Source organism: Limanda limanda, chromosome 14 (assembly GCF_963576545.1).
Source record: "Limanda limanda chromosome 14, fLimLim1.1, whole genome shotgun sequence".
NCBI lineage: Eukaryota > Metazoa > Chordata > Actinopteri > Pleuronectiformes > Pleuronectidae > Limanda > Limanda limanda.
In genome coordinates, this window is record NC_083649.1 from 24,868,291 (window position 1) to 24,940,379 (window position 72,089).

General features: G+C 40.7%; 1 protein-coding gene and 1 long non-coding RNA gene across 2 annotated transcripts; both read left to right on the forward strand.

Moving 5' to 3' along the window:
- Nucleotides 1–32,317: 32,317 nt before the first annotated feature.
- Nucleotides 32,318–32,823, forward strand: LOC133020026 (uncharacterized). The gene is made up of 3 exons (XR_009682902.1): nucleotides 32,318–32,351; nucleotides 32,471–32,572; nucleotides 32,664–32,823. It is a non-coding gene; the product is annotated as an uncharacterized LOC133020026 (long non-coding RNA).
- A 29,653-nt stretch (nucleotides 32,824–62,476) lies between these two features.
- Nucleotides 62,477–67,970, forward strand: LOC133019026 (transmembrane protein 131-like). The gene is made up of 13 exons (XM_061085361.1): nucleotides 62,477–62,535; nucleotides 63,549–63,734; nucleotides 64,803–65,245; nucleotides 65,351–65,541; nucleotides 65,641–65,771; nucleotides 65,854–65,972; nucleotides 66,061–66,216; nucleotides 66,307–66,451; nucleotides 66,868–66,977; nucleotides 67,078–67,159; nucleotides 67,239–67,342; nucleotides 67,465–67,610; nucleotides 67,692–67,970. The coding sequence occupies exons 1-13, from the start codon at nucleotides 62,477–62,479 to the stop codon at nucleotides 67,968–67,970; spliced, it is 2,151 nt and encodes a 716-aa protein (XP_060941344.1).
- Nucleotides 67,971–72,089: the final 4,119 nt, after the last annotated feature.

Here is a 72,089-nt window from a genome sequence, read left to right on the forward strand (position 1 = left end):
AAATTAAAAGCCATCTAGCATTTCTGTGGATGGAATCCCTTCATTTGTTAACAATGCTTTTATTGATGGCCATCATCAAATCCAATCTCCATGTTCAAAGACAGGGCTGTCAGCAACAGCGCTGTATGTATGTACACCACACACGCATGCGATCTGCTGCAGTTCAGCGAGGTAGCCAACACACAGGTAGAGAGGTATAGGCAGTTTCGCCCAGGCGTAATACACTATGCAAACAGCATGTGCAGATTATGAAAACATTCATATTTTTCATTTTGAGCATGTTCATGCCAAAATGTTACATCTGTTAGAGTTCCATTGTAGTCATTACTTTTATAATTATTATGTTGCTGATGTAGCCATTTTGTAAAAAAGACTGTGCTATGTGTGAAGATGAGGCTATAGGTGAATCTTTGCGCCCCCCGGCAGGGTTGAAGGAAAACTCAATCGTTGGTCGGAAGATAAGCGAGACGCGATAACACATGAAAAAACTTTTCAACTTCTTTTTCAAACCTGATTTTGAAATTCTTGCAATGCTAGCATGTAAAGAACATATTTTTAAGAAAAGTCAACAATGGTGATGATGTTTCTTGTAATTAACTAAATGTAATTCATTTTTAAAAGTGACTAGATTTCTAAATGTGACTAGATGAGGTTTCAGCGCTCCTGCTAAATGAAACAAAAGGAATAAACTCACACCAGCGATTCCATTCTGAACGCACTTCAGGTGTCTGCGTTCGCAGGCCGCTGTCCATGGTGCTGAATGTTTGTGCTTTTCCAAAGTTGTATTACCTGATCTGTCCATGTTGCTGATTGTGTAGACAGCGCTGTTCATGATTGGAAGCACGCTTGGCAAGCTGATATAAACATCCTGTTATCGAATTATTAATTATTAATTAATACATAGACCTACAGTACATTTTTGGGCTGGTTATTCGCCACCCATGTGAGTCATCAGCTGTTTAATTCTATATGTTAATGTCAGTAGCACTCTGGTCTTAAATAGGAGACAACAATGTGAGGCATTTTAATACTTTTATACTCGGTGAATAGCTGCGCAATGTCGTTATCTTGCGCGGGGTGACTGATTCCAACTGACAGAGACACAGAGCCAAGCAGACAAACACACACACACACACCAGCAGCTGATGATTTTTTTACTTTTTATTTGACCAGATCAGAACAAAAGACATGAGACCCAGGGCTGCCTCCTTCTTCTTAATTGAAAATGCAAAGAGCGCAAAGAAGAGCATCATCGGCTTAACATATAAATAGCTACATATAGATGCATCTTTAAAAGTATGCACCATATGGTAACAGTACAGTACAACATTTGTCAAAACTTTGACAATAAAATAACATGACTACACAGTGCCAGTGAATTCACAGCTCCCAACTAATTTTGGGTAAATATTCGTACACATATTCCTATCTTCCCTTTATGCCTTTATGTGTAAACAAAAATTATTATTGGGTATCTAAACTTTGTAAGAACAAATGTACCGTGTACACTTATAAGAAAAATGATGATGACCATGCTGTAGGTGTGTAACTGGATATGTTTGACGATATAGCCAAGAAATTCTAAGACAAAGTGGTTGTTTTGAGTAACTAACCCTGAGAGTTAAACAGATAAGCAAGTGATTTGTATCATAGTGCTCTTTTTATTACACATTATTGACATTCCCCTAGAGCAAAAGAACACTATTTTACTTTTGATATTAAATGTTTACATCCCTTACTTTAGGCATGTATTGGTTCCAAAAAATCTGACAATGGTCATTCTGCCATAGATGCATGTTCTTCACAATGGGATTAAGACATTAACCCTTAAACTTAAGTGACATTAACTAATGCCAGCCAGAATGTTACTTTTGTAGTATTAACTTTACAAAACAATATTTAGCTCAAAAACAAAATAGCTTAAAGCATAGACCTTGACATTTAAAAGTGCCAAAAAAAAATTGTTTAAACTTACATCTTTGCCCTCCTTGATCTCCAATGGCATGATGCTATTATGATTTATGCTGTTATCCTTAACAAATGATCTAGGTAACAAACAGGACAGTTGGTCTTCAGAGCTATCTTTTGAACTGTTTCAGTCTTATTCTAGGTTTTACATGAGGATGCATGGTCACTGAAATAACAAGATTTTACATTGAAATTGTGTGTGAATACCATAAACACACACAAACTCCCTGGACTAGATTAGATTATGTCCATGACCCACACATTAGACTCCAACACCTTGTTCATTTCGGAGCTGAAGTCAGGGTTGCTGTCGTAATGAACCGACAGCTCCAGGACACAGCCACAAGTATGGGCCACAGGTCTTCTCTGAAAACCTTGAATCTGAGTAAAATCAATAATAATTTCTTTCCCCAGGAATAGATCTGAGCCCGTGCAGAACCTTAGGAACAAACACAGATGCTGCATATCAGCATTCCTCAAATATGTGGTAAGGTACTTTTGAATGTCCTTCTGGTGGACATTCATTGTCTCTGGGAAGGTGAGAGACTTAACAACCTTTCTCACAGTTGGTTGCAGGGCTTCGTATGCAGTTGTAAGGTCTTGAAGGCTCAGCACTGCCGGGCTGAGTATTTTTGCCCATTGTTCAATGACGTAGGCAGGCTCTTGGACAAGCCTTTTGTGGGCAAGTTCTTGGAGGATTTCATTGACATTGCTGGCTGTTGGGACCCTTCTGCAGCTGTGGTTGTCCAGGATGTCAAATAATTCTTCTTGGTCGACACTGTTAAAATCTGATCTCCATGATTCAAACACTGTACGCTCAGACTCAGGCATGTATTTGAGGAAATTCTCCACTACATTGCTCTTCGCATATCCAAAGGCGGCCTGCTCTAATATGACAGGTGCGATCTTCACAGGAAGATATTTCTCCCTTGCCCATCCAAAAGCAATTATTCGACCTACACTCTCCCACTGCTGCTGTCCAAAATCATGCCTTAGAAAAGGCACTTTAAGAGCATTTCCTGTTGCGCATTGTTCATAGAATTCATTCCAGAATTCTGAGAGACAATCTCTCACAACTCCTCCATCATCATACCCCATCTCATGTGTTCCATCTGGCAGTACAAGTTGGATTTTGATGTCAACATCTTGAAGTCCATCATCACAGAAATGTGCCATGAGCTCTGGCAGTACCTGCCCTCTATGAACAACCAATACTCTCTTCACTCTTTCACTGGATGGCGTGGTTTGTAGTGAGACAGGCAGTGTGTCATCCAAATTCTGTTGCTCATTTTCAGAAAAGTCTCCTACGAAAACAACGTCGCTGCTCTCAAAAACATCCTCACGCCCATCCTGTGTGGAATATAATACAAAGTCAATATTGTCATCACTTGTAGTGTTTCCAAGAAATATCACTTCAGTGTTGAGTGTTTCAAATGAAGCAGATGGCGGTGTTGTAGAAACACTGAGAGAAGAAGTGGAGGACTGATTCTGAGAGCTCTCTTGTGTCTCCAAAGATGGAGCCGAGCTTGTGCTGTGTGGACTGTTGATCGTTTTTTTCTGTGTGGTCAAATAAAACCTAAGAAGAGGGAGTTTTGTGTCAGTGTACAATTGTCCAACTGTAATTACATTGTCAACTGTCACCTCTTGATAATCTTTGAGATCTAACTCAAAATCTGTTAAGGGCCCCATACTACTTCTCCCGCCTGGAAAGAACAGGTCAATTCCTTCCTGCATCAACTCCCTTTTCTGAGCATCCTTTGGAATGTTGACTTTTCTTGTTCCACCTCCTCGTTTGGCTCTCACTTGCTTGAAAGGCTGTTTTCCATCATCAGAATGCATCCATCCTATTTCTATTTTTCTTATTGTCTTGAGAGCATTTCTTTTCTGAAATGGTTGTGAGGGCTCCCCTTGGTTTCTGCTACTGCCTCCTTCATCAGAAGGTTTTCTTTTGGCCAGTTTTTGTTTCAGTCGCTCAAAAAGCTTTGATTTGCGAGGGTTGTTGTGGCTGTTCTCTTTCCTCCTACAAAATCCTAACACTGCTAGGCGATCACCATATGATGGCAAATATGTCTTTAATTGTTCATCTGTCATCAGCTGTATGGTGCTGGTATCAATCTAAACATGGAAAAAGGGATTGTTTAAAAATGAGCAATCATGATTAGATAACCCAATCACTTTTGATAATATTTAGTTATTTACAGTTTAATGAAACGAAAATGCTAAAAAAGCTCATGGTGATTTTCAGAGACAATAATTTAGAAGCAATAGAAATTGTCATGTAAAGAACAGTTGTTTGACTCAAATATTCTGTTTTTGAAGTTAAGTACCTTCTCATGCTCAAGGGTCTCTATTGTTTCCTCAGGAACATCTCTCTCTCTCAAGAAGTCACTTAGATCATCCATCCTGTGAGCATGCATAACAAGGAAAGTTATGGAGGATATCATCATACATACATCATATATACACAACAAGAGTCTTTGGCTATATATGAGCTATGTGATTTTTGGTAGGGTAGTGACATTGTAACTTTGCATTTGTACTTTTTTTTAATCAAATCTCTGACACCACTACTGTGTTCTGCAATGCACCATGGATAATAATGATATGAATTGCAAAGGCACCGGAACATACAGGTTGTATAACCCAAATTTAGCTTAGGTAATTTATTGTTTTGACATCTGAGACATCTTGTAAATTTACATGAATTTATCATGTTATAATGTTACAAACAAAGCTGATCAGGAAGGCTTCATACAGACAGCTTAAGCTACAACAATTTGCTCTTAGCTTAACCGTTAGCTTAACCAGCACACTGTGGTGGTGTGAAAACTACAGTGAGACTACAGTCAAAGTAGCGGAAAACATACCTTTTATCCATGTTGTTGAACGCCCATAAGCCTAGTCTCATATGCCTTTACCTGCAAATATTGTATTTCGGTTACAGTGACGGGCGTAGTTATCATTAACTCGAACTTTATCTATACTTCAGTGAGTTCCCAGTCTCTCTACCACTGCTCACCTGCTCTGCTGCACCCCGCCCTCAGTCAGACACTAAGTCATAATTATGAGATACTATCTCATTATTATGAGATGCTTAGTCATAATTATGAGATGCTAAGTCATAATTATGAGATGCTATCTCATAATAATGAGATACTAAGTCATTATTATGAGATACGGATTGTGGGCGGGGCGCCACAGCGCAGGGAAGCCGAGGCTGAGCGGCTGCGGGGACAGCCGCCCTCGCGGAAGTGGGCGACTGTGCATCGATACAGAGACATAACAGGATCGATCCATGTTTTCTGCTCCGTTTATTGTCTTAGCGATGTGCTGCCGCTGAAAAATCATAACCAGCGCTGCTCCAGGATCAGAACAGACGCTCATTAAAAGTCCGGTCGTCCTGTGTGTGTCGGAGTCTGCTTCCGCCTCACTTCCCTCTGTCCCGCGCTCACTTTACACTTTAACAATAAACACCAGCGCTGATCACAAGTTATTAGGACACCTACAGGACTGATGTTTACTTTGTGTTTGTTTGAGCTCATGAAACACATGTTTAAACACCGTGTGCACGTAGTCCCCCGCTCCACACAACACGAGACGTAACGTAACGCGCACAGTACAGGACCGTCAGCGTTAAAGTGACGGAGCGATCCAAAGTCATGATCGGTCATCATCGGATAATAACTAAAAAATACATGTGATTATCAGTTTTAGTGAAGAGGAAGAGAGACAAGCATACACCCCCCCCCCACACACACACACACACACAACCCACACACACACACACACACAGTCTCCCACGACAGACCCTGCAGTCGGTATCTCATAATTATGAGATACTAAGTCATAATAATGAGATACTATCTCATAATAATGAGATGCTAAGTCATAATTATGAGATACTAAGTCATAATAATGAGATGCTAAGTCATAATTATGAGATACTAAGTCATAATAATGAGATGCTAAGTCATAATTATGAGATACTAAGTCATAATAATGAGATGCTAAGTCATAATTATGAGATGCTATCTCATAATAATGAGATACTAAGTCATAATTATGAGATGCTAAGTCATAATTATGAGATACTAAGTCATAATAATGAGATACTATCTCATAATTATGGGATACTAAGTCATAATAATGAGATACTATCTCATAATAATGAGATGCTAAGTCGTAATTATGAGATACTATCTCATAATAATGAGATACTAAGTCAAAATAATGAGATGCTAAGTCATAATTATGAGATACTATCTCATAATAATGAGATACTAAGTCATAATAATGAGATGCTAAGTCATAATAATGAGATGCTAAGTCATAATAATGAGATGCTAAGTCATAATTATGAGATACTAAGTCATAATAATGAGATGCTAAGTCATAATTATGAGATGCTAAGTCATAATTATGAGATACTAAGTCATAATAATGAGATACTATCTCATAATTATGGGATACTAAGTCATAATAATGAGATACTATCTCATAATAATGAGATGCTAAGTCATAATTATGAGATACTATCTCATAATAATGAGATACTAAGTCATAATAATGAGATGCTAAGTCATAATTATGAGATACTAAGTCATAATAATGTGATGCTAAGTCATAATTATGAGATACTAAGTCATAATAATGAGATGCTATCTCATAATAATGAGATACTATCTCATAATAATGAGATGCTAAGTCATAATTATGAGATAGTATGTCATAATAATGAGATACCAATTTTTTTTTTTTTCATCACAGTGGCGGAAATGGGCTTCCATACACACCTGCCAAAAACAAAGACAAAAAAAAATGTATACCTTGTGTTTCCGTGTTGCCATTCCAGCCCAGAAGTTTTCTCCCTCAGTTTCCTCCTGAAGGGAGGTTGTTGGCATGGTCTGATAATTCAGAAACTCCTCACCCAGGTGGTCATGCTCCTCTGGTCCATAGTATATAATGGTAAATGGTAGAGACGAGCCGGATACTCGGCTGAAACGAGTATCCGGTACGGATAAAGCACTTTTGCCGATCACGAGTATAATACGAGTAATCGGAGTCATTATCTGTGCTCGGACTGAATGAAAATCCTCACACAGCGTCACAGCGCTCCTCCCCTCACACACGGCTCTGCTCACTCACTCACAGAACAGCTCTCTGTCTCTCAGGTTCACTGCGCATCGGGACTGTTCCATAGGCTCAGTCAAGGAAGCAGAAATGATTCGTTCATTTCCCAACTGGGTCTTCGGGTACGAGTCTTTGGAACATTTTTCACGAGACCTGCATTGGCTCAGTAGAGGAGCGCTGGAGATGTAGCCAGGGACGTTCACTGTCTCCCGGAGAAATGAACACTCTGTGTTTTAGTATAGAAAGACGTGAATTATATTTGTTTACAAGTCATAATGACTGGTTTTGTTATTTTCACTTTACATTTACACTTACTTTACAGTAAAGTAAACCTCTATTAAATACAGTACAACATGACAGTTTGTATGGTTTGAAATTGTCATTTATTATCACGCTGGCATTTAATTATCACGGCAAACAATTACACTGCACTAAACTTTAAGTGTTAATGTAAAGTGAAAATAACAAAACCAGTCTGTATGACTTGTGAACGAATATAATTCATGTCTTTCTATACTAAAAACACAGAGTGTTCATTTCTCCGGGAGACAGTGAACGTCCCTCGCTACATATCACTCACACACACACACACACCTGGTGTGGAAATAAATTTAAAAAAAATAAAAATAAAAAAATCATAAAAAAATTTCAAAGTTAAAAAAGAAAGTTATGTTGAACCAGCCCACTTCCGGGTTAAATCACACCCACGTCCGGGTTAGGCCCCGCCCACTCCGAGTACGGATACGGATAATTCATATGGTTAACAGATACAGATACAGATAATGCTGTATTCGCTCGTCCCATGGTAAACGATATAATAGATTTCCCTTTGGTCCTGGGCCTGGTAAAGGACTTTTACGAGACATCTTTGCTACCTTAACCCTCTTGAGCTGCGCGGGCGCGCTGTTTGACCGATCAGTGTCAAACATTGTTATTTACAGAATTGCGTCGTACAGCTAGGTACTAATGCAACACATCGTTAGAAAGCTAACCATTTCAAGATCCGATCACCACAGCCTGTACAAACAACGTATCAGTCAGACAACTTACATTAAAAAAAAAGAAGATAGGCGACGTCACTCACCTATCAAGCATCATATTAATCCACAGATCGATAACATTCGAACAAAAACGGTCTTGGTACATTGCCAAAGGTCCAGACGATCCAATCCAGTAAAATAATCACTCCCTAACACTATTTCTTCAAAGAATAGCCACAGTCAGCTGTTGCGTAATCTCAGAGTAGCCAGCAGCTACGTGTCAACTTTGACTTATTTTCCGTTGTAACTTATCTTAGCATGTAAACAAAGCAGCTCTCTGGGTATCAAAATGGTGGCTGCACTCTGAACTTTAGATTGACAGCTCATTTGACCCATTTGGAGAAGGTATAGGTTGTCCACAGCCCACAATAGCCAACGAGGTACCTTGTTGTTGGAAAGAGCCTGCCCCTCTTCTGACTTGTATAGGTTGAGCCAATTGAAACTGATCGTTCTGATGACTGTCGTATAGTCTAGCCAATGAAATTTCCAACATACACATGTGCTACTTGATGGGGGGAAAAAAAGGAGACAGCAAGCAAATCACTGCGCAACAGTGTTCAGCTGGTCCCAGAGCATCGTGCGTCCGTGCGTAAAAGTCAGAGCGTTGCCTGTGAGATCCGTGCGCAGAATTCAGTCTTGCTTTGAAGCTACTAGATATGAGCCGGATACTCGGCTGAAACGAGTATCCGGTACGGATAAAGCACTTTTGCCGATTACGAGTATAATACGAGTAATCAGAGTCATTATCTGTGCTCGGACTGAATGAAAATCCTCACACAGCGTCACAGCGCTCCTCCCGTCACACACGGCTCTGCTCACTCACTCACAGAACAGCTCTCTGTCTCTCAGTCACTCAGGTTCACTGCGCATCGGGACTGTTCCATAGGCTCAGTCAAGGAAGCAGAAATGATTCGTTCATTTCCCGACTGGGTCTTCGGGTACGAGTCTTTGGAACATTTTTCACGAGACCTGCAATGGCTCAGTAGAGGAGCGCTGGAGATGCGAGGGACGTTCACTGTCTCCCGGAGAAATGAACACTCTGTGTTTTTAGTATAGAAAGATGTGAATTATATTTGTTTACAAGTCATAATGACTGGTTTTGTTATTTTCACTTTACATTTACACTTACTTTACAGTAAAGTAAACCTCTATTAAATACAGTACAACATGACAGTTTGTATGGTTTGAAATTGTCATCTATTATCACACTGGCATTTAATTATCACGGCAAACAATTACACTGCACTAAACTTTAAGTGTTAATGTAAAGTTAAAATAACAAAACCAGTCTGTATGACTTGTGAACGAATAAAATTCACGTCTTTCTATACTAAAAACACAGAGTGTTCATTTCTCCGGGAGACAGTGAACGTCCCTCGCATCTCACTCACACACACACGCGCACACACACACACACACCTGGTGTGGAAATAAATTTAAAAAATAAAAAATAAAAAAATCATAAAAAAATTTCAAAGTTAAAAAAGAAAGTTATGTTGAACCAGCCCACTTCCAGGTTAAACCACACCCACTTCCGGGTTAGGCCCCGCCCACTCCGAGTACGGATACGGATACTTCATATGGTTAACAGATACAGATACAGATAATGCTGCACTCGCTCATCCCTAGAAGCTACAGTATGGCGAAACATTTAGAGAAACGGAACTTCACGACCGATGAAGCCAGGGATCTGTGTCTTCGACGTGAAAGCGACAAGTCTGATGACGACGTATCAGTGGAAGACAGCGAAATGTCGTCCGAGGCAGAGGCCATGTTTGAGGATGGACGAGACATTACTCTTGACAAGTACGTATTTTATTATAATATAATTTATAAATTACTGTGTGTGTTCGTGTATTTGTGGGTTTTTTAGGATTTACTGTTGATTTGTAGAACTGTGAATGGGATGGGGGGAGATGTGTTTTTGACCTTCGACTATATGAGTGTGAATAGGTGTGGGGGGATGTGTTTTTGACTTTGTTTGACTATAGGAATGTGAGTAGGTGTGGTTTCAGATGTGGGGGAAATGTTTGTGTAGAATGCATACACGCTTTATCTAGATTTGTAAATGACAGTTATTTCTTTATTTTCCAAAATTTCATAGTACACTACCATACAAACCAGTTGCTAGACAGATTTACCTTGAGCCTCAGTGTAGCCTCAAGCTCGGCCTGTATAATTGTATCATTGATTACAAGGCAAAAACACCTGATGGTGCAAAGGGAATTTATGACACATGACAGCTTCTCCTTCCACTTCTCCATCCTTATTACATCAAAGTAATTCATATCACTTCAATACATGATTCTGACTTGACCCCTTCAATAACCCTAGACAATAACACGTGAAATGTAAGTATTATTTATGTTTATTATCATGGATAGATATTTACCGCATCTGTACGGCTTTTCTAATTGCTCCCGCCTTATTTTTCTATTCCCATATAGGTCCATCGAGGTGAATTGGTGACTGCTGCAATGGCTGGCATGTATCCAAAAATATGAAAGATGTATATTTGAATAAATTTTGAACCATATGACCAGTTTTGTCTCCTTTATATAAAAGTATGATTTTTAATGTAAAAGTAGCCTTTTTAGCCTATTTGGTTACCATGGTTCCAAAGGGTCCTTTGGAGCCTCCAAATGACATTTTTGGAAAACGCATAGACATGCCCTTAGTAAAACATCTGTAAAATATTCATTTTCTGTGGTATTGTGTTAAATTTTGAACTTGGGCTAGTCAAGGCTTCATGCTAGGGTCCCATTATGTTTTCCATTTCATAAGTCCCAGCTAGAGTCATTAGCAGGCATCTGTTTACCAAAAATATTCAGGCGAAAATAAAAAGCTTCTACCTCACTGTGTGCCAAATGATATTAGTCAATGGCAGTAGCACTTAAGAGTGATTCTGACTGTTGGGGGGGAAAGTTCAGAATGTTAGCTTTCAAAGAGACCAAGATCATGCATGTACTCCAAATGGTTCAAGAACAGTTTTCAACATAATTTGGTTGTCCTCAAACAGGCATTTTTAGGCGAATTTCACCTGACTCTTAAGAGGTTAAAGAATTCAAATGGTTTTTAATAACTCTACTCTCAGTTACAAAAACATGCTTACATCTATTGCACAAATTTCTGTCTTTATGTTAAATTCTTTGGAATACATCGACTTACCTGTTCAAAGTGCTGTTTGGAAAAGTCTTCAGAGTGAGTCCTTTTCTTTCGCCTGTTGATAAAAAGATATGTGCTATGTGAGCAGCCTAAATAAACAATGCTATGATGTTTTGAGCAGGCAGTATACCACAAGGTTAACAAGGTGCTCTACTGCTGCTTGTTATGACAGCTGAGTTTACATTCACCACACAAAATCAAGTTCACACGCACAAACGAATAATTTCTTTCAAGATTTAAAGTTTAAGAGAGTGAGAACTTAGTTGAACCACATGTCATTAACATACCTAGTCTCTGCTCAGATTGGAGATGAAGATTTTCTTCAGCGATAGATTCTCTTCCCGAGTTTCTCCCGCGGTTGTCTTTGTAACTCTTCTTCTGTCGCTAACTTCGGCAATCCAAAAATCTTTGGGGTAAATGGATGTCTATGCAGGGAATAGGGTACAGATGCACTCCTTAGCGCCATCTAGCATTTTAAAAAGGAACGAATGCGTCTCGGCCCAAAATCAGATTTTTTTTTGCCGTGAGAAATTGGATGTGTGGCGTGAGTGTGTCCGAAAACATGCAAAAGCGTGTGTCACACGGCGAAAGCGTGAGAGTTGGCAGCTCTGCATTACATACGTTTTCTTTTCTGGTGACCATATTCTTCTATATGTGTAAGTAGACATTGCAAGATAGATATGAGAAGGTATTAATGGGTAATAAAGTGAGCAAAGACTAAGTTTAATACACCTACAATACGTATTCATTTTGAGGGTAAAAATATACATACGTGAATAAGGATTGCAGTGTCAGTCAGACTCATTTTGTATGGGCATTTGTGACAAGGTCAGAGCTATGGAGCCTGATGCATGTTTAGTGTTATGGTTTGATTTAGTTTGGACCCCAAAGGAGAGACTGATACAGGTGAATAGACAATAAAAGATTGTATTGCTCAACAAAAGGCAACAAAGAGCAGGCTGGCTGGTAGAATCCCAGGGACGAGTGCTGAGCACATGGAAGAAAGGATTCTGCACTGAAGGCACAATGTAGGAAAACAGCAAGGAACACAGGAGTACCTGAGTAAATGGAGAAAAAACCCTGATACGGTACTTCAAAAACAACAACACCGACGGGAGGGAGAGAGAGACCTACAACACAAATAAAAAGAACACAGTATCATCACAGATTACATTTTAAAGTTTTTTCCTTATTTTATTTATCTCTTAAAATATTTTTGGGCTGTGTTTTTGAATGACTTTCATCCTTGTCGATTGCCGTGCTGTTATCATCTTGTTTGTGTGTTTTTTGCTACTGCCCATATTGATGACTCAGACAGTGGCTAACCTCAAAGCAGCGATCAGCAAACTGGCAACAGGTGGATAAAAGACTGAGCAGGTCCAGGATGAACTCAGTAATTCGTTTTTTAGGACGTTGTCCCTGATATTAAAATTAAACTACATCTTTTACTAAGTCCGCAGGCTCTTTACTCAACCCAAAAGCACGACAGCAGACAAGTGTAAAGAAAAATGGGTTTGTTTATCAGAGGTCAAAAAGACAGGCAGGAGGGTCAAAACCAGGATATCAGTCTGAACAGCAAACATATTCGAAAGGGGCAGGTAATAAGAGAATCCAAAATCCAAAGGGGGTCCTAATCAGGTCAGAAACGGGCAGCCATGAACACAGGAATATAACGCTGGATAACTAGGCAGGAACACATTAGACAATCTGGCAGAGAGTGGATGCAACAAACCAGTGTAAATACACAGACGAACTAATGAGGGATGCCCGAAGGCCATGTGAGAGAGACTCCCATTTCACCTGTGACGAGGGAAGCATACGGAAGCTCATTCGCAGTCACTCAAGCATGACATTTCTGACAAAGACAAACCATAACAAATCGCGGGAGTTGTTTCCAGAGTTTTTGGGACGGTAGACATGCCAGATACCCAAATTAACGTGTAGAAGCACTACAAAAGTGATATAATATGTCCCCTTTAAGGCAAAAAATCTTAGATTTAATCCATCCATAAAATGATAAAGACGTGATGTGGATTAAATTGGGCTGTGACGTACTAGAAGCCTGAACAAAGATATTAAAACTGACAAACCCCAAAGAGAGAGAGAGAGAAAACAAACAGCCATGCAGTCTGTCCTAGCATTCTTAAATTCTTTCACATGTTCACAGCTCAGCAGGAGACAACATGAACCTTGTCACATGTTGATAAAAATCATGAGCAAATCAGTTCTTGAGTGATTCACAAGAGTGATGCAACTCTCAACTTTTTCTTTTTATCTTGCTTTCCACAAATGGCACTAAGGTTTCAGCAGTAGCTCTGGTGTAGAAGTCCATGCATAACAACAGGACACCAACTGATAATTGCCAGTTATTACATATGCCAACTAATTAGACACTAATTTTGAGACGCAGCTGATAAATACCACAAGAAAGTTCTGTTATTTTTCACAAAGCTCCCTCTGTACTCTTGATTGTACCATTGGCACACTGCCACTTTGTCCGCCCACATGCGCATGACTGCCTACCCACAATGCCAAACACTCAGTCACAGGGTTGCTCTGCTACCTACCGTTATTTAATCTCATCTGTCACAATCTGGGTGCTTCAAATGACTGTGAATCACACTGATGTTGAGCGGCTGCAGATGTTTTATACAAATAGGTCACATCCCAACAGTCTCCCCTAATTAGACCATTGTTGTACAAAGGGGTATTTGTGCGTCTTATTAACAAACCATTACAGTGAGTGCCTTTCATCCATCATAAAAGCCAGCTCTAATTAGATTTGAGGGCTTTTACTTATCTGATGGGCCTGAATTTTCATTATTTTTCCTCTTCAAAGCAAATAGATCTTATTAGCATGTTTTGTCACTGTGCTGATTTGTTTCTTTCGATCTGTAACCTACTCTGGCTTGCTTGCTCATAGCAAGATGTGGGACTTGGGTAAGTATAGATGAAGTTTCGTGTGATAAACCTGTGGGTCGACATGTTTAGTGCCTCTGGTACAGTAAAATATTCAGGAGTTCATTCTTCCTTCTTGCTGCTGGTTTTCTCTGTGTTGATTTTGTTATAGAGGATACAAAGGGATCTCTATAAATGTATAATGCTAGAGTGCTCTCAGGTTCATCGTCTACCTTCGCCACTAGTTGCAATTTTAGATTTGTGTTTTCTTTTGGAGAAATGTTCAAATTGGATTTTTTGGTCTGTAGCCTACATAACTAGAACGTTAACATGGTATTGAATAGAAACCATAACTGTGGTTCCAGGAGGTTTATTTTGGAATTTAAGTCTGTGGAGGAAGAAAAGCTCAGTATCTCATAATGCTTTCATAACGCTTAAGTCTTACTTCATATAAATTCTGCAGCGAACTTCCCCCCCAGATACTGAGTACTGAATTCTCCTCGGAGCTATGTGGAGAAAAGGTTTAGCATACAGAATTTTAAGGTGAATGGGCCTTGAATATTAATTCAGGAATCTCTTCTGTTCTGAGCTGCTTAGTGCCCATTTCATGTTTCCAACGAGAAACGCTGCCCTACTAAAGACAGTGATGACAGAGTGTCTACTGGGAAACATCAACTGAAGTACACAGAATGGCAGTCGCTGCACATGTCTCACGTTAAACCAGACAATCCTTCTGCAAGCTTCCTTTTACAGACCTTTACCCCCCAGCTTCTCTGCTTGTCCTGTGCATGAAAAAACATACATATATATATATATATATATATACTTGATAATTCACATGCATTATTCAATGACTGCATCGACATGAAAAGAACAGATGCCACTTATAATTGTTAACAGGAAGGCAGGAGCCAAGGTATCTAGTGCCTCAGTCAATTGTGAGTCCTCCATACATCTGCAATAGTTCCTGCCTGCAACGTATTCTCATGAAGCGGTTCGTAAGATATCTTACGAAGAGTTATGTACAGATTTTAGTAGAGAACCCTACGAAAATGTACAGCGCTACAAACGACCAGTGCGCCTGCCCAGACTCCTGGAGTGATATTCTCAGGCAAGATACCGGATAGTGCTTTATTCTTGGTGGAAAATGTTTTATTTTTGAGAATGTTCGTGCATAAAAATGCCTTTTGATGATATTTATGGCTAGAAATGAGTGTTGCAGTATTTTCAATCAGTGAACCTATATGATATTTGATTTTTTAGTTATTAGGATGCTTTTTCACATTTCTGTCTTATCTAAGGTGCTTACTATGGACGCTTTTGTCGCTCCTTGCCGTCAGACCAGAAGTGCTTTGTAAATTTACACCGTTCTTATCTTTCCATTTACTGCAAGGCATCAGAAAGAAAGACACAAAATGGTAAATGGTTTTGTATTTATATAGCGCTTTTCTAGTCTTGATGACCACTCAAAGCGCTTTACAGTACAGTTTTACATTCACCCATTCACACACACATTCATACAATGCATCTATTCGCAGCGCTTTGTTATTCTATGGGGGCCATTCAGGGTTCAGCATCTTGCCCAAGGACACTTGCGTGCATGCAGATGGGTCAGACTGGGGATCGATCGAACTGCCGACCTTCAGGTTGGAGGACGACCACTCTACCCCTCAGCCGCCCTAAAATGTATTTATGTTTTTAATCTCCTTTCCCTTAGTAAGAATATTAACAATGGAAATGCCAGACCATAATTGTGACAGCCTGTCCAGAAACTCGCCTAATTCCTGGCAGTCAGTGCCCGTTTACAGGATGCGAGTTCCGCGCTCGCCAGCGACACTTACGGGCAGAAACATACCTCTGCTATCGCAGTGGTGAGGGCTGGAGAAGGGGGAGTGCCCCCTGGGGAGACGCGGAGCGAAGGTGAGATCTAATTACCATATGATTCGCAGCGAAATCGCTTGTGAGAATTTATCTCACTTCACCATTGGATGAAACCACAGACCTTTGAAACAAAAGTCACTTGTGATCGGGTGGTAGATCTGCTGCTATTGGTCACCCTGGATCATTATAATACACACGTGGGTAAACCCCGCCCACACAATATTAATAATAATAATAATTAATATATAGTTGTTACTAATAGTTTATATAGTTACATATATATTATTATTTATTAGTAAGTCTTTACCAAAAGCACTGCAGTTATTGAAGAATATACATTCATTCATGTGATGCTTGATGTTATATGTTGAACATATTGGACAGGGAATAAACATGAAACAAGGTATATGTTGAGTCAAAGCTTTATTTACATTCAGCACAAATATTGTACAAACACAACCTGCCTAGCCAGTGAAAAACTAATCAGGTGAAGCTTGAAATGTGTCTTTGCAGCCTCTTGGTCATGAGTTCTTTGTGGGCCTCTGTCCGAATCTTCTCCAATGTGTTGACGTCTGTGGTGTGTAGCCGTGAGATCCAGTGTAGCTTCTAGTCTTATTTGAAGAGTGGCTCACAGGTCGGTGAGCTCCTGGCTGTGAAAGGATGGATCCATGTCATCTGTCCCGCTTCAATCAGCTGTAAACACAATCAGTACAATTAGCACCATTCAATGACAACATACACCTATACATGTAACTGAAAAATGATCTAATGAATCCAACCTTACCCTCTTTCTTCTCTGTCTACTCCTGATTTTCTCAATGCTGCTGCAAGGTCCGGTTGGATGTACGGGAAGTTCCTTCATACTGGCTCATAGTGTGTCTTAGCACATCATAGAAAAGGCAGCTGGAAAACAACATGAGTATATTATTAATAAACTGAAATAGCCTCGCTGCATCACCCTTGGAAGATCCACAGCAAAAAAACAACAACTACTAAACATACAATGGCGTTATTTTCCACCCTGCAAATCCGGACTTGCAGCGAGTCTCGGCCTAATGTGCAGTGACTGTCTTGTTGTGGTGAGGGGCCGGCCATTTGCCTCAGAGGTGTGAAGTTTCCTACTAAATACAACCGGAGAAAAAGTCACGTTTATGAAAAAACTTAACGCGCAAACTCTTAAGTTTAGGCAGGTTATACATTTAAACATGCACAAGTTCTGCTCAAGCACTCATTCTCTCCTCTTCTTTTAGCAACTTTCTCGCTAATCCCACAGTCGTTAACACTCTATTCAGATCTAAGATTTAGTTTAGCAGTTACTATTGTCTCTGGCCTTTATCTTATATCTAGTTAAAAAGTTGGCGCATATTTCCTGTGTTGTTGTAACGAGTTAACATTGTTTCATTGCATTAATACTAACTCCTAAACAACATGGAATCTGTGATCATTAGAAAACCACTGGCTAGGTTAAGTTTATCTTTGATTTGCTAAATGTAATCTAGTGTAGCTGCACTGAGCGGAAGTATAACACTAACAAGGACAGATTTCTGTCCAGATCAAAAGTCATCAGTAAAAATATTTCCAACCCCATAAATTTGCTAGTAAATTCTACAAAAGAAAGTCGGTATCAAATGTAAATACTCACTGAGCCATGACTTTTGCAACACTGTCGTTTAGAAATGACATTATTATACCAATTTAGGAAAGGAAATACATTTCCTAAGAGCTATGTGACTTTCTTAGGTTTTTTTATCATTAGAGCAGTAAATGATGTTAATGAACCCCACAGTGTTCACTGATGACCTTCATGCGTTTTTCTGCAGTATCCACTCACGCGTCTGTGCAGAACATTCTGTCAGACAGAGTGGGGTGGCTCAGAGCTTATTCAGCATTTCTGAGTGGTTTCTGTTAAGGTTAATTAGCTATAGGTATGAATGTGGAGGAAAACATTGTTTGTCTCTTTATGTTGGCAGTGTAATAGACTGGAGGGCTGGACTCCGCCTCTCGCCCAGTGGCACCTGAGATTGGCTACAGCTCACGAGCCTTATAAAAGGATACACGTATAGTGGAGGGATGGATTCTGTCTGACTGAACAATACTGCTGCTCTCCCATTACATTCAGTCTTCGTAAAGGAAACAAATATACTGGGTTGCAAACACATACAAATACGGCATCACTGCAGTTACGACTTGAAGGGGATATCGTGGAAACCAGATAAGATTTATTGCCTACGGGTTAAGATTCACATTTAATTCCATTAAACACTCTGCTGCCTGCTCACTGAGTCTTTACAATTATCTGCTCCATCTGCCTCTTGTTCTCTATCCAAATTAATAACCACCAGTTTGGGATTTTGTGTGGCTTTTCACTGGTTACAGAACCTTATGTAATTATGTAAGGATCCCCTCAAATGCTCTCCACTACACAGTAATTTCCATCTGCTCACATTCACCGTAGAAGCTGGTCCCAAACTGTATTGAGTAGGCATGGACAATTACATGGTGCAGTGATGCAGATGTTGTACTCGCAGCGTAACAGTGTCATTGAGTGATAATTTTGAATGTATTCAAAAGCAGGTTTTTTTTATTTTTTATTTAACAATTTTGTACTTGAACTTGGAGGGCAATGCTCTTTATTTTTTATGTTTGCTTCATGTGTGTAAGTGAAGGTTTTGGAGCTGATCTTGGAGCTCAAAATATTGTTTAAACTGATCTCCAAATCATTCACTCCAAATAGTCAGAGACATTTCACGCCAATGTTCACAGTTGAAAGACATGCACTGAAATACAGATGAAAGAGTTTTGCCATCACTGAAACCCACACACTCCACACAACTGTATTTTTAGAACTGTGAAGGACTCTCTGAGTTGGATGTTAATCCAGACTTGTTGATTGGTCTCTCTTGCCTGGCTTTTAATAACACTTTAATATTGGATCGAGAAACTGTGAGTGAACCGAAGCAGATGCCATACCATAAAAATATGCAGTTGTATTTTAGTTGGTAAGGACTGCTGCTGTGTTTAAAAGGCAGCGCTTCCTCCAGCTGGAATGTCTGAAAATCATTAATATCAAGGTAAAGGGATCTTTGTTAGAAAGGCCTCTGAACTAACCCCACAGCCAGTCCATCAATGCAGACAGACTGAGTCAGAGGAGCTTCCAATTTTCTGGAATCAACATATCTTACTCACACGTGACAATATTTGGAAATATATATTGATTCACCATTTAAGAGCTGTGCAACAAATATATGTAGACTGCAACCTCAGGAATACATGTTCTGCTGCATACAACATTAGTATTTTCATCTGAAAATTGCATATCCTGGCATAATGATCTTATTGGCTTTATCCCATCAATTCCTGCAAACAGGCTGCAAAAATGCCTATTTATCACTGCAGTATGGATTGAGTTTGTTACTATTTGATATATTGCAGGTTGGGCAGATTGCGTTAAGTTGCGTTAAGCATAGATAAGCACAACACATAACTGATTTTGCAGTGGATCATTGAGGGGAGGTTGGGGCTTACCTCTTGAGTCCTGTGGAAAAGTGGATATTGTTTTAAGGGATAAGCACCAGCAAAATGCCAAATGGTGTAATTGAAATCAAGGGAAATTCTCAGTCAAACACAACAAGCATTTTCTCGCAGTGGAACCACATTAACCTTCAAATTCACATTGATTCCCTTCGGTGCCTGTGCAGGTCTTCAGCAACATTACTTACAAACGTAATAACACATGTTAATGAGTTACCCTATGAATAAATGACACGGCACAGTACACGTTACCCGGCTTGCGGCTGCAAATAAACTTAACGGAAACCCGACTTATTAAGTGGTAGTTTTTCAGCAGTACTTCATTTAAAACTGTGTTCTTATTTGCTGCCTTAAGCCTTAATGGGTGTCAATAACTATTATTTAGATGTTTAGGCATTTAATCTTTAAAAGGCTTGAAAAGACAGAACACAAAATTCTGTCTTTTCAAGTCTTGAAAAAACTGGGGAATGGGTTGGGCAGGTGGGTGTCTGATGAAGAAAGATCTTCTGTACAGATTTCTGATTAAGATGCAGTTTCTATTCATTGTTCACAGTGCAAAATAAAGTAATAAAAGCGCTAGAGTGGTCATCAGGAAAGGTATATGAGGCAGCTTGTGCTAGCCGGAGGGATTTCTTAATTACCATCTTTAAAAGCTATAAATAAGGCAGAGTTTGGCAAACGGATTGGCCATTTTGAGCAGAACATCCTACAAACAGATGGAATGGCTATTTCTGGAAAGCTCAAAGCACCATGACATGATGGATCCAGTCTTAGCAACAGCCTTTATTGACTTCTGGGCCTGCTAATCAATGTCCTCCCACTGAGGTGTTCCCATCAGTGTAGATGAATCTGCCATGTCAAGGGTGATGGAAAAAGGCAAGCTTATCTCTTCATGCTTCCTTCTCTTCTGCCTACAATTTCCTCTCTTCATCTGGTTGTCCTCCAGTGTCCCATTTTGTGGCCAAATGGAGAGTGAAGTACGCACTACCATCTGTGCAATGGGGGTCGAGAGGAGCTAATAGTTCTACACAAGGGATCAAAATCTCATCACGCTTAACCCCATGAGGGAAACCGAGGCAAGTCGTAAAATTGCCTCCTCAGTTGGACAAACCATTTACTTCTAATGTGTTGTTGCTAAGTTAAGAGGGATGAAATGGTTTGTACGAAACCCTGTCCCCCTGTGAATCTCGAGAGAAACCAAAATCATTTTGAAAAAGTTGTTGTTCTATCTTTGTATTTTGAAATAGCCTTGTGTCTAAAGCAGAACAATTAAATGACAAGTTCTTCAGAAACTCTCATCAATCTTTAGGTGCCAGCCTTTTTATTTACCAGTGTCTGTAGTCTGGTTTTGACCTTTTTGTAACGGTGGTCTCACGACAACAGAAAAGTGCATCTCACTAGGTCATTTTTATTCAATCGTGACCACCATGGTGTGTGAGTGTGATGGATGAAGGGAAATCATCAAAAGGCATCAAAACTATGAAGGACCACATATGGAATTATGCGGTAAACAAAAAAGTGTTAAACAAACCAGAATATGATTTATATTTTAGAATCTTCAAAGTCGGCACCTTTTGCTTTGATGATATGGCCTTCTTTCAAACACTTCTATGAGGTAGTCACCTGGAATGGTTTTCAACTAACAGGTTGGCCTTGTCAAGAGTTAATTTGTGGAATTTCTTGCCTTCTTAATGTGTTTGAGACCATCAGTTCTGTTGTGCAGAGGCAGGGTTGTTGCACAGTTCTATACAGTGAATAGGCCTATTCGACCACAGTTCTAATCCATATTATGGAACCCATATTATCCACACAACCAGATAAAGAGTAACAACAGTCCATCATTACCTTAAAGGAGACATATTATGTCCATTTTACCGCAGTTGATATGGTTCATTGGGGTCTTAATGAAATGTCTGAAACATATTTTGGTCAAAATACCACAAGGATAATTTAAAACGGCACCCTTTTTACCCTGTCTAAAGCAGCCCTCCTCAGATTGACCTGTTTTGAGTGCCCCCCACCCCCACCCCTCCTTCGCGAGATACAAGCGCCCAGATTTTTAGCTATCCATTACCTCTGTAGAAATATGGCTACTGGAGACGAAGATACAATCTTGCAACCATATCATTTTGAACCAGAGTCAGGTGGGCTGACGCCTGGCTCCGGGGAGAGACGGGCCCGCAAGCTCCCCGGCTAGCGTTAGCTCGCGAGCAAACCGGGCCGGTGGTGCCGGGCCGTGTAGCGAGACTATGATGTGTGTTCTGGTGGTAATCCCATTTGACGCCATCTAGCATATCGTTTCTGACATAGAGGAACCACAACAAATCGCAGGAGCTGTTTTTTTCCAGAGTTTTTGGGACGGTAGACATGCTAGATACCCAAATTAACGTATAGAAGCACTACAAAAGTGGATTTTCATAATATGTCCCCTTTAAGACAGGAAGGTCAGTCAATCAAAGCGGACAACAAGTGCTCAGCACGTCTGGTAAGAATTCAAGACTGTTGGAAAACCATTCCAGGTAACTACCTCATAAAGCTGATTGAAAGAATGCCAAGAGTGTGCAAAGCTGTCATCAAAGCAAAAGGTGGCTACTTCTCTAAAAAAATATAAAATATAAAACATTCTGTTTTGTTGAGCATTTTTTTTGTTTACCAAATAATTCCATATGTGTTCCTTCATAGTTCGGATGTCTTCACTATTAATCTGCCAGGTAGAAACAAAAGTAAATAAAGAAAAACCATTGAATGAGAAGATGTGTCCTAACTTTTGACTGGTACTGTACATTTTTGGGTCGTCAGGGTTTGGATTTGTGAATTTTATTTGCCTGTTAACCTGTTCTCCTTTATTCCATTTGAATGTAAGTCAGGTTTCTTTAATTGAATGTCTGTGTACTATACCTGCCGGTCCTCATGTGTTTGCCTGCACCACTAGCATAGAAATGAAGTAAAGATGGATACAGCTCTGTCAAAGTGAAACTGCAAGTTAATTCAAGTTTTTGAAAATAAATGTTGATGCCTCTGCATCAACAGTTATGGTCTTGTTTTTCCACCCTGTGTAATGTGACATGGAAATTGCTCCAACATTGGTACAATTACATGTCGCCCTTTAGTTGTAGTGTCACAAAATACTTTGGTGACCCCTTGCTTCATAGCCAACTTGGCAGCTGTTGAGGATGATGATAGGTGTCCATTGTTGTGGCACTCAGCTGATATCATCTAGAGTGCACCATCTGAGTACTTAAATTGCACTTCACGTTGTGTGAATATGTGAATGCACTTATGTACTCAAAATAACAACAATAGCAAGTGACATAGGCACCATGGTGTGTGATTGTGGTTTGATAGCTGAAGGGAAATCAGGGCAGTATCCTCCCTTAGGAGCAGAAATAAAAACAGAATTGTATGGTGTATGGAAACATGGAAATTTAAACCAACAGTGTTTTCCTCTAAAAGTGTCCTTTCTTCAGATGACAGATCAGCATTGTCTGAAATGTTCCATTCAAAGTTGCTTCTAAGTTAACATTTAAATCAATGGCAATGACACCTAACTATTATTAAGAAAATAATACATTTAATTATTGTACTTGATAAAAATATTTATACTTGTACGGTGAGATCCAGGGTAAAATGTGTTTTTATTTGTGTTGAGTTTTTGGATGGGCTTCAACTTGATCCCACCCTGTTGAAATCCCATCTATGAAAACATGAACCAGGATCTAAACCAAAATTGATTTTGTCAATTGTTTTTGGTGTTTTATTTCCCCAGGGACAACAATTGTCTAATATCAATGCCAGGTAGGTTTCTAAGCCTGTATAAATAAATCATGTGCAAACATCACCTGTTATGAGCTAATGAATAATTCTTCTGCCTCTACTACCGAGGGATGGGAGGAAAACCTGAAAAAATACCCCAGATAACATACACCTCCACTGTTTAAGAACGAAAACCTGTTAGCTACTGGAGATTCCTTTCTGCTACACAGTATCTCAAGGCAATTATTATAGCAGAGCTTCAAATGCTAACTGCTGAAGCATTACAGACTACAGGCAAATACCTAAGTGAACCTCAGTGAGGAGATGGAGAACAGTGGAGAGACCACCAGGAGTTGAAAGGGGATGAAGTGGTTGCTCTGTTTCTGATTTTCAGGTATAACATTAATTTTACTTTTGCTGGTTAATAGATCCGATTGGTCAGTATTGTATTAGCGCATATCTTCTCATGTGACATTTTTCCAGCAAATCATGCTTATGACAGCGCTATCCTCATTCATAACGTTTATTCTTCGGTACCTGGACCTTGTTTGAAAGGCGGTGGGTGTCAATTCCCATGAGAACATTCTGAAGAAATTCAAAAGTGTGCTTGAGTTCAGGCGGGTAGCACAAGTTCTGATTGTAGATGACCCCTCAAAGCAGAGCAGACTGTTAGGGACTGTCTCCGATATCTGTCTCCAGCATAAGTTTAATCACGTGAAACATATTATACTTCCAATGATTTTCTGACATGCAAGATACGCTCGACTTATCGTTGACTTTAAAGAAGCGTCAGCCATGGTCACTTGAAATGAGCTTTGTTAACTATATTTTGGAACAGTGTTTCAAAACAACTACACTTTAATTCATCAAATAACCAATCCACACTCTATGATGCAATAAAGTAACAGTTTTTTTTCATTTAAAATATTCCCTTTAATTGGTTTAGAAAATACTAAATAATGTGTCATTACTGGTGTCAAAGCATCTTTTTCACATGGAGTTTGGGTCTTGAAGTGCATAATACAATTTAAGTAGCAGGATTAAACAAAAACAAGATATTCAAAGAATTTATAATGAACAAAATACTTGTCTTGTCTTATTTTGCCACTTAAGTTATTAAAGTGACTTTCTCCATATCTCTATCCGCCCTAGAATCTTCTCATAGTTGAGGGGTTTCTGTGTTGTAGCTTCTGGTTGACTCTCCCAAGGGAGGGACCAATCTAAATGTGGTCCCTATTGAACGGGCAAAAATGGAATTACAGCACTTCAACCAGAATAAGGAAACAGGCCCCCTAACTGGGGTTGGACCTTAGTGTATGATAGTGCACCTTTGACCAATGATGACCCCATGGGCAGCCGCAGAACCAGACTGAACTGCATTAAACCTTGTGGGCCAATCATCCACTGGGAAAACTATTGGGCCTCAGACAGAAGGCAGGTCTGATAGAGAAATAAAGAAAGAATAACTTTCACAATTAGCTGTCATGCATATTCAGGGGTGGACTGGGACAAAAATTCAGCCCTGGCCTCATCTGTCCAGACAAGCCCACTACATTATCAGCGGACACCACATAGAAGTCCACAAATCTCGCGGCGTCTTCTCTCATGCATACTACTGTTACCACCTAGCTCAAAGATGGCAACAAGAAGGGAGGCCACACACAAACCTCTCAAGCCAAAAGTTAATTTATTTAACTCCAAATCAAGATAGCTCTAACTACGTAGTGGGATGTGTAAAATATGTTACGTGTCAGTGGTGTTACCAGTGTTTGGATGTGTGAAAATAAGGTGTGATGTATGTTGTAAGGTGCAGAAGCAAAGAAAAACAAAGGCTGAGGGCCCCATGCCCCTGGAAGCAGCCTTTAGATCTGCAGCTGAAGCCCAGCCCAAAAGGTTAGGCCCAGGGTGACGTCCCTGCCAGCTCTACCTGTGTCTGGAAAACAACCCCCCAGGCTCTCACATGTCAAGTGGTCAACCTGAGAAGGACATGGATACATTATAATGTCTCTAATCATCACAAATTAAGTATGATTTCATAAAACATAAAAAATGATAAACTCACCAGACTAGAGGAGACTCAACAGACAAACTTTGGTACAGTGAAGGCAAAGAGTGGAGGCAGACAGAGAGCAAGTCCTCGAACATGGACAGAGGGGGAACAACTCCTCAGGCTCTCACATGTCAAGTGGTCAACCTGAGAAGGACGTGGATACATTATAATGTCTGAAAAATAAAGAAAATGTTTTCCTCTGTCCTGCACCTAGAGTTGAGAACTTTTTGGATGTGTGTTTCTTTTAAAACCTTTTGAAAATTATGAAGTATGAATTTATACATTAAAAAATACATTATAAACTTACCAAATTCTAACAGTGGTCCCAAATGTCCACATATAAAACAGAGGGAGAACGACTCCTCAAATATATCACAACACGAGTAATGGAGAATAATTGATCATTTAGTGTACATGATCACACCATTAAGGATCAACACATAAGCACAATAAAACTTCTGAAAAGAATTATTAAAATGACAAATAATGAATTACTACATCCATAATGATAATAAATGATTAACAATGACAATGTGTGATAATAACAATAATATAAAATATTCCTCACCTTATCAGTGGAGCAGCTTTTTAAGCAGCTCACTCTTCTCTGCAAGTCTGTCAATCACAGAGTCAGAGTCCAAGGCCATGAGAATGTCTTTCTCTGTGGCCATCAACATAAATGCCTCCAATTTGTCAGGTGAGAGGGTGCTTCTGAGTCTGTTTTCAATAAACTTCAGGATTGAAAATGTGCGCTCACAAGCCACCTGCGTGAGGGATAATGTAAGCAGGTATTTATAAGCAAGGCCTAGGACAGGGTATGCATCTGTTAGCATGTTGAAACGGCGAAGTATCTGGTAGCAGCACAGAGGGCATTCTTTGCAGGAGCAACAGCTTATGGGAGGTATCTGAACCTCTTCTGTGTTGTCCTCCTCACCACCTGATCCATCTTCTACTGTTCTTGCCTTGTACTCTGCCAATGGGGATGCCTTCAGCCTGTTCCACTGGAGTGCAAAGCTTTTCAACTCAGCCTGCATATTTTCCCTGTTTGCCCTGCTGTCAAATCCTTGCAAGCACTTGCTTAAGTCTTGAAGGGCAGACTGGGGAAGAGCACTGGTGCAGAGCTGAGGGAAGTTTCTGGGATCCAGACCTGCCAAGTCAGCATATAGATTGCCGTGTGTTAAAAAGCGCCTATGAATGGCTTCAATTGCTGTGTCCATGATCCGGTTATGCACATTCACCTCATAGGATTTTTCTGCAACATCCAGGGTCTCATCCTGAGCCATCTCTCCAGGCAAGACTTTCTTCCTCCTTCCCCTCTTTTGTGGCAGTGTGGCCTCCACTTCAATGTCTGTGTCATCTCTCTCTTGGATTTCTGTGTTTGTCCAGTTGACAAATGTGTCTGCTGCTTTTTTTACAGATTTAAAATCTCTTCCCAAGCTTTTCAGCGTATCCTGTGTCGATGCCACCATTCTGTGAGCAGAGAGGATGTCCAATCCTGCCGTCTGAAGGTATTTAGACAATGAAGAGGTATGTTCAAATATGCGGAGGAAGATTTGAGCCGTCAAGAACGTCTCATATTTGAGCAATGACTCTGCATATCCTCTGGCCATGACACGGACACATGGTTTCACTGTTGCCTGTTTCTGTATAGCTGATAATGTCAACAGCACATCAACATACAGCCCATCTTCCGGCTTTCTAAAGGAGCCGAACACCTTCTTCAGTGCCTCATGCTTAGCCCACCAGTGTGTCTCGCCAATAGGAGCAAGGCGTTTACGTCTTTTTTGTTTCTGCCTGACTCTTCCCACACATTCATTCTTTGATATGACTCTTTGATGAATACTGCAATGCCATTGAGGAGCGCAAACAGGGACCCACTCTCAATAACAATCTGGGTTGTGTTTGCAAGCACCAGATTTAGTACATGTGCGTAGCACCATACATGCACCTGGTTTAGAGATTGTGCAGACAGCAGTGAGGAGAATCCTTTGTATTGGCCTTGCATGTTTGATGCCCCATCAGTTGCATTTCCAATGCACATGGTCTTGCTGAGGCCCATTTTGTCCAGAACTTCTGACAGCATGTCGACAAAGGCCTGTCCAGTGGATGAACTGCACTTCAGCACTGCAACAAGCCTCTCATGAACAACATCACTAACATACCTCATAGTGAGGGAAACATATGAAAATCTGGGAACTAAATCCTTACCAAGAAATTTCTTCACAATTGTGTTTAGGAAAGTGTGTAATATCATGTCTTAAAATGTTGAAATTCAACTCCCGTGGGAAACCTCCTAAAAAATTGCTCAAAGTTGGGGTACCTGTTGAGAAATCGAAAATGTTAAATTTGGCTTTAAGTAACTTGTGAGGGGTCAAACTAGGGTTTTTTTATGATTCTGAGTTGATTGCAAGCATTCGTTTTTCACCAAAACCACTCCTTAGTGCAAAAACAGCTACCCCCACTTTTCCCACTCACTGCATTTTCAGCCATTATTCACGAATAAAGGGTTCCAAACCCCCCCCCCCCTCCCCTCCCCAGAGTGGAGTAGGGTTGGTTAGTGAGGTCAAGCGGATCAGTTAAATCCTTCAGGCTAGTCTTGGAAAAGCCTGCCTTGTTTGCCTTGTTCATTTTCTGATTTTTGTTGCTGAACAGGGACAACGGGAAGGAAGTCAGCTCATCAGCTGTAAGCTCGTCTCAATTGTCATAGCCCGTTGGGCCAAAATGATCAGTCGGTTGAACAACTTGAGTGAGTCAAGGTGAATCTTCTTTTCATTGACCTTGGGAATCTTTCTGAGTGATGACAGGGCTTGTACCTTCAACTTCACCTCCATGGTCGATGTGGCTGACCGTCCATCCAGCTTTATCTGCATCTCCCTCCCTACTTCAGCTGCTCTCTCTGCATTAACTGGGTCATCTCTTGTGCTTGTGAATCCTGTTGAGAAAGACACAAGCAACTCCTTATCTCGATCTTGGTCAAATGGGTTGATCTCCTCAAACCATTGGAGGACAAGTTCAATTGCTTCAGCATCTCGCTTCATTTGAGTTTTCAGGTGATCCTGTCTTTGGGCTGACACATTCCTCACTCTCTACAGCTGTTTCCCTCAGGTGATCCTGTCTTTGGGCTGACACACTCCTCACTCTCTACAGCTGTTTCCCTCTCAGGTGATCCTGTCTTTGGGCTGACACACTCCTCACTCTCTACAGCTGTTTCCCTCTCAGGTGATCCTGTCTTTGGGCTGACACACTCCTCACTCTCTACAGCTGTTTCCCTCTGAGGTGATCCTGTCTTTGGGCTGCCTGCATTGGCGTGGCTCACTCCCTGAATTGACCAGCCTGACTTGCCCTGAACCTGTCTGGGCTGGACATAGGGAAAGTATTTATCATTGGATGGGGAAACTCAAAACCACAGAATCATGTACAAGAAATTCTCACAAAAAATAAGTACACCGCGTTCATATTTTTTTTCTTTGCTTCACAACATTAACAGTGCATTGAGTTTTCACAAAGTAGTGACAGGCAGCTCAGGGCAAGTTACAAATGAACGATCCGAATGACGAATGAACGAACAAACAAATGTACTGTTCAGCCTGAGCTGCCTGTCACGTGACAAATGAATGAGAGACCGATCCGTATGAATGAACTGTTGTGCTTACTGCTCGTCACACAGCCTGAGTGGCCTGGCTAGCTTATGCAGCTGCCTGCCATGTGGCGAGGGAAGGTACTGCATGAAAATTAACAAATCACTCACTGAGATGACACATTACTCCCGAGTCATATAAAAGATTTGTTCATATTGAACAAAATGTTTGCGAACGTAACAACACTAATGTCATGTTTTCATTAGGACACTTTACTAGTGTTTTCCAATGCAAAAAAGTCAGATCATTGTGACAATACCTGAAAATGCTCAAGACAGCACTATACACAGCCATTTGAAAACTACAGTAAAAGTAACACATTTACACACAAATTATACCTATTAAATAGTTATCACATCAGGAAACAATAAATGAATTGAAAGATTACAATAAATTCAATGGCAAATATTTCAAATTAAACTAATTATTCCCTATAGGTTTACTTGTATTCTGTTTTCAATACAGCTTGATTCTGCATCTCTATTTACAGCTCAGAAAGTTTACTGTTGCTATGGCTGCATGAAAAGAAGCGTTTGTCTCATTATGTGTCGCAGGAAAGTGTTGGCACATTCTTCGGTTAACAGCTTTTCACACGAATCTGCAGGCAGCAAAGGAAACTCTCCTGTTTCCTGCAGTTTTCAAGCCTGATATCTGTTGTGAGGTGACCCCCCTGCTCCTACGCCTAGAGGAGGCTTTCACATGCAAATGACAATGCTCTGAGCTTCACAAATGCAAATCAGGATAGTTCCCCTCAGAGCAGATAACACCTTTTTCTAAGAGGCCGCAACTAAATTATCTGGCTGAGTACACCAGGCTGAAAATATATATAAAACCTGAAATTTTAAATTGTTCTTAAATAAGTAAGTGTGCTGTAATGAATTACATTGTATACCACGAACAAAGGTCAATGCTGTCAAATGAAACAATGCACTTTATTTCAAATTTTTATTGTCATCCAAAACAATCCTGAATCTCAACCACTGTACAGAGTGGCATGATTACAGTCACTTTTTCAATTGTGCTGGTTAAATGCACAGAGGATTTGTTAACCACACCTCTACCAGCAATCCGCTCAACAGGAAGAATTGATGCTGGGTATGATATGTCTGTGCCCTGTAATCTCCAAACTTCTCCCGGCTTTCCATAAAAATATCTGTCCTCCCAAAATACTGGCATCATATTCACATGTCAATGGCACACTAAGCTGTTTTCCATGAATTATAAAAATGCCATCTTTTCCCCACTACTTTCAAAATTGCTACGAAACATTCATTGATTTAATGATTTATTTTTTCAGTGTAATATTTAATCCCCCATGGACTGCACAGTGACAAAACACAGCAGCCGGCTGTTTGGCTACAACATACACCTCCACTCAGTTCGATTATTATTTTAAATATAAAGAAGACACAATATAGAGCTGAAATTCCTTCATAATTTGAACTTCAATTGTCTAATTGTTGTTACTAAACTTTCTCAGTATTCCATTAAAACAGTCAACACATTTATCCAAAGCGACTTACAATAAGTGCATTCAACTATAAGGTTACCAACACAGAACAGCGTGAATCATGTATGTAAATTTACTAAACACCAGAAAAAATAAACTGGGCCTCAGTCACATACTCATCCCATATGAAGGTGCAATTTAAAAGCTGTTTTAACCGCTGCTTTAAGATGACAAGGACAGTTGTGAAGATTTACTGTGAAAACCTCACGTCACCCGCTCGCGTCATCAGCTGATGGGCTCGTCCAAACACAGCCTCGTAAATGCAGTGCAGCGTCGAGTGTCCCGCAGACAGGAAGCGGCTCGTGTTAAGCTTGTTCCGTCCGAGTGACTCTGTTTTCGGGTTAAATAACTTGCTGAAGGCGACGCTGTTTCCCTGGAGGAGAAGATGAGTCTATGTGTAAGCAGAGCCGCGGGCCCGGTGTGGACGAGTCGAGGCGGAGAAGGTGGGCGCACAGTCCCTGAGTTAAGGTGAGAGCTAAGCTAGGAGCCGCCATTGCTAGCTACAGTGGTGGAATGTAACGAAGTATTTTTACTGTACTTAAGTAAATTTTTACGTATCTGTACTTTACACAAGTAAAAATAATAGTGCATACTTTTTACTTTACTCCGTTACATTTTGCAGCTATTATCTATACTTTTACTCCGCTACATTTCTACAATATGTGTCGTTACTCGTTACATTTTATGAACACAGTTTCGCCAAAATGTTGCAGTGACGGAGCAGCTCCGTCACTGACCGCCAGCGCTCCACACACGCACACAGTCACACACGCAGCCACACAAACGCCAACAAACATGTCCACTCTTCCTGTTAAAGTTTGTAGTTGATCACTATCTAACCATCAGCTACTCTGTTTAGCGCTGGGCCGACGGAGGGTGCCCACTCGTCAGCTCCGCATCTGGGTGACACACACACACACACATACGCATCTGGGTGACACACACACACACAGTCACACACAGTGGCCGGTCAGCAGCCGTCCGGACCACTCCGTGAAGAAGGAGGAGGAGACGTTTCTTTAGTTTTAACGCAGCCACTTTATTTATTGACTGTCCACCGGAGCAACACTCTCATCACCTCTAGGTGCTCGTTCACTTCTCATATTCACACACTTCTTGCGCAAGTTACCCAGGTGCACTACGTCACTCTCTGGGCCCGTTCCTTAAAGGGGCAGGCCATACCTGCAAATGTTGTTGCTTATAATTATTACTAGTAGTGACATCTGTAGAGGCATGAGTATTACCAGTAGCTATATCTGCATTCTTTATCAAAATGGCACAGCCTAGACATTGAGAGACAACCCTTTGCGTGAGTACTTTTACTTTTAATACTTAGTACCTTCTTTTAAGTAAATTTAAAAGAAGGTACTTTTTACTTTTACTTAAGTAGGATTGTTGATGTAGTACTTTTACTTTTACTTAAGTATATATTTTCCTGGGTACTTGTACTTGTACTTAAGTGCTAAACTTCAGTACTTCCTCCACCACTGGCTAGCTACCACTAAGCTAACTCCTACATCTGAAAGCATGCCAGCAACTTTGGGATAGCGAGAAAGTTGCTAAAATACGAATACAGCATCGAGTGCTTGAGCAGATCTAGTGCATGTGTAAATATGTATGGATTACTTAGATGTAACAGTTTGTTCTCGTTAAGTTTTTTCATCAACGTGACTTTTCTCTCTTATGTATTCACAGCCTCAGCCCCCCCCACACACACACAAACAACGAGGCGTTAGGCTGAGACGCTGAAAGTCCGGTTTTAAAGTGCGAAAATTAAGCCATTGAATGTAAGTAACTGTTTATGAATTTTTTTGGTGTTTTTTTGCTGTGGATCTTCCAACGGTGATGCAGCGCGGCTATTTCCGTTTATTAATAATAAAATCATGTTACTCATGTTGTTTTCCAGCTGCCTGTCCATGACGTACAAAGACACACTATGAGCCAGTATGATCCGACCAGACCTTGCATCAGCATTGAGGAGTTCAGGAGTTGTCGGAGAAGAAAGAGGGTAAGGTTATATTCATTAAATAATTTTCCAGTTACATGTGAAGGTATATGTTGTCATTGAACTGTGCTAATTTTACTGAATGTGTTTACAGATGATTGAAGCGGGACAGATGACATGGATCCATCCTTCCACAGCCAGGAGCGCACCGACCTGTGTCCCACACTTCATATAAGACTGGAAGCTACACTGGATCTCACAGCTACACACCACAGACGTCTACACACTGGGGCAGATTAAGACAGAGTCCCACAAAGAAGTCATGACCCAGAGGCTGCAGACAGACATTTCAAGCTTCACCTGAGTTTTTCACTGGCTAGGCCAGTTGTGTTTGTACAATATTTGTGCTATATGTAAATAAAGCTTTGGCTCCACATGTACCTTGTTCACGTTTGTTCCCTGTACAATGTGTTCACCTGTAACATCAAGCATCACATGAATGTATAGTTTTCATTAACTGCAGTGCTTTGGTAAAGGCTTAGTAATAAATAATAATAAATATTAATTTATACATTATTAGCAACCACTATATATACATTTTTATTATTAATATTGTGTGGGAGGGGCTTACCCCTACGTGTGCACTGCAATGACCCAGGGTGACCAATAGCAACACTTCTACCAACCAATCACGTGTGACTTCGTTTCAAGGGTCTGTGGTTTCCTCCAATGGTGAGTAGAGAGAGGCTCTGGCCAGCGGCTCGACTCCGATTCATATGCTAATTAGATCACACGGCGCGATCGGTCCGCGCGGCTCTCTCCTTTGTTCTCCATATCCCCCATAAGGTTCGCAAACGCCGCTTGACTCAGCTTATTGTCACTGGCAAACGCCGATGTAACATCATGGAAACCGTAGGTAAAAGCAGGGGATTAGGCCTGTCCGAAGAGGTTTCCTGTGACAATAACACTGCTTTTCGTCTAGTGTTAAGACTGTGATATTACCTTCGCAGGATGGTAACCCAGTGACAAAATCTAAAGAGATGTCAGACCAAGGACGAAGAGAAACAGGAAGCGGCTGAAGGAGACCAGAGGGGGGACGGTGGGAAACCTTGTTCCGGGCACACACCTAGCTGGTCGCCACATACTCCCCGACTTCCTTCTCCATGGATGATCACCAGAACCGTTGCCTGGTGATGAAGAGAGTTCGTCATACCCCAGGGTGGCAGGAAACCAGGGAGGTGTGAGCACAGTGGATGACCTGGGATGGAAGGGGTACAGGATCAAACAACCGGTTTGGGGGGCAGCCCTTCGGCACATGGGTATTAAAATATGCCTATCTGACCATCTTCTTGATCACCCACGTGACCGCCCCTATCACACAGGATGGAGGTAAGATGTTGGAGGGGGATCTGGGAGCAGAGCTAGGATCAAACAGGCAGGACAGTGCGTCAGGCTTAACATTCTTAGACCTAGGGTGATAAGACAGAGTGAATTTAAATCTAGTGAAAAACAGAGTCCACCTGGCCTGTCTAGAATTTAGCCGCCTGGCAGACCGGATGTATTCTAAATTCTTATGGTCGGTCCACACCAGGAAAGGGATCTCTTCTCCCTCCAACCAGTGACGCCACTCCTCCAGAGCCACCTTGATGGCAAACAACTCTCTATTTCCCACATCATATTCTCTCTCAGCAGGAGAGGGTTTTCGGGAGAGGAAGGCGCAGGGGTGGATCTTGTTGTCTTCCGGTGAACGCGGAAGACAGAGGATTCCTCCAACTCCGACATCAGAGGCGTCTACCTCCACCACAAACTGTAGGTTGGGATCAGGAAGAGTGAGGACAGGAGCTGAAGTCAGGGTTGCTGTCGTAATGAGTATGGGCCACAGGTCTTCTCTGAAAACCTTGAATCTGAGTAAAATCAATAATAATTTCTATTTAGAGGAATAGATCTGACCCTGTGCAGAACCTTACGAACTAACACAGATGCTACATATCAGCATTCCTCAAATATGTGGTAAGGTACTTTTGAATGTCCTTCTGGTGGACATTCATTGTCTCTTGGAAGGTGAGAGACTTAACAACCTTTCCTGCACCGCCCGGCTGGGTATTTTGCCCATTGTTCAATGACGTAGGCAGGCTCTTGGACAAGCCTTTTGTGGGCAAGCTCCTTGAGGATTTCATTGACATTGCTGGCTGTTGGGATCCTTCTGCAGCTGTGGTTGTCCAGGATGTCAAATAATTCTTCTTGGTCAACACTGTTAAAATCTGACCTCCATGATTCAAACACTGTACGCTCAGACTCAGGCATGTATTTGAGGAAATTCTACACTTCATTGCTCTTCGCATATCCAAAGGCGGCTTGCTCTAATATGACAGGTGCGATCTTCACAGGAAGATATTTCTCCCTCGCCCATCCAAAAGCAATTATTCGACCTAGAGTCTCTCACTGCCCATGTCCAAAATCATGCATTAGAAAAGCCACCTTAAGAGCATTTTGTGTTGCGCATTGGTCATATAATTCATTCCAGAATTCTGAGAGACAATCTCTCACATCTCCGCCATCATCATACCCCATCTCATGTGTTCCATCTGGCAGTAGAAGTTGGATTTTGATGTCAACATATTGAAGTCCATCATCACAGAAATGTGCCATGAGCTCTGGCAGTACCTGCCCTCTATGAACAACCAATACTCTCTTCACTCTTTCACTGGATGGCGTGGTTTATGGTAAAACAGGCAGTGTGTCATCCAAATTCTGTTGCTCATTTTCAGAAAAGTCTCCTACAAAAAACAACGTTGCTGCTCTCAAAAACATCCTCAAACCCATCCTCTGTGGAATATAATACAAAGTCAATATTTACATCACTAGTGTTTCTAAGAAATATCACTTCAGGGCTGAGTGTTTCAAATGTAGCAGATGGCGGTGTTGTGAAACACTGAGAGAAGAAGTGGAGGACTGATTCTGAGAGCTCTCTTGTCTCTCCAAAGATGGAGCCAAACTTGTGCTGTGTGGACTGTTGATTGTTTTTTTCTGTGTGGTCAAATAAAACCTAAGAAGAGGGAGTTTTGTGTCAGTGTACAATTGTCCAACTGTAATTACATTGTCAACTGTCACCTCTTGATAAAATTTGGGATCTAACTCAAAATCTGTTAAGGGCCCCAGACTACTTCTCCCGCCTGGAAAGAACAGGTCAATTCCTTCCTGCATCAAATCCCTTTTCTGAGCATCCTTTAAAATGTTGACTTTTCCTCGTTTAGCTCTCACTTGCTTGAAAAGGCTCTTTTCCATCATCAGAATGCATCCACACTATTTCTATTTTTCTTATGTCCCTTGGTTTCTGCTCCTGTCTCCTTCATCACAAGGTTTTTCTTCTGGCCAGTTTTTGTTTCAGTCCCAAAAAGCTTTGATTTTCAAGTGTTGTGGCTGTTCTTTTTCCTCCTACAAAATCCTTACACTGCTAGGCGATCACCTTATTATGGCAAATATGTCTTGAATTCTTCATCTGTCATCAGCTGTATGGTGCTGGTATCAATCTAAACATGAACAAAGGAATTGTTTAAGAATGAGTTATCATGATTAAATAACCCAATAATTTTTGATAATATTTAGTTATCTACAGTTTAATGAAACGAAAGTACTAAAATAGCTCATGGTCATTTTCAGAGACAATAATTTAGAAGCAATAGAAATTGTCATGTAAAGAACAGTTGTTTGACTCAAACATTCTGCTTTTGAAGTTAAGTACTAGTACTAGTTATTTCGGCCTTCCAAGTTCTGGAAATGGTACCACCCTTACGTTCCACCTTCTTGCGCGAGCTGACTGTAGAGAGAGTCTGTCATTGGGCGACCGATCTCAGGGTTGCCAGAGCCACGATAATTATCCTCCAAATACGACTATTTTGAGCCTTTGGAACGTTACTTTGCCATTTCCAATCTGGCAACATTGAGCACCTTGCCGCTTCCACTCCGTGCGCTGTTTACAACAGCACATTACATCTGCAGCCATGCCTAAACGTAAATGTAAGTTCACGGACGAACTAAAAAAAAAATACCCATGTTTTCGCCTCGGCCGTGATGCTTCGGAAGCCGAGTGCATGACATGCAGAGCAGGCACTTACGTGTCAGTGGCAAATAAAGGTGGCAGCGATTTGGAAGCTCACGTACACTCTGCAAAACACAAAACTGCAGCAAGAGGAGAGAGCTCGTCGAGTAAAGTGACAGACTTTTTTGTGAGTAAAACCGACACTTCTGTTACGGCTGCAGAGGGTACCCTTGCTTTTCACACAATAAAGCATCACAACAGCTACAGATCAATGGACTGCACATCTGGTTTGCTAAGAAAGATTTTCCCAGATTCGGTGACAGCTCAAAAAATCTCAAGTGCTCGCACCAAGACAGAAGCCATTGTTAATGTCGTGATAGCCCCACATTCTGTCGAAGTTGCTCTGAAAGCACTCGAAGAAATCCCGTACTGTGGCGTGTCTACTGATGGCAGCAATCATGGAGCTGAGAAAATATTCCCTCTACTCATTCAATATTTTGATTGGAAGAATGGTGGTCTGCAAAGTAAATTAATGGAAATTAAAAGCACCCCAAATGAATCAGCTGACACCATTACAGAATACATCCGAGAAACACTGGAGAAGAAAGGGATATTTTCGAAATGTATTGCATTTACAGGAGACAACTGCAATACCAACTTTGGGGGAATCCGGCGTCCTGAGGAAGGGAGGAATGTTTTTGCCAACTTAAAAAAGTCCTTGCAGAACAAATCTTTAATTGGTGTGGGCTGTCCAACAATTGTTGTTCTCAACAATTGTGTTCACCATGGAGCAGACACACTGGATGTTGACATTGAGAACATCATATCTAAAATGTATCAACATTTTCATATCTATACTGTGCGCACAGAGAACCTGAAGGAGTACTGTGAGTTTGCTGATGTGGAGTACAGAACTCTCCTCTCTCACAGCAAGACACGGTGGCTTTCATTATTCCCAGGTATCGAGAGATTGCTGCAGATGTATCCAGCCTTGAAAGCCTTCTTTTGTCTCAGGAAAAACCACCCATGATGCTCAAAATGTTTTTTGAAGATGAGTTAAGCCAGATTTACCTATGGCAAATGCATTCTCTCGTGTATATTTCAGACGCACATTCAGGAGATGGAGAGGGAGAACAATTCAGTTGTGGAAGTTAAAAAAATTCTTGACAAGGTCCACACCATGCTTCATAAACGGAAGACGAACAACTTCATGCCTCTTAAAGTCAAGGGCATGCTGGCACAAAAGCAAAAGAATGGATTTGGTCAAAGGTGTGACCATTTCAGTGCTGAAGTACAGGGCCTGTACAGCGCGTGTCTTGGTTACTTAGAGAGATGGATGGCGCCCATGGAGGAGTTCTCCACTTTCATGTGGATGGATCTGAGTGAGATACCTGACTGGAATGATGTTGAGGGCTGTATCAGGCACCTAGCTGAAAAGGGGGTGGCAATTGATGATGCAAAGTGCTTCGATCAGGTCACCAATCTTAAGAGATTCATTGAGAGAAGTAACAGCGATGAAGAATTCAGTGAACTTCAAGCACTCCAGAGGTGGACCAAATTCTTGGAAAAATCCAAAAGTGTAGATTATTATTCAGAGCTGCTCAAGATTGCACAGTTTTTTTTTTGCAATACCTGCTCACAATGCAAATGTCGAGCGAATTTTTTCACTGATGCAAGCCCAATGGACCAAGGAGAGGATTCGGTTGTCTGTTGAATCACTGAAGGGGATTCTGTGCACCCAGTACAATTTCAAAAACATGACCTGCAAGGACTTTCATACCTATTTGATAGGCAATCGCCAACTCCTGGGTAAGATTCAGTCTTCAGAGAAATATGGCCAACCACATGAGGAGGACTGAAAAGTGTCTTAATTTTCTTATTTTAATATGTGGCCATATAAGTAATTTATTATTTGGAATATTGTATTTGTTATCATTATTGCTTTAATATATGAGGAGGATTGAAAAGTTTCTTAATTTTCTTATTTTAATATGTGGCCATATAAAGAATTTATTATTTAGAATGTTTTATTTGTTATCATTATTGACACATTTAAATGCCACAAAAAAGATTTGTTTTACATTTGCACTTTGCAATTTTGTTAAAGTTCAATAAATAGATGTTCATATAGTCATTTGTGTCATTTTTGTCATTTCATTTGTGACATTTGTATGCATTCACATGGTCATGGTGCGGCATGCTATACACTACACCTCCCCACGCCAAAATGTTGCCCATTGTCAGATACACTGCCAGTACCTTGTGTTTTTTTCGACCTAATCCTAGCGGATTGACGACCTCAAAAGTATCTTGATAAAGAATCAAGGCTAACGATGATGTTTCAGTTTAAAGTGAGACAGTATTATTGTGTCCATCCTATACATCCTCGAACACATCACGGGAAGAGAGGCGAGGGCCTTTTCATACTGCTTTTTGAAAGCCTCAGATTCAAAAAGAGAAGTGATAGCTTCCTATATTGGCACATACTGTGCAAAGCATTCTTTTCCTGACTCATTTGTACCTGTAAGGCAGAGGTTCAACATAACTGAAGCTGGTTTTAAACACCGACTTGCAACGCGTATCTGTACCTAAAATGTTGTTGCCCTTTTTTAATAGATCATATTTTGTGAGCTTGTCAATTACATTTGTTATAGTCATGTCAGGCAACCCAATCACAGACAATTTCTCTTTGAGTTTTGAAACAGATGCAACTGAGAAACATCATGAACTTCTTGGACCTCTTCAATGATGGTTTGAATTACTGACGCTGGTAAGAGTAGCTTAGCTTGAAACTTCAAATAAAACATAGACAAGTTCTTAAAAAAGAGGTCATCCACACTATCATAAAATTCACCTGTCTCCAGCTGTTCATCATTCTCAATGATAGAGGTGGAGGAATGACTAGCTTGGGACGGGTTTTCAAACTGTGCTTCTTGGGATTGGTGTTGAAGCACTGCCTCATGGAAATGTATGGCCGAACGTTTTTTTTTCTATTCTCGAAATATGAGATGCAAATGTGAATTTTACACCAAAGGTTTTCTTACAACCCCTGAAAGGACAAGCTTTTTTCCTGCCCTTTTGCATATGGCCTTTCAAATAATTAAGAAAATCCTTCAGATTTGAAAATGTAAACTAACAAAATTCAATCTGACAAATCAGTGTTGTAGCTATTTGTTCGTCACAAGCACTCCTTTGAGACTTATGATCTCTGTATAGATGAGACTTAAATGCTGCAAAAATTCTGAATGCACAGGTAAAATCACGTACACCACAGGTAAACGGGCAGTTTGGTGCATTACTGTGGAGTTTCATATGATTAGTAAAACCTATTAGAGTTTTACTCTCATGTGCACACTGTTTGCAGTAATACATTTCTGGCCTGAAAAGAGAGAAAACAGAAAAAATAATAATAATAATAATAATAATAATGAAAATTCCTTCAGAATACGTAAATTTTCACCACTTTCTAACTTTCTGCAAATTTTGGTAAGAAATTGAGCATGTTAAAGCCCTCAAAAAGCCAATTCATTTGCCTGAATAATAATAATAATAATAATAATGAAATCCTTCTCATTGTTCTGCACGACCATACCACCAAACAGCTATTCATCTTTGGGGAATATGCTGTACAGAAATGTCTTTGTATGTGGGGCCTTTTTCCGTCGCTGTGTTCCATGTTTCATATCGCAAAATCCGTCCACCTATTTTTCATGCTTTGATGAAATGAAAAAAACTTAAGTGAAATACATATTTATTTCACTGCAAAACGCATTTATAGGCTGATTTCAGCAAGATATGTATAAATGATGACCTACAAAATTGATTTCTGGCTCAAGGAATACTTCATAGAGGCTGTGTGTGGTATAACTGAATTGGTCATTTTATAAGAAATAAATTAGATTGCTATAATCTATTACTGCTTTTCAGTTTCTCCCTCTGACCTACAGGGAAGAACATCAACCGGAGAAAGGCCAAAAGACAATTAAATAAGACTTTGTGGATTATTCATGACAAGTACTTTTCCAGGATTATGGGATGGAGTAAAATGGAACAATAATGTCTTTAAGTGTGGAATATATCGGGACAGCAGTGCATGGCAATACCAGCTGACACATTAAACATTAAAATAAATTAAAGCCCTCAAAAAGCCAATTCATTTGCCTGAATAATAATAATAATAAATAAATATAACATTTTTAGGGCTGCAAAGCAGCACTGGGTGGGCCCAAGCACATCCATTTTGAAGCGTTGCATGCTTTTTGTCTGAAAAAACAAAAATAACCAGTTCTGAGAGAGAAAGAGACGTGACCTTTGCAAGACATAAAGTTTCCTTTGATCTAGGAAGACTGAAATCAAAGGATTCATGGTCCATGTATGTTCGCGTTACAGAACATCGTGTTTTCATGGCATGTAATCAAACTTTGACGCCACGCCACGGTCACACCGTGTGATTAAAAAAAAATCCGTCAGTCAGTTTTTATCTCCATCTTGTCGTGATGACACTCATCTCAATTTGAAGTTGATCCGATGAAAACCCTGCTACAAGTGTATCAAAGAAAAGATGTGGAATATGGCCAAAATGGCCACTAAATACAAAATAGCAGGCTTTCTGTTTTGTTTTTACAATTGCACCCAGAGACTTTTTTGTTTGTCTGGTCATGATACACCTGTATATCGATTTTTGTGAAGATCGGTCAATGGGAACACCTTCCGGGGGTCTCGGGGGGTCTCGGGGGGCACCGTTGAGCCATTTTGCGACGCCCATTGAAAATTCCTTCAGAATACGTAAATTTTCACCACTTTCTAACTTTCTGCAAATTTTGGTAAGAAGTTGAGCATATTAAAGCCCTCAAAAAGCCAATTCATTTGCCTGAATAATAATAATAAATACAAATGAAAACCCTGGTACAAGTGTATCAAAGAAAAAATGTGGAATATGGCCAAACTGGCCACTAAATGCAAAATAGCAGGCTTCCTGTTGTGTTTTTCCAATTGCACCAAGAGACTTTTTTGTTTGTCTGGTCATGATACACCTTTTATATCGATTTTTGTGAAGATAGGTCAATGGGAACACCTTCCGGGGGTCTCGGGCTGTCTCGGGGGGCACCGTTGAGCCATTTTGCGACGCCCATTGAAAATTCCTTCAGAATACGTAAATTTTCACCACTTTCTAACTTTCTGCAAATTTTGGTAAGAAGTTGAGCATGTTAAAGCCCTCAAAAAGCCAATTCATTTGCCTGAATAATAATAATAATGAATAATAATAATAAGTACAGATCCAATTAGACATTGAAAATTCCTTCAGAATACGTACATTTTCACCACTTTCTAACTTTCTGCAAATTTTGGTAAGAAATTGAGCATGTTAAAGCCCTCAAAAAGCCAATTCATTTGCCTGAATAATAATAATAATAATAATAATAATAATAATAATAAAAATTTTAGGGCTGCAAAGCAGCACTGGGTGGGCCCGAGCACATCCATTTTGAAGCGTTGCATGCTTTTTGTCTGAAAAAACAAAAATAACCAGTTCTGAGAGAGAGAGAGACGTAACCTTTGCAAGACATAAAGTTTCCTTTGATCTAGGAAGACTGAAATCAAAGGATTCATGGTCCATGTATGTCCGCGTTACAGAACATCGTGTTTTAATGGCGTGTAATCAAACTTTGACACCACGCCACGGTCACACCGTGTGATTAAAATAAAATCTGTCAGTCAGTTTTTATCTCCATCTTGTTGTGATGACACTCATCTCAATTTGAAGTTGATCCGATGAAAACCCTGGTACAAGTGTATCAAAGAAAAAATGTGGAATATGGCCAAAATGGCCACTAAATGCAAAATAGCAGGCTTCCTGTTGTGTTTTTCCAATTGCACCAAGAGACTTTTTTGTTTGTCTGGTCATGATACACCTGTATATCGATTTTTGTGAAGATAGGTCAATGGGAACACCTTCTGGGGGTCTCGGGGGGTCTCGGGGGGCACCGTTGAGCCATTTTGCGACGCCCATTGAAAATTCCTTCAGAATATGTAAATTTTCACCACTTTCTAACTTTCTGCAAATTTTGGTAAGAAGTTGAGCATGTTAAAGCCCTCAAAAAGCCATTTCATTTGCCTGAATAATAATAATAATAATAATAATAATAATAATAATAATAATAATCCTTACAATTTCAATAGGGTCTCACCAGACACCTTTGATGTCTGTGCTCGGGCCCTAATAATCAACGTTGTGTGTAAAGAAAACTAACGTAATTACAACAGAGAGTTATTACACAGTCAGACGCAATAATATTAATAACTAATTAGAGATGAGCCGGATACTCGGCTGAAACGAGTATCCGGTACGGATAAAGCACTTTTGCCGATTACGAGAATAATACGAGTAATCGGAGTCATTATCTGTGCTCGGACTGAATGAAAATCCTCACACAGCGTCACAGCGCTCCTCCCGTCACACACGGCTCTGCTCACTCACAGAACAGGTCTCTGTCTCTCAGTCACTCAGGTTCACTGCGCATCAGGACTGTTCCATAGGCTCAGTCAAGGAAGCAGAAATGATTCGTTCATTTCCCGACTGGGTCTTCGGGTACGAGTCATTGGAAAAATTTTCACGAGACCTGCAATGGCTCAGTAGAGGAGTGCTGGAGATGCGAGGGACGTTCAATGTCTCCCGGAGAAATTAAAACTCTGTGTTTTTAGTATAGAAAGACGTGAATTATATTTGTTCTGGTTTTGACTGGTTTTGTTATTTTCACTTTACATTTACACTTACTTTACAGTAAAGTAAACCTCTATTAAATACAGTACAACATGACAGTTTGTATGGTTTGAAATTGTCATCTATTATCACACTGGCATTTAATTATCACGGCAAACAATAACACTGCACTAAACTTTTAGTGTTAATGTAAAGTGAAAATAACAAAACCAGTCTGTATGACTTGTGAACGAATATAATTCACGTCTTTCTATACTAAAAACACAGAGTGTTCATTTCTCCGGGAGACAGTGAACGTCCCTCGCATCTCACTCACACACACACACACACACACACACACCTGGTGTGGAAATAAATTAAAAAAAAATAAAAATAAAAAATCATAAAAAAATTTCAAAGTTAATAAAGAAAGTTATGTTGAACCAGCCCACTTCCGGGTTAAATCACACCCACTTCCTGGTTAGGCCCCGCCCACTCCGAGTACGGATACGGATAATTCATATGGTTAACAGATACAGATAATGCTGTACTCGCTCATCCCTATAACTAATTATTTCACCTGAAAATCGTCTTCTCCAATGTATGTTGATGATGCTTGTGACTTCAGTGGTGGCGCTCACTGCATCTATATTCCTTCTGCACCGTCAGCTAAATGATGCAAAACTGTCATGACCTACAGTAGGAAAGTAGGAAAATTCGGTCAGTTCTTCCGGTAAGTTCGGCGTTATGTTTCACAATGCAGAACATTGATCTAATGAAATCACTTAAAATTTGCAAGAACGTGCTGACTGTAGTACTTACAGTCACAAGTTATGCTTTGTGTTGTGATTGATATGTTAACGTTAGCTGTAATCCCAATATTTTACGGGCTATTTGAGTTAAAAAATAATGGGCATTCGAACACCTGCGCAGTCTCCGTTTTCTGCAGGTGATAGGGCTAATGCATGAAGCTAGCAAGTGTTAGCAGGCTAGTGATCTTATTTTTTGCATGATAATCCCGTATTTTCACATAATTCGTAATAAGTCGTATCCCCCCTCTTGGAAGACACACAATGCAGAGCTGCCAACTTGTCAAAAAACCTTGGAGTGAGATTTTTGTCGGGGGTGACCGAAATTTTGCCGTGCATGCAGCCACATACGTTGGTGTCTCAAATATCAGGCCCAAAATGGTCTGTAAAGGTTAGAGGAACGTTATGAAGTACCAACCCAGCAGTCATTTTGACCTCAGCCCTTCTTGTCTGTAAGAAATAAAAAATTATTAATCCTCCCAAAAGACCATAGTTTATTTCAAATGGACACCTGTGATAATAGGGCACAGGTAAAAAAACACATTCAGCAGTTTAGATCTCAAATTGGATGGACTGTAATACACTGAAATACAAATCACAAATTAGTCAAAACTATCAACCATGACTTTACTGTGATCAACTACAACACAAAACCCTTGATAAATAAATACAAAACCATTGACTGACCCTTGACAGGACTATTACACATATCATACCTTAACCTCTTGTGCAGACGTCCCTCCAACAGAGGGAACGGGCATTGCATATTGGAATATTGTGGCTGTGGACTGAAGAGCTCGTTGCTTTTCTTGGTGGCCTTTGGTTTTTATGTGGCGCACTTAATCTGCCACACCCTGGTGGCAACATGAGTTTTCACTACGGCACACTGCACACCAGTAGTGCCTGTTGAGGCTCCCTCTTGTAATAAATGGCCATGTAGAGGTCCACTCATTTTGGAAAAGGGTTCTATATGTTGCTACTCCATCCAGAGCACGCCTCTTCTCGCCCTGCTGCTGGATTGGGGGAGTCTCTTCTGTTGGTCCCTCTGTGTCTATTTCCATCTGCACTGTTTGTTGTTCTATTTGTCCTGTCTGTTGCTCTCTATGTGCCTCTATCGGTCCTGTCTGTTGCTCCTCTTCATGTTTGTCTGTCTGTCCTGTCCGTTGCTACTCTACATGTGCTTCTGTTTGTCCTGTCTGTTGCGCTCTCTGTCCTGTGTGTTGCTCCTCTGTCTGTTGCCCTGTTGTTTCTATAATTTGGTCTGGCTGTTCTGTCAGTGTGTTTGTCTGTCTTTTCTGACTTGGCTGGTTCTTTAAATAATGTAATAGATTTCCCTTTTGTCCTGGGCCTGGCAAAGGTCTTTTACGAGACATCTTTGCTACCTTAACGAATTCAAATGGTTTTTAATAACTCTACTCTCAGTTACAATAACATGCTTACTTCTATTGCACAAATTTCCTGTCTTTATGTTAAATTCTTTGGAATACATCGACTTACCCGTTCAAAGTGCTGTTTAGAAAAGTCTTCAGAGTGAGACCTTTTCTTTGGCCTGTTGATAAAAAGATATATGCTATGTGAGCAGCCTAAATAAACAATGTCATGATGTTTTGAGCATGCAGTATACCACAAGGTAAACAAGGTGCTCTCCTGCTGCTTGTTATGACAGCTGAGTCTACATTCACCACACAAAATCAAGTTCACACGCACAAACACAAAGGAATAATTTCCATCAAGATTTAAAGTTTAAGAGAGTGAGTACTTAATGTCATTTACATACCTAGTCTCTGCTCAGATAGGAGATGAAGATTTTCTTCAGCGATAGATTCTCTTCCCGAGTTTCTCCCGCGGTTGTCTTTGTAACTCTTCTTCTGTCGCTAACTTCGGGACTCCTATACTCTTTGGGGTAAATTGGATGTCTATGCAGCGAATAGGGTTACAGATGCTCTCCTTAGCGCAATCTACCATCGAGGAGTTTGAAAAGGAAGTAACACGTCTCGGCCCAAAATCAGATTTTTTTTGGGGCGTGAGAAATTTATTGTGTGACGTGAGTGCGTGTGAAAACATGGAAAAGCGTGTGTCACACGGCGAAAGTGAGAGTTGGCAGCTCTGACAATGCACTTGATTTATCCCGTGTTTAGCTGCGATGTTACTAACCTTAACTGCTCCTCTATAAAGGCATCCTGACAGGGTGCTACAGGCTGCTACAGGCCACTGCTAGCAGCCTGAAGCTGTGTGCTTTTAATGCATACGTGAATGCAGCCTGTCAATATCAAACTTCATTGAATCAACAGCTTTAGCATAGATGTAGTTAGGATATTATAGGTTTGTCACTTTAGTAACTGCAAACAATAGCAGCGGTTTAATTAAGATCTCAACAATTGCATTACAACATCCCAACAAAGTTGAAAGCCATATTAATTTGTAAGCAATTAACATTCAACTTACTTTTTATGGAGTGGATGGGCGCAGGTGTTGCTCCTCTGCTCACTCATGTCAGATCCTCTTTCAATTTGCCTCGTGGAACGCAATCGATATCAACAGTATTTAACTGTAACATGCACCATCTACAGTCAGAATACAACTTGCCGGTAATTTTACAATGTGTTATTGTAGAAAAATACAGTCAGATACTGTAATTATTTTGGACCCATGATGCATTGCGATGTTCAGAACTTTGTAAAATGACAAAACAAGAAGTTACTGTAAAATGTTACAATAGAAACTACAGCAAGGTACAAGGTAGATGCATACATTGTTAAATTTTATTAAAGAGGAAAGTTGTTTGCTGCACATTAAGCTTCATTCGATCATAACAATTCCAAGTATGAAACGTTTCATTATCATGTAAAGCTTTTACCTTTTACTCTATGTATTAATAGTACGTAGCACAACTTACAAACATACTTTTAAATATCCAATGTAACTTTAAAATGTATTCAGTGTCATCTTCCGCATCATAGATGGGAAGAACATGGATTCATGATTGTTATTACTGTAAGTACAAATGTTTAAAGAAAACATTTACCTAACTGAAAAGAGGGAGTCAACTATCCGAACTGCATAAAAGCGACACAATACTTAAAAAGTCAAATACATTTGATAACTATGCTAATTACAGCAGTGATGGTGAAAGTCTCTTTTGCAAAACCACCTTTAAAGGTCCAGTGTGTAAGATTTAGGTGAAAGGTATCTATTGACAGAAATTTTATATAAATATATGATGTTTTCACGAGTGTCTTTCATCTAATGTATACAAATTATTGTTTTATTTATCCTAGAATGGGCCCTTTATATTGAAATTTGCATCGGGGGATTCTATCTACACTGAAAAAAGAAATCAGTTGGACCAACTTAATTTAATTACTTCAATTGGTAACACCCAATTCAATTAAGTTGAATCAAATCAAATAAACAGGTTGGGCAAACCCAATTGATTTAAGTCAGTTGAACTTAATAATCTCAGATAATTCAAATCAAAAATGTGCATATATGCAACTTAGATTTAAGGCAATTCAACTTAAAATTTCCCAATTTTCCAACTCAATTATTTGCTTTACCTAAAAGTAATATATTGAACCGTAAATACCTGATTTTTTGCTTTAATAGAAAGTAGTTTTTAAGGTTACCTTTGTGTGTAAATTTAGTTTGTGCAATACAATTTAAAATACTTATATAATATATCTAAACAATATAAATGTTCAGTTGTCTGGAATAAAAGACATTCTAAAATGTGACTTTTTTTAAAAAACTTTGTAAAGTAAATGTCACAACAATATTTTGGTTTTAAACCAACACATATGCATAAAAACATGTATAATTTAGGTCCTTTCCGCTCAGAAAAATTTTCTCCTGGCATCCTTGCCCCTCTTTGCCACTAACAAATACTGCCATGGTGAGCTGTTCCAGGTCCTTCTCAGCACTTTCAGCTCTTGAGTCCTACAGATGGGTACATGACACAAAAACCAAACATCATTGGCAGCACTTTGCACTGTTATACAGTTACTATGCCTTAGGTAGGACAAAAATGCACCATGTGTAGGATATTTATGCATGTCCCCTGGACTGACATGCATATTTGTGTTAAAACTTACAAGATATTCCTTGATCAGGTCATCTGCATCTTCTCCCAGGAATATTATGAGGGCTTTCAGTAGACACTCTCTCCGAAGATGAATATCCTCAGTCTAGGAAAAAATTATCTTGATTAATTTTCCAAATCTCTAAAAACAGATGTCTTAACTCTTAGAGCTAAACTTTTTCATCTGCTTAAAAGAGGCATACGTGACTCTAGATTTTCATAAAAAAAAGAACAATGTGAGTGCAATGGTGTAGCTTTCCTACAGCTGAAAACATGACCTGTAAATCAAAGACCTGTCAACGTTGGTCTGCCCATGTTTATGTATCTATAAATGATACAGATAACCTGTGACACCCCCCTTAGCTATTAAGACAAATCAGGATCTCCTCTGAGGAAACAGATCTACCTGGTCCAAAGTCTGTATGATGCCAGCAATCTTCTGGCGTGTTGCTCCTCCTTTGGAACGGATGACTCTGATCAGCTCACTGGAGTGCATATCTAACTGGGCCATGAATTTCTCCTCCAGGGGAACAGCCATGAGCCTCTGGAACTCTGCGTTGATCATAAACAAATGACAATTGATATGGTATCCTTGTACACAACCTTAGGTTTTTGTAAGTAGCCACAGAAGCATGCATATACAACCACAAAAATATAAATACACCAAAAAGTACAACAAATATATAAACTATGGACAACCAATTAATACAAAAGCTGAGAAACTTTGATAATTTCAGTTCCATAATTACCTCTCTTTGATGGAATAGTGCAGGCCATCTGTCCTTGAAATCCTTTAGGCTGGGCTCTTTGGTTAGGACCTCTTGTCTTCTGTAGGCACTACTGTGACCAATCCTCCACGAGTATAGGGTTAGGACCGCCTTTTTCATTAGCATGCAGACACAGAAATAAAAAAATGGTAATTTATTAATGTGGAAATAAATGTAAGACATTTAATCATGTATGTCCTATTTATTTATTTGTTATGCCTTTATTTATACTTACGTCATTTTGAGGAACATGCTGACATTTGTCAAATTTGTCTGAAACAAATACACACATCTCAAATGTACATTCAAAGCATAATTATTATTATATTATTGCAATTATTTTGCTCACTTCAGAAAACACTGCCCTGTACATACAGTCACAATACATTCTATGGAAATCATTCTTGGATTTTAACTTACCTTAGGTTAATCTTGTTTCCTGGGCTCAAGTAACCACCTGGAACGTATGGAACAAAATCATGTTAAGAATATAAAAGTTCATTTATACTGGATGAAATGGGTACGTTTCTATTCAGCGTCTAGTTAGAGCTGTATACAGTTAAACAGTATTACATGTAGGTTCATTGTAGGCTCTTTACACCAGAAATGGCCCTGTTTATGGACTCAATGGGCACAGCAGTGACTAGTTGAAAATACTGAGCTGGTAACACGGGACAACGAGCAGGTTATCTGCGGTGCTTTCACACAGTGAGACTCGTCACCATACTATCCCGACGTAAATACGAGGGCCGCCGCAAGAAGGGGCGACCAGCCGAAGCACCCAGCTTCTCTCACCCGAGCCCCTTTCCCCCGCAGCTCCTCTCCCCGCCCGAACCCCCCTCCGCCTGACCGTTTCAGTGGGGAGATGTGCGCGAAACCCGGGGGCCATCACAGATGTGCAGGACTTCAGGCAGGAGTGAAGCCGCTGAGCCCGGTGACATTTTCAGAGATGCAGATACATTTTAATGTCAAACTGAGGGGCTCAGGCTCCATGAAGAAAGACACCGGGAACGGTTTTTAACGGGAGTGTTTCGCTCGGGCGTCGGAGAACTTGGCAAACGGCTAGCTAAGGCTAGCGCTAGCATCTAGCCCCGCTAGCACCTCGATGTTAACCCACAATAAAACACACGTCTTCCAAACTCACCGACTCTAGTCTGGGTGAAATAAATCATTGGTTCACAGAGTTAGGTTGATGTGAATATATGCCGTCCTCTCTGCCTCCTGCCCCGGCCTGAGTGGTTGTTTTTACGCCGCATAAGCTGAGCGTGACTGGGCAGCGGCCCCGACTCTTCCCCGGTGAAAGTACGGAGGAGCCACTAACCAAAACACAAAACCCGAAGTGACGCATTTTAACACTTATATAATAGCTTGGCTCTTATGAAAACATAACAACATATTCAGGGGACAATTTAATACCTTACATGATATATCATTTGATAGGAGAAAAATCGTGCACTTGACTCACCTGCTGGAGGAAAAGAAAGATGGCGGCGATCGGGCGAAGAAATCCCACCGGAGAAAACAGAAGTTGACGTCCTGACGTCAGACGCAATATGGTTAACTTAAATGAGGCGCTTTGACTCAAATAAGAAATGTGGATTAAAGGAACAAGCTGTTTTATTAAGTTGATAAAGTACACAAACGTGGACTTCCACCACTAAAGCAGAAAACTAAGTGAGATTCACTCAAAACTTTACATTACTTCAACTATTACTCAAATCCCCTTTTTAGAGTGTACGGAGGCTGACATTTTTTATTGCAGTAGCCCAGACTGGATAAACTAAACACCCTTTGAGTTTTTATGAAAACTGAAGGTTAACACAGGTTCTCTGTCATGTTTGAAAGGGGAGAATGAGGTAAGTGGTATTCAGCTGCAACATGCAATATCGCCACTTTATCTCACCTAATTCTACAAACTGCAACTTTAACACTTTGAAAAGATAAGCTGTAGTTGTTACACTAACAGTAACTCGCAATAACTAGAGCTGCAGGTTTATTTTTGAATTTTTTTTTAACATATTCCTGACAATGTTGATGTGATCCTCTCTTATTGTGTCACTGTTGTTGTGGATACCATGAGGTGGTTTTGTGAATTTTTAATAGAAAAAATAAATAGAAGATTAAAAGTGAATCTGTAATGTTTATAGTTGCACATTTAAAAGTGCTTTGTGTCCTAAATTAAACATGCAACACATCAGACAGATAGACCTTATCAAGCCCACTTCTGACTTATCCCGTCTTTTTTGTGTGTGATTAGATATCATGCATATTATCTTACTGAAAATCATACAATTACTGAATCCACCATGGGTATCACCAACCCTTGTCATGATGTAAAAACTATTCCACTCATGGTTTGAAATGTTGACGCTCTTGTGAACAGCTTCTACATCCATTTGATTATCTGGGAAACCCCACAGTTCTGCATAATTGCTGAAAAAATGTCCACAGTAATATGTGGTGTATGTATGAAATGAAAAGAAAAATAGACAGGTTCTGCATCTCAATTTTTTTCAAGATTTGTGCCTAGAAATAAGAGACGTTTCAGGGGTAACTACTTACATATCTGAAAATTGACAAGGAGCCTCCAGTGTAGTTGTCAAGTTTTTCTGATAATACCACAGATAAGGGGGCACAAATGCAGGCTCATATACCCAAGTTGTTTTAAATAAAGATATCAAGCAGACAGGTGAGCAGGTGGGTTGTCAGGATGGCAGACAAGCTGGCAGATACACCAACAGGAACGCAATACGCAGGTAGCAGATAGACAAAGACACGTCAGAACAAGAACAGGCGATCTGACAAGGACCAGAGGAAGTGGCCAGGTGTATATTTGGGCCAGGCTGATTAGTATTTCCTTTCCTAACCACTTTTCCTTGATGGAAAAAATCATGAGGTAGAGACGAGATATGAAGCGGAAAAAGCAAGCACAGCGCTGAGATCATCCAACTACACTTACACATAGCTTTTCTTAAATCAATTTCATGGAATGTTTCCTGTCCAACGAAATCACACACAAGGACAGATGTTTCTAAATTAACAACATAATAGATTTTGATAAAAACTAAATTTAGTTATGAATATGATAATGTTGAGTAAAAGATGTAATATGCTCGCTTTAACATACTAAACACTCCCCCCTTACGGTCACCACCTCTGCATCATGATAATATTTCAGGACCTTACTCATTGAGTATTTATCTTGTGCAAACCACTGATTATGCTCAAGTTCAATATTTTTACATTACTATTATGAACTGACATGATGCTCTTATGCTGGTTTATCTTTTATATTCTTATTTATGATTATGATTTATTATTTATATTTATGAATGTGGACAGGGCGACTGTGGATGCGGGTTGGAGCGGTCGTCCTCCAACCAGAAAGTTGGCAGTTTGATCCCAGTCTTTCCAATCTGCATGCCGAAGTGTCCTTGGGCAAGATACTGAACCCTGAATTGTACCTAATAGTTATTGGAAGTATGTTATGACCCTAGCTTGTAGGGTGAAAGGGAAGTACATACACCAGTTGGAATTGGTAGTTGAAATTAAAGTAATTTATTTACAGAAAGGCGTGTAGAACAAGATTCAGGGCCCTATACTAGTGATGTGTCCTCCCGTGTCGAGGCTTCGAAGCGTGTGTTGAGTAATCCAGGATGATTTTTGTGAAGTGTGTATCGAGGCTTGTGTTGATGACGAATTTGATGACGTTCGAAGCCTCCCAAGCCGGCCGAGCCACGTGACTGATTCAGAAAGTGGTCCGTGGGTTTGGTGTGCGATTCAAAATAAAAGGGGCCGCGAAACACAACGGACCCCCCCCCCCCCCACACACACACACACACATGAACTTGTCTTGGGACTTTATTGTGCGTTTGCTTGCAATATATTCTAGAGTATTGGGGGGGTGGGGATTCATTTATTAACTTTTACAAACTTGCGGTATCTTTTCTTTGTACCCCAGCTTCCTCTGTGTCCTGTGAAAGGATCTTTTCTAAAGCAGGCGGAATTATTTAAAAAAAAAAGAAATGGGGGAGTCATGTGGGACCGCAGCGAAGATGGCAGCACAGTAGGAGAGCTCCCCATGACCGTCAGTAAATTTGGAGACACACACTTCGTTCTATGTCTGGAAAGTGAGGGGTCGTGTTAAAGATAAGAAGTACTACCAGTTTCCGACCAAAAATCTGTTAGTTCTCCATCGAAATGGCAAACAACGGCAAAGCTAACTTTTTCAAAGGTGCCGCGACGAGAAGTAAGCTAACATCAAAGACCAGCCCGACACTTGAACGCACCTCGCCGACAACGTCAGGTGACAGCGACCCTAAACCTGGAGTGTCTGACGATACATCTATGTTTGAGGAAATAAGGAAAATGAGTGCCACTCTTCAGGTGGTGGCGACGGATGTTGTCTCAATCAAGGAGACAACAAAAGAGCTTAAAGACGCGGTGGAGAACATACAGATGAGGCTGGGAGAGGCAGAACAGCGGATATCGGACGTGGAAGACGTAAATACGCGGATGGAGGAAAGCATGGAGAAGTGTGACAAACGACTGGAAACACTGTGGATGCGTGTGGAAGACCTGGAAAACTGCAGCAGGAGAAATAATGTAAGAGTGGTGGGACTGAAAGAGGGCAAGGAGGAGACTGGGAAAGTTATTCAGTGTGTGGAAAAGATCCTATCTCAGGGGCTCGGGCTGTCTGGCAGCGAGTTTGAAATTGAACGTGCCCACCGCTCTATGGCACCCGTACCGGGCCCGAATCAACCGCCCAGGACCATACTGATGCACTTCCTACGTTCAGCGGCCCGAGACAAGGTGCTAAAGGTGGCTAAGGAGAGACGTGGGATCGACTGGGAGGACTGTAAGCTGTCCTTTTATGAGGATGTGACCAGGGAGTTGGCGGAGAAAAGGAAGGCATTTACTCCAGTGAAGAGACGTCTGCACCAGCTAAATGTGAGACACAGGCTGGTCTACCCTGCAACGCTCATCTTCACATGGAAAGGGCAGAAGAAAAGCTTTCGAGACAGCAAAGAAGTGGAGAAGTTTGTGCGTGATGCTGAATAGAGGACCGTGGGACTTTATGGAAACCAGACGAAGTGTGTGGGAATGAGGTAACGTTGATGATGGTTTGTGGGAGGCAGGAAGAACGGTGCTGTTAGGCTACGAGCTGACAGGATGCGCCTCACGGACACGGTTAATTTAGATCAGGTTAAGCGGGGGGCGGGGTGGGGGTTAGTTAGAAGCACCGAGTTCTGGGCTGCTTTAACCGGGGTTATGTTTGTGTTTTTCATGTTTTATATTTGCGCTAAGACAGTAGATCTAACAAGGCCTAACATTTTGAACAACCTATTGAATATGCGTTTAACTGTTGTTGAAACCATGGTGAGAGAACTGAGGTCAAAGAGTATTTACAGGTCTAGAAATGACGGCTAACAGGTACATTAATATAGTATCATGGAACATAAATGGATGTGGGAATCCCATTAAAAGGAGGAAGGTTCTGACGTATTTGAAATCCAAGAATACAGATGTAGCGTTTATTCAGGAGTCTCATATGATGGGGGACGAAGAGGCAGGGAAATTTAAAAGAGGCTCGGTAGGGAAGGTTTTCCATAGCTCCTACTCTAGTAAGCAGAATGGGGTGATGATACTCATTAATAAAAATCTGAGTTTTGTTATGATAAAACAACACAATGATAAGGAGGGTAGGATTATTTGTATTGAAGCATTGATCAATGGAATCCGGACAGTACTATGTAATATATACGCCCCAAACAAGGAGGAACCTGACTTCTTTCCTGAGGTTAACAGAGATGATGGCAGGGGAATTTAACCAGGTAATGGACGGGATAGTTGATAAGAGTAAGCCCAGTGCTAAATCTTCACCCAGGGACAGAGCTGCAATTCATATGCTGACAGAGGACTTGAGTTTGGTGGACATATGGAGATTGGTGAACCCACGTGAGAGGGAATACACCTTTTACTCCCACTGTCACAAATCTCATTCAAGGATTGATTTTTTTCTGGTATCTAACTCATTAATAGACTCAATAGTGGACTGTGAGATAGGAGCTATTGCCCTTAGTGACCACGCCACGGTGGAGTTACAGGTTGACCTGAACACAGATAATGTGAAAAGAGGACGTTGGAGGCTTAACACTGTGTTGCTACAGGATGTGTAATTTAGTAATATGTTAGCAGAAGATCTTAAATCTTTTTTTAAAATTAATATTGGCTCTACAGAAACAATCTCCCCGGTTTGGGAAGCATCTAAGGCTTATATAAGGGGGAAAATTATTGCCCACACCTCAAAAATGAAGTATGCGAAGAAAGAAAACACATTAGACAAAGAGATCCGTAAGCTAGAGAAAGAAGGGTTAGGGTTAGACGATTTATACAAAACAATTTGTAAGATGAAATATCAACTACATGATATATATATATAATAAAAAGGCTGAGTATGCCTTATTTAGGGTAAAGACTAATTTCTACGAAGGGGGCAAAAAGAATGGCAGACTGTTAGCGAGACAATTGAGACAACAGGATAATTCCAACAACATTCCAATGATTAAGAAGGATAATGGGGTTGTAACCTCATCAAAGGAAATTAACCAGGTTTTTAAAAACTTTCACAAAAATCTTTACACAGCCTCCTGCGCACCTAATCAAGAAGACACAGAGTCATTTTTCTCAGGTCTTAACCTGCCTACTGTATCTAATGAGCAAAAAGACATGCTGGATGCCCCAATAACAGAGGAAGAGATTAGGGCTACTATCGCATCCATGAAAAATGGGAAGTCACCTGGTTTGGATGGCTTCCCGATTGAATATTACAAGAAATATATTGATATTTTGGCCCCCAAATTGCATAAGGTGTACATGGAGGCATTTGACAAGGGCTCACTACCTGGCACATTTAATGATGCTTTAATCTTGCTCATACCTAAAAAGGACAGAGATACCTCAGATCCGTCTAATTTCAGACCTGTGAGTCTTCTTGGGGTGGACTGTAATATTTTGACAAAGACCTTGGCGTCACGTTTAGAGAAGACACTACCAGACATTATACATGGAGATCAAGTAGGTTTTATTAAAAAAAGGTCCTCAGCTGATAACATGCGAAGGCTCACACATCTGATGCATATGAACCGCTCTAATCCGGTACCAGTGGCAGCTTTTTCACTTGATGCTGAGAAAGCGTTTGACCGGGTGGAGTGGGGGTTCCTCATGTCGACTCTCTTGAAATTTGGATTGGGTCCTGGTTTTTGTAACTGGGTGAAGATACTTAACTCTAACCCAAGAGCAGCTGTGTTGACAAATGGGCTGATATCTGATCTTTTCTGTCTTTCCAGGGGGACAAGACAGGGATGTGCCCTTTCCCCATTGCTGTTTACTATGGTTCTTGAACCATTAGCTGTAGCAATCAGAGCTGATGTGAGGGTTAAAGGTGTGGAGGCGGGGGGTAGAGAGCCCAAGCTATTTATGTATGCTGATGATATTTTAGCAGTGTTAGCGGACCCTGGGGACTCCCTGCCAGCGTTACTTGACTGTATCGAGTCATATTCAAGATTATCAGGTTATAAAATCAACTGGCATAAATCTGTATGTATGCCGATATCACATTCATGTCATTCTGGGGTTATCACTCCATATGGCTTCAGGTTCCTGCCTTCTGGTATGAAATATCTAGGAATTCAACTAAATCCAAATCTGGATGATATAATGCTCTCAAATCTGGAACCGCTCCTACAGAAAATAAAAATGAACCTGGATAAATGGGGAAAATTGAAGCTCACACTGTGGGGAAAAATTAATGTAATTAAAATGGTGGTTGCACCACAATTCAGTTATGTTTCCATGATGCTATCAGTTAATATAGCGCCACAGCTGTTTAAACAATATGATAGAATTATTAAATACTTTTTATGAGATAAAAAGAGACCAAGGATTAATATAAAGAAAATGTGGTCACCAAGGGAAATAGGAGGCATGGGTCTACCTAATGTAAGATTATATAATCTATCATTTGAAATGTCTAGATTGATAAAACATTGGAAAGGGATAGATCAGGAGCTGAGCTGGATCAAAATTGAACGGGAGCTAACTAGCCCATTTGAACCTCTGGATGTTCTCTCACATGGTTGAACGACTTCTGGACATAATTGTTTTTCAAACCCAGTGCTGTCTTATTCCAGATCAGTCTGGAGGGAGATTCACAAGATGTATGGTATGTCGCACTTAAGACAACCTTACGCCTCTCTATGGCACAACCCAGCTGTAGGTATTGGGAAGAAATCGGTTTATTGGAATCAGTGGCTTGTAAGAGGGATACGCAAAATAAGTGACCTATATATGGATGGAGTGTTCATGTCGTTTGCTGATATTATGCAAAAATATAATCTGGAATATAAAGGTAATTTTTGGAAATATTTACAAATAAGAGACTGTATCACAAAGGGTAAATTTAGGCTCAACAAGAATACATTAATGGAAGTTCTGGACCTACCTAGGATAACACACAGAGCAGCTACGTTCTACAAGACATTTAATGGTATACGAGAAGACAAGTGTAAAAATCTGAGGATCATTTGGCAGAAAGACCTAGGGTGTGATCTGAGTGAGGAAGACTGGTTAAATATTTTATCAAATACAGGGAAACACATGAGAGAGGCCAAGGGGAAGTTTATTCAGTATAAGATAATTCATAGATTTTATTTCACCCCCTCAAAACTGCACAGGGGCTTAATAGGAAATAATTTATGTTGGAAATGTCAGAAAGATATAGGGACATTTTTGCATGTGATCTGGGGATGTAAGCATTTTGGGAGAAAGTACTGGAACATGTGAGTAAATGGCTGGGGGTGGCGGTATCTGTATCATCAAGACTGTGTTTGTTAGGGGATCAAACAGAAATTCCAAATATATCTAAATATGATCGGGTAGTTTTAAAAGTCGGGATTGTCACAGCTGCTCGAACGATTCTTAGAGTATGGAAAAGTACAATTGCCCCAGATGTTAAAAAATGGATGGAAATGATGTCAGAGGTTGCATCTTATGAACGCATGGTGGCTAGAATGAACAATGAAGAGGAAGATTTTAGGAGGGCCTGGGACCGTATTTTTTTGTAGATAGGGCATATGGAAAAATTTGTAGACATGGTGCTGGATGTACATTCTGGTTGTTTCAAGAAAAAAAAAAGAAGAAAATATCGATTTGCAGGAGGCCTTTGTATATGGTTGTATGATGGGTATACTGTCTGTTGATGCTGTTATAAATGTTGTTTTTTGAGTTTGATTGAATGTTTTTATATACATGAATAAATAAAAAACTTTAATGACAAAAAAAAGAAACCACCTGAAACCCAGCACTGTTGAAAAGCTGTTGTTTTGAAATAAAAATTAATGAACTCTATCTCTATTGTACATGTTACATTTTGTCCCCAAACACACATAAGCACAGTCACAAACCCAGTAACACAAGCACGTTCACATCACAATCCTCTCACTCATTTGTTTCCACTTTCACTTTTGACCACGCCATTGTATCATAAAGACAGACACCATGTTAATAATAATCGTTTATGTATTGGCATCACAAACATCATTCATTAATTTATTCAATTCAAAGCTTCACACAGGAAATCCATGGTGTCATTATAATTACATTTACATTTAATGTCCACTTGATGGCGCAGTAGAGCAAATGAAGCCCCATGATGTTTCGCCCCATGAGCGAACCAATTGGATGGAAAGCTTCAACGCTTCATGAAGCTTCATCTCGCCATCACTACCCTATACTCAAGACGTCTCTGTGGGCCCCTTTGCTTTCTCAATTCATGATGTTCCTCATGCATATTTAAAAAGAATTTTCTACAAATAACAGAGTCACCTGTACAAATAAATCTGTAGTGTTTGTTTTGGTAGTCAATAATGAACGATACATACCAAAATAAGTAAATATGAAATCTCACAGCATTTCAATTCTCCTTTCTCAGACTTTTGCATTATTTATGTATTTCAAAAAGTATAAAACAAACCTTAAAAATACCATAAATGTTTAACTGCAAAATAAAAGACAACTGACCAAAGATTTCTTTAATTTGTACGTGTTAAGCAGCACCGGCTCACGGCCGGGCCGGTGCTGCCGATAAGCCTCAAACATTGTTATTTTCAGAACTGCCTTGTACCGATAGATACTGATGCAACATATCATTAGAAAGCTACGATTCTTCCGATTCGACTGATGTAAACTATTTCATGATCCGATCATCACAGCCGGTACAATTAACGTCTCAGTCAAGACACTAACACAAAAAAAACAATCACAAAGTCGACGTCACTCACCTTAGAAGCATCATATTAATCCACAGATAGCTAACATTCCAACAAAAACAGTCTGAGAACAGTCTTGCCAAAGGCCAGACGATCCAATCCAGTAACATAATCAGTCCAAAACACACTATTACATCAAAGAATAGCCACAGTCAGCTGTTGTGTAATCTCAGCGCAGCCAGCATCAAGATGTAAACAACATGAAAGATGTTTATTTGTATACATTTTAAACCATATGACCGGTTTTGCCTCCTTTATATAAAAGTATGATTTTGAGTGTAAAAGTAGACTTTTTAGCCTAGTTGGTTACCATAGTTCCAAATGGCCTTTGTGGAAAACGCCTAGACATGCCCTTAGGAAAAAATCTGTGAAATATTCATTTTCTGTGGTATTGTTATCAAATTTGAACCACGGCTAGTCAAGGCTTCATGCTAGGGTCCCAGTGTGTTTTCCAGCTCATAAGTCTCAGCTAGAGTCATCTGCAGGCATCTGTTTAACAAAAAATATTCAGGCGGAAATAAAAACTGTGTTCCAACTGCTATTATCAATCAATCAATCAATCAAGTTTTATTTGTATAGCCCACATTCACAAATAACAATTCGTCTCATGGGGCTTTAACATTGTGTGACATCCTCTGTCCTTAACCCTCAACAAGAGTAAGGAAAAACTACTAAAAACCCTTTTCACAGGTAAAAATATGTAGAAACCTCAGAGAGAGCCACATGTGAGGGATCCCTCTCTCAGGACGGACAGAAGTGCAATAGATGTCAGGTGTAAGAAAACATCATCAGGATTTTTAGCAGCATCCATTAGGCTAAACATTTTTCAATACTATGTGTCAGGCAGTCCCGCTGCAATCACAGTCTCTGGCCAGCAGCAAGACCACGATCCAGCATCAGGATGGGATCCACTATAATCCACAGTCATTGTCCACCGCCGCCAGTTAGAATCCATTATCAGCTGCCGCCTCGGTCGTGGTCCCTCATCATCCGATGCCAACGCGACAAAGGATCCTCCATTACAACGACGATCAGCTGGCACGATACAGAATCCACCGAACTGGATCCACCATTGCGACCTCCGACACGCGATCCACAATCATAATCCATGGTGCGGCCACAGCTGTGGCCCTGCATCCGCGGGCGCTAAGGCACAGAAACTCCGGGAAAAGGGGTCAAGTTAGTAACATGTACTGATCAGATCAGAATTATCTTGATGTGATAAATATGGAGAAAAGGAAGGAGAAGCAGGAAAGAGAAGCTCCGTGTGTCTTGTGTCATAAATTCCCTGTGCGTCTTAGCATCATCAGGGGTTTTTGCCATTTAATCAAATTTGGAACATCGCACAAATTAGCTCTAACTATAAGCTTTATAAAAAAGGAAGGTTTTGAGTCTACTTTTAAACGAACAGAGCGTGTCTGCCTCCCTAACTGAAAGTGAGAGATTATTCCACAGCAGTGGGGCTTGATGGCTAAAAGCTCTGGCTCCTACTCTACTTTTAGAGACTTTAGGGACAACAAGTAAACCTGAGTTCTGGGATCGGAGTGCTCTAGTAGGTTGATATGGAACTAACATCTCTTTAAGGTAAAGAGGTGCCATATCATTAAGGGCCTTGAAGGTGAGGAGGAGAATTTTAAATTCTATTCTAGATTTAACAGGAAGCCAGTGTAGCGATGCTAATACTGGAGAAATGTGCTCTCTTTTCTTAGTTCTCGTCAGGACACGTGCTGCAGCATTTTGGACCAGCTGCAGAGTCTTTAACGACTTGCTGCTGGAGCCTGATAATAATGAATTACAATAGTCCAGTCTCGATGTAACAAAGGCGTGGACTAGTTTTTCTGCATCTTTTTGCGAAAGGACATGTCTGATTTTTGAGATATTACGCAAGTGGAAAAACGCGGTCCTAGAAATTACTTTTAAGTGACTATTAAAGGACAAATCAGGATCGAAGATCACTCCCAAGTTCCTGACTGTGTCATTGGAAGCAAGGGCAATGTCATCTAGCGCAGCTATATCATTAGATAATGTATCTCTAAGGTGTTTAGGGCCGAGTATTATAACCTCTGTTTTATCTGAGTTTAATAAGAGAAAATTGCGGGTCATCCAGGTTTTTATGTCCTTGAGACATGCTCGAAGTTTAGTTAATTGATTACTTTGATCAGGTTTTATTGACAAATATAACTGGGTGTCATCCGCATAACAGTGAAAATTTACCGAGTGTGTCCTGATAATGTTTCCTAGTGGAAGCATATATAATGAGAATAAAATTATTACTCAATGTCAGTAGCACTATGACTGATTCTGACTGTTGGGGGGGAAAGTTCAGAATGTTACTTTTCAAAGAGACCAAGATCATGCATGTACTCCAAATGGTTCAAGAACAGCTTTCAATTTACTTTCGGTAATCCTCAGACAGGCATTTTAGGCGAATCTCACCCGCTGCTTAAGAGGCTACACGTAATGTTTAATTTACAGCTTTCATCCCATCAAAGTAAAATATCAATCAATCTATGAATGAATTTAATCTCATTTCCAGTGTTTCTGTTGACTGACATGCTCAACCTCATTCAAAGTTTCCAGGAAATTTAAAACCCAAAAAGTTATTATATTCTGGAGTAATTTGAAATGGGTGTGGCAAAATGGCTCAACAGCGGCATCTAAGAAAAAGGCCCTCAGTTAGGTTATACCGATCTTCACAAAAATCGTAGCCCAGGTGTATCATGACCAGACAAAAAAAGTCACTAAGCCTATAGGTACAATTGGAAAAACGCAACAGAAAGCCCGCCATTTTGGATTAAGTGGCCACTTTGGCCGTTTACAACATTTTTACTTTGACCGACTTGTCCCAGGGCTTTCACCAGATCAACTTCAAAATGAGATGAGTGTCATCACAACAAGATGGAGATATAAACCACCTCGAATTTTGCGTTTTTATCACACAGTGTGACCGTGGCGTGGCGTCAAAGTTTAACTACACGCCATATAAACAGGTTCTGTATACCGGACATATATGGACCATGAATCCTTTGATGCTGATAATGCAGGAGTGGAGTTGTTTGTTGACGGCTCAGCATCAAAGGATTCATGGTCCAAAAACAAAGGAAACAGGACTTCAAACCTGTCTTCAGAGCTCTGGCAGCTGCTGAGTAGGCTGTGATTTATGATCTTGTGATATGATGATGGCTTTACTGGTGCTTTAATGGAGGTTCTGTATCTCAGACATATTTGGTCCAATCCAAGGGCCTGATGACATCTACACAGAAATCACGAGTTAATATCACAGTGCCACCTACTGGCAACAGGAGGTAAGCTTTGTTTTACGACTTTCCACCGTGTGATCTGCAATTGATAGTGTGGACCGTAATGACCTGTAGTTACTGCCACAAAATGTCTGCCTGTAGTTCTGTCCATGAATACTTAAACAACAAAATAAGCCTTGATCAAATTAGTATAAGCTACTTGTTCAGTTAGAAAATAGAGAGGTTTTATAGTTAAAGGACAATCATGCAACAAATTCTTCCTTATCGGCGTGAACATCCTACTTCAAATAGGTGAACTCTAGCTCTGGCCTGACACTATGCCTGTTCTGAGAATGCCAAAATTAGACAGATTTGAGAGAGCTCACCTCATGAACAGTGGTTTCTTGTCACCCAGTGAATGTTTTTGTCAAGACAATTGGTGCTTAAAAGTTGTCATGTTACATACCCTGATGAACTAGTCCCTTATCGTTATTTTAGAAAATTACCACATGCTAGCCAATTTCAGATATAAACTCAGGAGAATATCAGGAGATTATCCTGAGCTAGGTGCTTGTCTGTAAGCAGCTTTACAGTACAGTATGTTTCCTTATAAGAGTGAACATCCTACTTCTAACAGGTAAACTCATTTTGTGACAGCACCAACTCATGGGCCTGTCACTGCATTTTTTGAAAATGACAACATTAGAAAATCATGTGATTAATGCAGCTCTCCCAGGTTTGCTGCACTACACAGCTCACCTCATAAACAGTGGTTTCATGTCACCCAGTAAAGGACATTTATTGTATTTATTGACAAATGGTATTTGAAAACTACACATATACACCATGTTGAACTAGTACTTTATTGTCATTTTAGAAAACGTCTTCCTCCTGATGGACACACGTTCATGAATTACAGATACCTGCCTGGCCGTCCAACCAGCCCCCACTTATGTAGTCGTTTAATAAGCCACCGCTCATGTTCCTTGTTTACACTTAGTACGACCACACATCAATTAGCCACCACTTGTATAACTGTAAATAGTTAAAACTGAGACATTTACTTCCTTTCCTGACAGGTTTACACCCGACTTCACTTTGTCTCGAGTGATCAGGGAGCTCAAGTTGGTGACTTGTGGAGGCTTTGAGTTTGTGTTTGTCCTGAACACCTCCTTGCCCTTCCACATGTTAGCTGAGTGTGCAGAGACCCTGCCCAGACCGAGCTGGGAACTGGAGCTCTACATCATAGTGTCTCTCATAATGAGGCAAGTGTCCATCTGCATAAACCTGTAACATCAGTGAAAAAAAGCTAACCTGTGTTTGATTAATGAAAATGTTTTTTAACCTGACTTACAATCCGCACTTATATTCGTGTCTCTGCAGTTCCATGTTTCTATTGATGATTGCCTCAGCCTACTTGGCGGCTCAGAAGTAAGTGACTTGGACAAATTTTCCATCAGTCTAACTGACTCTGTAATGAAAGGTCTCTGACAAACAGAAGAGTCAATAGTATCTGTGGCTCACTGCTGTAATCACAGCTTAAAGTTTTTGGTTTGTCTGGTACTGTAAGCACGAGTGGGACCTTATCACTGACTACTTAACATGTTTAATCTGAGGTTGTCTGTGGGACATTGCAGTGATTTCACCAATTAAGCACAGCGTCTCCTTACATTTGCCTTTTTTCCAGCTACAAACCACAGACTGATAAAAAGCTGCACCAAGCAAAACTTTATGGTGCTGGTTTAAACTTAAAAAAATATATATTTCTAGAGTGGTATCCTTTTCCTTTTTTATTATATTCAGTAAATTGTTTGATCTACAAAACATCAGAAAACTACAAAGATTGTCACACATGTTTTACCATAAAATGTTGAGTATTTGTATATAAAAAACGAGTTCAAAGATTATTAATTATCTAAATAGCTGCATTTCTATAAGCCAACTTAATCAATTTATCAATGCAGCTCTTGTCTTTGTATTCATGATGATGATTAGAGGCTCTAGATAGAAGGTTCAAACCTACTTTTTGGTATTTTTAAACTCAAATTTAAATAAAAATTGGTATTAAGTAATTAATGCAGGGTGTTAAATCAGCTTTTGTTTATTCTCTGTAAAGTTAGCTCAGCTTGTCAAGGGCCCTCAAGATTATAAAAGTGCTCTATTTTAGCATCACATGCATAAATTAAACTTAAGTGATCTAAGTTGGAATCAATGACAGAAAGATGTAAATATCATGTCAAGGGGTTTAAATAAAGTTCTTGTGAAAAGGTGGGTGTAGAGGGCAGATGCAGCATGTTCAATAAAATTGAACAGACCTTTCTGTCAACATTTAGATTGAACGAGTACAGTGACTCGGCCCAGAACTCCAGAGGATTATATGCGTCAAGCTACGTAGCAGCGCGGGTCGGAGAACGACAGAGCAACACTCGCACCCTGTCCAACTCCCAAGACAGTCAAGATAAGAGGTTCAGGATGGGCTTCGGTCACTCACCTATGCAAGCTGCTTCCTCCCAGCTGACCTATGGTAGTACAACCTCAGGCCAAGAAGGTCCTCCAGCTGCCTGCCAGTTAACCAACCGCAAGGCTTGCAGTACCAAACAGGTGGACTTCCAGAGTCAAAACCTAGCTGGATCGTCTGTGCCTCACAGAGGCCTCTGCGCTGACGTTCAAGATTATACAAATCTGGTAGGAGCCATGGACGACGACCTCAACCGCCGAGAGCCACTCAGTGCAGAGGCTCTGCAGGAGCAGAGCTCTCAGTCCGTACAAAGCAAAGGTACACACACACACGTTGGTTTCTACCTGTTCATAGTAGAAGGGGCAGGTGGTCTGTGTAATCATTTACAGGTTTTCAATGTGTGTGAACTTATGTTGTTTGCAGTGTTGAAATCCAAAAGAAAGCTGCGGGGTAAAACAAAAGCCCAGAGGAAGAAGGAAAAGAAAGAGAAAGAGAAAAAAATAACAGGAAAGACTCAGGGAGAAGAGCTTAAAGATAACCTCGCTGACAACGACGACAGCTCCTACACCACTACAGAGACCTCTACCCCAGATATGGAGTCAAACATCAGCGAGGTCAATTATACTGTCCGAGTCCTAATCAAATATACTCCTTCCTCTGCATTCACTGAAAATATGAATATAATTAAATCTCTTTTCAATTATTTCTTTCAGGAACCAGTGACAAATAAAGGCAGGACAGTAACCACTGGGAAAGTGAAAGAAGGAACTTCAAATTTCCTAATCAAGCCCAAAACCAAGAAACAAGGAACCATCAAGAAAGAGACTCAAGCAGAAAAATCCAGGTATGCTTAAGATTAAAAGTGACGGCGAATATTTTTCATTTTGTTTTTTGTCCTTGTTTTGACAAATAACTATTGTCCTCAGTTCTCTGGAGCTGCCATATATAACACCACTGGAAAACAAACAGCGTAATAGCTTCACTTCCAAAGCTCTCCACCCTTTCACTAACATCCCAAAGACCAAACCCCTGCAGAAAAAGAGATGTGAGTTTTCTTCTGCTTGAATGCCGTCACTTTGCATTTCGCGGCAATATGAGTTGTGTTGGTGACACAAAAATGTTTGTTTTGCCAGTTGATGGGAGGCTGGAAGACGGATGCCCCTCTCTGCTGGCCAAACTCTTGTCCAGCGGCGGGTCTGCCCCTAAAGCCGGCCACAGCAGCAGCTCTGAGGGTGAGAAGGAGTTATTTTCACCAGAGTGGGGTGTGCCTGTTTCGAAAAACAGCGTCCATAAGTAGAGACCTGAAACCATCGTGTCCAGTAGCTGTCTGCCCCTGTCCGATCTTTTTCTAAAACTAATTGTTCTTTATCCTGTACAAGCAGAATCAGACAGTATTCAGCAGATCTCACTCCAGACTATAAACGCTGACCCTTTCCTGAAGAGATCCGCCCCCTGCTCCCCTCCACCGACCTCCCCCAGCTTACTGTCACGAGGCACCTACAGCAGTGTGCTCAACAGTAACAGGTATCCACACCGTCTTCTTATAAAAATCTATGGTGCAGAGGGAAGATATGTGTCAAATTTCTCCTCCAAAATTCTAGTATAGTGGAAACTGCTCCAAAGCCCAACCATCTCTATACGCAGTTGATGATGAGAAAATAATTGCTTGGCTTCTGTATGACAGTCCAAGAACTTGAGGGAAAGGTAATATATCTCTCTCTTTCTCTCTCTCTCTCTCGCAAGACACCTGGGTGCAGTTTTCAACAGGAAACTTTCCTTTGACAGAGCTTAACAAATTACTAACATTTATTTATAGAGCCGGTTTGTTCTAAATTAATTTCCCCAACTCTTTGAAAAAAGTTATTTATTATAATTAACCATACTATCTTGGTACAGTATATTTTAATCTACACCTAAAACTAATCCAGACATTTTTTTAGCGAGGTATACCAGAGGAAGGCCCCAGGAAAGAAACTGTCTCCTGCCACTTCACTGCCAGGCAAAAATGAGAACCCAGCTTTCGTAGCTGCTGGTTATGACAAAAACCCAGGTGAATATGCAACAGTTGACTCTTGAGAGAGTATGCCTTCTGATAACGGTGTTATTGTTTTGTATATTAGAGAGAGGTAATAATTAAATTGTCTCGTCAGGCGGGTCTTGCCCAGGTAAAACTGACAGCCAAGGAAAGAGATTGGCACACATGACATCAGTGGAAAGTGACAGCTCTGAAAGGTAACGTGAGACTTGTATATACATCCACACAGGACATCCGGACCCAATCCCAGCTGAATATATGTATTTACTCCCACAGCTCTACATTATCGAGTCCCATTGACAAAGCGAGCAGTTCAAACTTTCATTCTGCCAACTCATTCTCTGCTTTTGGGCCAAACAATTCCTTCAACCTGTCAGAAGGTATTGCGTATGGCCCACAGGCCGGTAACAAACACAAAGATGAATGCAGAGTCACTGATAAAGTAGTGTGTGCTTGACTGGCTGCACTCAGACTAAACTGTAATGTGTTTTTCTGTTTTTAGTTTTCAGTGGAAGGAATCTCCCAAAATCATCTGAGCCAAGCTGGCCCGAGATAACCCCTGTACCCTCGTCCATCTGGGACAAACCCATCACCGACACTCTGAACTCCTGGCCCAGCAGCTCCAGCTCACCAACGGCCCCGACTGCAGTAAGATCCATTATTTAGTGTTAATGCAGCTCACATATCCAGTTCCTAATCCTGCTACTATTTTGATGTTTTGTTTTTTAGTCACTCCTGGGAAACAGCCACAGTCCTTGGTCCACAACCACGTCTTTCGGCAGTTCCATTTGGTTCACAAGTACAGATTCAGCCTTACACCCTTTTCCTCCCACTACCAACACCACAACACTGACTGATCTGGTCAACAGCTCCAACTTGTTGCTTCCAGCTTCTACTGAGATGAGTCCCACCTACAACCCGTGGAATATGTGGCGCAGTCAAACACTAGAGGGCAGAATCGACACAAGTGTTCAGTCCCGATCTAATGTGGGTATTCACTTCATTTAACGAGGTGTGGATATGAAGGCGTTGAGACTGTGAATGATTGTCACTGTTCACTGTGTTAGTGTCTGTACTTCAGGAATGTTACTGAAATGAAGTAAAACATGACCTGCCATAAATACTCCCATTGATACACAATCTATAATATTCACTGGTTTGTTTACATGTAGTGAATTAAAAGCAGTCACGTCTCACACTGACTAGAAATGCGTCTGTTACAGTAAAACTTACAGAAGAGCCAGTTCACTGCACCAGAACACTGTTCATAAAGGAAAACACTGAACCTGAGGAGCGTATACATGTCATCGTTGCATAATGGTTTCTGCTCAGTGGTCTGTGTAATACCTTTTATATACAAACGTGTAAAGCATTCTACAGGTGGAATAGAAGCATGACGAAAGCATGCATGTGTGTGCACACATATCTACATTCACTTACATATATAGACATTAGGGCTGTGCTAAAAAAATCGATATGGCGAGATATCATGACATCGTCATGCCGATGTGCGCATCGACGCAGATGCTACTGTATCAATACGGCATCAAATGCTTTGACGGCCATCTTGAAAACAAAACTCATCACCTATGGTGCAGTGCACAATAATGCCAAAAGGTGGAAGCATAGGCAAAAACAGCACACGTCTCAATTTAAAAAAAATAACAAAGAAGAAACCCCGGAAAAACTGGCAAAGTTATTGCATGTGAAATGCTTTCCCCGCAGTCTGAATTTGGCCGCTCAACACAACATGCACTCGGGACTCCGACTGTTTCTTACTTACTCTCCACTGAGGTGTGGAAGAATGCCAAGGAGTTGTGGACCTTAACTGAAGTGGACCTGGCGAGTGCTGAAGATGTGGCTAAAGCCCTGAAGCCGCTAAAAGTTGCAACACTTGTTATGTTGGAAGACAAGACCCCTAGGTTGTCTGTTATAGCACCGCTGCATGCCCAGCTGTGCAACTGCGCTCATGTCCAAGCAACTGACTCTGAACTTACGAGGGACATTAAAAACACAGTATCCAGGGATCTTGGAGAATACATGAGCAACAGATCCTTTCTGTGCATCCCATTTTTTATTGGAATTAGAAAGATAATTATTTTATTTTACTTTTAAGATCTTTTAATGACCAGAATTGTAAGTATTTTGGCCATGTGATTTAGATCCTAATTAAAGAAGATATGTAGCCTGACGTTGTCATACTCATTATTCTAGTCAGAATATGAGTCTGAGACCGCTCCATTGGGCTGTGATTATGGGGCGTGTTTCAACCGAACCAGGAAACAAAATGCCTCTTCGCTCAATTGGATAGACCTACAACCAATCAGAGCAACTTAGTATGTGACGTATGTCAAGCGACGCATAGTTGTTGTCAGTTGTCTGTTTCACGAGTTTATTCACTCTCTAAATAAATCAATGGAAATGCCGCTCGTATATCCACCGGAGGCAAAGCCCCCAGGAAGCAGCTGGAGACCAGGGCTGCTCGTGAGAGCCCCGGCCGCCGGCGACGTTAAGAAGCCCCACCGCTACCAACCCGGGACCGCGAACGGCCTGGGACCGCTACCAGCCCGGGACCGTTACCGGGCTGGTAGAGAGGCTCTGAGAGAGATCCGTCGCTACCAGAAATCTACGGAGCTGCTGATCCGCATGCTGCGCTTCCAGAGCTCCGCTGTCATGGCTCTGCAGGAGGCCAGCAAGGAGTAAAAACGGCAGTTAATTGTTTTTTTCAAGCATACACTTACTTGTTGCTCCAACATTAACAGCGTCCCAACATGTGTCTTTTTTGTCTCATATGTGCTGAGGAGCGTAGCGCGCCCCTAATTTAATGTCTCCCGGAGAAATTAACACTCTGTGTTTTTAGTATAGAAATACGTGAATTATATTCGTTCACAAGTCATACAGACTGGTTTTGTTATTTTAACTTTACATTAACACTTAAAGTTTAGTGCAGTGTAATTGTTTGCCGTGATAATTAAATGCCAGTGTGATAATAGATGACAATTTCAAACCATACAAACTGTCATGTTGTACTGTATTTAATAGAGGTTTACTTTACTGTAAAGTAAGTGTAAATGTAAAGTGATTATGACAGTCATTATGACTTGTGAACAAATATAATTCACATCTTTCTATACTAAAAACACAGAGTGTTCATTTCTACGGGAGACAGTGAACGTCCCTCGCATCTCCAGCGCTCCTCTACTGAGCCAATGCAGGTCTTGTGAAAAATGATCCAAAGACTCGTACCCGAAGACCCAGTCGGGAAATGAACGAATCATTTCTGCTTCCTTGACTGAGCCTATGGAACAGTCCCGATGCGCAGTGAACCTGAGTGACTGAGAGACAGAGAGCTGTTCTGTGAGTGAGCAGAGCCGTGTGTGACGGGAGGAGCGCTGTGACGCTGTGTGAGGATTTTCATTCAGTCCGAGCACAGATAATGACTCCGATTACTCGTCTAAAACTCGTACTCGGCAAAAGTGCTTTATCCGTACCGGATACTCGTTTCAGCCGAGTATCCGGCTCATCCCTATAAATTACTATAATCAAAAGTAAGCACAAATACAACCAAATATGTTGAACTTGAATAAAGAAAATACGTATATTTTCAGGGATAGGGTTAAAAATCCACATATTTAAAAAAATAAGTTTTCATATTATATACTGATGTCTGTAAAGGGCTCAGTTCGGCTGAAATCAATAACTCTTAAGAAACATTGTCCACCGCGGCGTTTTTCAACACGCCCAGGATCTGGATGTTCGGTGCGTCCAAGGCCATCATGATGGCCTGAGGATCACCTATGCCGCAGTCTGTGTCGATGATCACCTGTCTCTTTGCCATTGTCATCTGTAATATTCAAATTTCAGAAATCGCTGTCAAAACCGTGCATGAAAGTGAATCATTCCTTCTTAATTTTTCATTTTTTCATCAATTGTTCATTTCTTTCCTAAATAAATACTTTGACTAAACTGAGTTCGGCTCATCTTCTCTTAAAGGATAAACCAACACGCTTTAACAATTTGGTGACATCCTGACGTGATTCTTTAAGAGAAGCTCTTGAAGACGTGATCCTGAAGACAATCTTTTGACCAGAAAGACCGGAGACCCCAAGGTCGAGGCTGCTCCTGTTGATTCTCCACATACTAAGCCAATGGCAGTGGCTACAAAATATGCAAGCTTGCAGGCTAGCTGAAATATACATACCTAAAGGCCTTAAAGAATCAGAATCAGAATTCTTTTATTTGCCAAGTATATTTGCACATACAGGAAATTGCCTTGGTGTCATTGGTGTACTGAACATAAAACAACAATATAAAAACAATATATAACAGAATAGAATAAAAAGATATACAGTAACAGAGTTATGGACACGTGCGGTGCTAAGGTGCAGAGATTGGTGATAGTGCCAATAATATATACATTTTTAAATTATGTGCAAGGGGGTGGGGGGGGCAGAGTCAGTGTGATGCAGGGGACTTGTTTGTGAGCCCCACTGCCACGGGGAAAAAACTGTTCAGGTGGCGTGAGGTTTTAGTCCTGATGGCCCGGAACCTTTTTCCGGATGGAAGTCTCTGGAAAAGGTGGTGACCGGGATGTGAAGGATCAGCAATGATCTTGCCTGCTCTCCTACTGGTCCTGGAGTGGAACAGGTCTAGGAGAGCCGGCAGGTCACAGCCGATGACCTTCTCAGCTGACCTTATGATCCGCTGCAGTCTGCCCTTGTCCTTGGCAGTGGAGGCAGCGAACCAGACGGTGATTGATGAAGTGAGGATGGACTCGATGATGGCTGTGTAGAACTCCACCATCACTTTCCGCGGCATGTTGAATTTCTTCAGTTGCCGCAGGAAGAACATCCTCTGCTTGGCCTTCTTGAGGATGGAGGTGATGTTCTCCGCCCACCTCAAGTCCTGTACAATGATGGTCCCCAGGAATCTGAAAGACTGCACTCTATAACTGGGAAGTCGCAAAGGCTGAGGGGGGGGGGGGGGGGGGGGGTTTGGGCTGGGCTCCTCCTGAAGTCTGCTACCATCTCTACAGTTTTTAAAGCATTCAGCTCCAGGTAGTTCTGGCTGCACCAGGAAGCCAGGCTGTTTACTTCCTCTCTGTAGGCGGCCTCATCCCCATTGGAG

Coding starts and splice junctions, on each gene's coding strand:
- LOC133019026 (XM_061085361.1), top strand. CDS start 62,477: ATGACATCTACACAGAAATCACGAGTTAATATCACAGTGCCACCTACT. Junction 65,542..65,640: donor TGGAGTCAAACATCAGCGAG/GTCAATTATACT, acceptor TATTTCTTTCAG/GAACCAGTGACAAATAAAGG. Junction 66,217..66,306: donor TGTTTCGAAAAACAGCGTCC/ATAAGTAGAGAC, acceptor ATCCTGTACAAG/CAGAATCAGACAGTATTCAG.